At 39.7% G+C, this 60,593-nt stretch overlaps 1 protein-coding gene and 1 non-coding gene across 5 annotated transcripts; both read left to right on the top strand.

The window, feature by feature from the left end:
- Positions 1 to 9,293: 9,293 nt before the first annotated feature.
- Positions 9,294 to 48,765, top strand: LOC109878887 (angiopoietin-related protein 2-like). Of its 4 annotated transcripts, none has more exons than XM_020471106.2 (6): positions 9,294 to 9,569; positions 9,706 to 9,872; positions 16,982 to 17,907; positions 44,062 to 44,255; positions 45,433 to 45,703; positions 45,876 to 48,765. In XM_020471106.2, exons 3-6 carry the CDS (start codon positions 17,013 to 17,015, stop codon positions 46,073 to 46,075), a joined length of 1,560 nt encoding a protein of 519 aa, XP_020326695.1. In that variant the 5' UTR covers positions 9,294 to 9,569; positions 9,706 to 9,872; positions 16,982 to 17,012; the 3' UTR covers positions 46,076 to 48,765. The 4 variants fall into 4 exon arrangements, with proteins under 4 accessions (XP_020326695.1, XP_020326680.1, XP_020326688.1 ...); XM_020471091.2 differs by having other exon boundaries at positions 9,717 to 9,872; XM_020471099.2 differs by having other exon boundaries at positions 9,688 to 9,872; positions 45,876 to 46,999.
- Positions 19,387 to 19,440, top strand: LOC116371914 (U7 small nuclear RNA). The gene has a single exon (XR_004209072.1). It is a non-coding gene; the product is annotated as a U7 small nuclear RNA (small nuclear RNA).
- Positions 48,766 to 60,593: the final 11,828 nt, after the last annotated feature.

Genomic DNA, 60,593 nt, shown 5'->3' on the forward strand with positions numbered 1-60,593 from the left:
GATTTGTGTAAGATTATGTTTTCTCTCTTTCCTAAATATATCGTACCTATTGTCCTATGAATACACCAGGTGACTCTGACGGTATATCTATGCTACAGTACTGCATGTCATGACTCTGCAGTTGGAATAAGGTCACTGCTGCTCATTGACAGTACATACAGCCACATTGACAGTAACGGGGAGCTTATACTCATGAACATTAGAAAGCCAGTTAATCCGTCTGTATTAGCCACGATGAACTGATCACAGTGGTATGAATAAAAACAATGTTGTGTGTCACAGTGTCTCTGTAAAATGGAAGCTTGGATTTCTGCTGTTTTCTTATTTCTGTTCACTCTTGTTTATCTTCCCATGGCCTATTGCTTACTGCTTGATGCTACAGTACATCCCTCAACTAAGAGAGGGATAAAGACAGATAGGAACTTCAAGTTGTTGAACTTCAGCCCTGGGCATCAGACGGAATTCAGAACTTCATGTCACAGTTACCAGGATGCAGTGCTGATTAGCACAACATACAGTACATTTTCTCAAATTCACCCCCTGTATTGATCAAAGAAAAGGCTGCAACTTGATTCTTGCCATATTAAAAATCCATACCAAAATCCTTAGGGATTCTTTTGGGCAGTTCTGTTACTTATACAGACATGATTTAGGATGAAGCTTTACTTATGATAAAGGGCCTGAGGCATTTAGAGTAACAGCAAGACAACACAAAGTTGATATAGGCATAGGCTATGTCGCCTAAAACCAAGAGGCAACACATCAAATCATCTGCTTATCCATTACCATTGCCTGTATTCAGACTTAGATTCCTTCACTTTCCACCACAAACTCTCTTAAGTTTAATGTGGAACACAATAACTTTGCACAATGTGTTCTGTATGAGATGCTCTTCCATCCCTAAATAGATACTGCTACATTTTAGCAAGGGAGTCTTTGATGGGCTGTGACAAGTCACTGAGCCTGTCTCCCACCATGTGGTGATGATGTGAGCTGTATGTGATTGAACTGCAGTGCAGACCTCTTTTTCTTTGTATAGGCCTCTCATCACCATGATTTTCTGTGGATAGGGAAGGCGGCTCATTGCAATGTCCCCTCTTAACGACCGTCCTTTCACCTTTCAATGTTTAGCCTAAACCCTAAATCTCATAATATGTGCATTTGCTTTCATACTGTATGTGACAAAACACATTTGAGAAAAAAAGAACAATGCATGCTTAGCACATAAGTAGATGAGTTGGAGAAAAAAGGTTTACCTAGTAAACCTAGTTTACATCAACACAGCATGCATAACAACCATTATGGCAATGAATCAATCAGTCCAATGTTGTCACAAAGTGCTTTATAAAAAAAGTGCTGACACAGAAACCCAGGCTAAAACTCCAACGAGCAAGCAAGATGTAGAAGCACGGTGGCTAGGAAAATAGAAAGCCAGGAATCTAGGCAGAAGCCTAAAGAGGAACCAGGCTCTGAGGGGTGACCAGTCCTCTTCTGACTGTGCCGGGTGGAGATTATACGACTACATGGCCATTAAGACCAGATCGTTCTTAAAGATTAGAGAGGGAAAGAGATGGTTGAAACAGCAGGTCTGGGACAAGGTAGCATGTCTGGTGAACAGGTCAGGGTTCCACAGCTGCAGGCAGAACAGCAGAAACTGGATCAGCAGCACAACAAGGTGGACTGAGGACGAGGACAGATAGAAGTCATCAGGCCAGGTAGTCCTGATGCATGGTTCTAGGGCTCAGATCCTCTGGGAGGGGAGAGATAGAGATTGGAGAATTAGAGGGAGCATACCTAATATCACACAGAACCCCAAATAAGACTGGAGAATTATATCAGACTGACCCTAACACCCCAGCACATAGACAATTGCAGCATAGAGTGCGTTCAGAAAGTATTCTGAACCCTTAACTTTTTCCTCACTTTGTTATGTTACAGCCTTATTCTAAAATGGATGAAATTGTTTTTTTTCCCTCATCAATCTACACACAATAGCCCATGACAGAGCAAAAACAGTTCTTTAGAAATGTTTGCAAATGTATTAAAAAAACTAAAAACTGAAATATTACATTTACATAGGTATTCAGACCCTTAACTCAGTACTTTGTTGAAGCACCTGCCACAATCGTCATTGGAAGCATACTGGGACCAATGTGCAGTGTGATCTGGGTTCCACATCTTTTTTATTGAAGTAAGTGAACCGCACAACAAAACAATAAAGAAACAACGAAACATGACTACGTAGTGCACATGCACAAAACACGAAATAAGATCCCACAAACGCAGGCGGGAAAAATGCTGCCTAAATATGATCCCCAATTAGAGACAACTATTACCAGCTGCCTCTAATTGGGAATCATACAAATCACCAACATAGAAAAATTTAACTAGAACTCCACATAGAAATATTAAACTAGACTACCCCTAGTCACACCCTGACCTACTCCACCATAGAGAAACAAGGGCTCTCTATGGTCAGGACGTGACAGTATCCCCCCCCCCCGCCCCAAAGGTACCTGAAACCAAATGGGAGGGTTAGGGGAGGTGACTAGTGTCAGTGGTGGCTCCGGTGCGGATCGTAGCCCCCGCCCAGACCCCGGATCTGGCCATCGCGCCGAGCTGAACGCAGTGCCTGGACTGGGCATTGGTGCAAAGGAGGGCTCCGGTCATGGAGCTGGGTTGGATGCCATGCCAAGACTGGGCATCGGCGCAGAGAGAGACTCCGGCCTTGAAGCTGGGTTGAACGCCGCGCCCGGACTGGGCACCGGCGCAGAGGAGGGCTCCTGTCATGGAGCGGCACTGAACGCCGTGCTTGGACTGGGCATCGGCGCAGGGGAAGGCTCCGGCCATGGAGTTGGACTGGATGCCGTGCCTGAACTGGGCATCGATGCAGGGGAATGCTCTGGCCATGGAGCTGGACTAGACGCCGTGCCTGGCCTGGGCACCGGCGCAGAGGAAGGCTCCTGCCCTGGAGCTGGACTGGACGCCTTGCCTGGAAGCTCCTGACCGTTGACCCTCGCTGGAGGTTCCGGACCGTGGACTGTAGCAGGTTCCAGACTGTGGACTGTCGCAGGAGGTTCTGGACTGGGGACCATCGCCGGAAGCTCTGGACTGTGAATACGCACAGGAGGCCTAGTGCGTGGAGCCGGTACTGGTGACACACACTTCAGGGCTAGTGCGTGGAGTTGGCACAGGACGTACCGGACTGGAGAGGCGCACTAGAGACCTGATGCCTGGAGTCGGCACAGGTGGTACTGGACTGGTGACACGCACATCAGGGTGAGTGCGGGGAGCAGGCGCAGGACCTACCGGACTGGGGAGGCGCACATCAGGGTGAGTGCGGGGAGCAGGCACAGGACCTACCGGACTGGGGAGGCGCACTGGAGGCCTAGTGCTTGGAGCTGGCACAGGACGTACTGGGCTGTGGAGGCGCACTGGAGACCTGGTGCGTAAAGTCGGCACACATGGCACCGGACAAATGACACGCTCCTCAAGGCGAGTGTGGAGAGCTGGCACAGGACTTACTGGGCTGTGGATGCGTACTGGAGACCTGGTGCGTAGAGCCGGCACAGATTTCACCAGACTAATAGCACGCTCCTCAGGACGAGTACGGGGAGCTGATAACACGCTCCTTAGGGCAAATGTCGTGCATCTTCCACCAACTCAACAACTCTCTCCGTTCTTTCTCCTCCAATATCTCCATCCACTCACTGACAGTTTCTGACTCTCTCCGTTCACTCTCCTCCAGTTTCTCCCTCTTCTCCCAGACTGGCTCTGGTTCACTCCTCGGCTCCGCCGACCACCCCTTGTGCCCCCTCCCAAAACATTTGGGCTGTTTCTTGGGCTTTCCATGTGGCCGCGAACCCCGGCATCGTCACCTCCCTTCTCTACAGACCATTCGACCTGACGGCTTGATTTTTGCTCTGACATGCACTGTCAACTGTGGGACCTTATATATTTCCAAATCACGTCCAATCAATAGAATTTACCACAGGTGGTAAATCAAGTTGTAGAAACATCTCAAGGATGATGGAAACAGGATGCACCTGGGCTCAATTTCGAGTCTCATAGCAAAGGGTCTGAATACTTATGTAAATAAGGTATTTCTGTTTTTTATTTTTAAGACATTTGCAAAAAAAATGTTTTCGCTTTGTCATTATGGGTTATTATGTTTCGATTGCTGAGAAAATCAAATATATTTAATCTATTTTAGAATAAGGCTGTAATGTAACATAATGTGGAAAATGTCAAAAGGTCTGAATACTTTCCATAGGCACTGTAAGTACAGTACACACCATTCTCATTAAGGAAATATTTTGGGGATGACAAATTCTGGAACGATGATGAGCATGCATTGGCAATCATGAGTTAAGTTACTGTATGGGCACAAAATAACATTCACCAGGACTTGCATATTAATCACATTAATCCTTTGACCTCATGGCTTGGTTGGGGGGGGGGGACACACACACTGTAGCCCCATCCAAAATGACCTCCCGATAGGGCCAACCAGGCAGGATATAAACCCACCCACTTTTACCAAAGCACATCCCCCACTCCACCAAAGGGATATCATTGTAGCACCCTGAGAAAAGGCAGAGTATAGCCCATTCACATTTGGCGGACAGAGAAGGGTCATTTTTGGAAGTGACATTCATGGAAGTGATCAATAATGATGAACACACAGTCCGCCCAGTAAAAACACCTGCTCTGGCTCAGTGAAGGATGGCTCTTGGCGCTATAAAGACAATTCATTGGGTAGATGAATCTCATGCAGTCTTCAAGTGAGTGAGAAGAAACCCTCTCAAAGTAGTCGCTAGTTGCAAGCTCCACCAAATACCTAACTGCTACTTTATCTTAACGGCTTCGAGATATTGTCGTTCAGTGGGTTTATTTTCAAAACCTTTGAATCCACAATATGCATTTACTTTTGACTATTTGGTCGACAAGAGGTTAGGGCTTGCCTGATGGACGGGAGGCTAAATAGCCTATAGGTCTCATGTTTATACCTATAGCAGTGAGAGTCAACAATTTTCCAGGAATTGCTCAGCTCAGTAAAGCTGATGCCAAGAAGAACACCTGAGCACTCTCTTCACCTTTTCCAAACTACGGTATTTTATTTTCATATTTAACCTTTATTTAACTACAATATATTGTTTTGAATGTTTGTTTTAGGACTGGTGCCCAACTGAGCGTTCTACTCAAAACAGTATTTTAAATTTTTTAAACCTCTAGGCAAGTCAGTTAAGAACAAATTCTTATATAAAATGACGGCCTACTCCGGCCAACACTGGGCCAATTGTGCACCGACCTATGGGACTCTAAATCAGGACTGGTTGTGATACAGCCTAGATTCGAACCAGGGTGTCTGTAGTGACACCTCTAGCACTGAGATGCAGTGCCTTATACCGCTGCACCACTCGAGAGCCCTTTTCTGTAGAAATGAGAACTCAAGGTTTCATTTGCAAATAATACATACGTGTTTCTGGTTAGAAATGCATAAATGCAACCTGTCTTTCATTCATAAACGCTCATTGATGTCGGCCTACTGCATTTTAACAGTTAAGTAGCAAATCAGTAGAATCTCAATAAAGGCAGGCTGCTAAATTATGAACTTCAGTGTTATAAGAGTTGGTGTCATGATGTGAAAGCAAAATGCCTACTCTAAATAGAAAAATGTGGTCAGCTATGGCAATAAACATTATGTTTTAGCTATTTTAATCTATATTTCAGGTTGCAGTTAAGTTAAAGCCTGGCATTTCAGTGTTGTAAGTATCACATTCCCTCTGACTCATAACAATGTTTTATGTGTTTAAACAATGGAGGATTATAAACGTAAATCTTATATTTGACTATTTGGTCGACAAGAGGTTAGGGCTTGCCTGATGGACGGGAGGCTAAATAGCCTATAGGTCTCATGTTTATACCTATAGCAGTGAGAGGCAACATCTGAATCACATTAGAATGTATGTAGCTCAAGGGAAAAGCCAGACATCCTGTACATTGTAAAACCCCACAGTTTCACTTAATGGTTTTATTTTACACCAAGCTCCAATGAAAGCAGAGAAACAACATGCTTACATAACAGTGTAGCATTTACAATATGGTAACATGTTGTAGCCTGCTGTTTCAGCCCACCAATATTTCTCTTCAGTCAGCTTTGATCAAGTATCACAAACCAACAGTCTGAGCAAGAATGATGGCAACTGCTAATATTTTGTTATTATTACATACTCACTATTGGAAAACAAGTAACTATATTTATATTTAACCGTCTAGTACCCTTACAAAATGTTATTTGTTGCTGCAAATTTCCTGTACATTTGTGGCAAATTTGCTGCAAACTAAATAGAGTGCCACAAAATGTTGCCAGAAGTATGCAAATGTTTGCCACTAGTGATGAATTTGCAGGAAAACTGGCAACAATTATATTTATTGGCCGCTAATGGAGGCATAATCACTCATCAAGGCCAACAATTATCTCTAAATTCTATTTCAATCTGTGGCAAAACCTTTGGCAATGTATTGCCAGTGGCAATCAGTTTACTAGAAGTTGTTTCTGGTGAACACATGTTCATAACCATGTGGGAAGGTGGTATTTACCGAATAAAACTGGGAAAATCCACTTGAACGCCCCTGCAACTGGTAATTAGTAGTGGGAAGCTAGTCTATCATCCTTGTGCTCTGACTTCTCCCACATGCTGACTTCAATAACAGCATTTCCAGCAATTAAATAGGAAGACAAAACATTATTTATAAAAAGCAATCTATAAATATGCTTTTGGAACACCATAATTTGTTTGCGAGCATTATAGTTGTACTTTTAGTTTATTATTTGTCATTAGATAATCAGTGTTTCTCAAGGAGTTCTACGCACATTAATGCATCCAACTCGTTTTTACTACTTCACAAGTGGAAATTACCACCTTCCCACTTGGTTATAAACACAGCATGTGTCCCAGTTTATAATATAGCATTTATGTAAGGCAGATTGTTTCCTTGCTGAACAAATATATAGAATGCCAGTATCAGTGAGAAGCATAGCAACATCAAGGCAACTTTGTAACAGAAACCCCGCTTTTCTAATGCCAAACCTGCACATTAGCTGCTGAGTCAAAATGTTAAGATGCCAAAATATAAAATGTTTTCAGTAATTGTTTTTAGTAGGTCTATCTTAATGTTGTTTTTGATTGTTTTAATGTATGTATTCAACAAGCTTTGGCCGAAGGACTTCTAGAGGGCTGCCATCTCCAAAGTTCACTCAAAAAGTAAATAGTTCTGAACTGGGTATGATTTTGTATTTCTTGTGGATTTAATTATTTCATTTTGTTCATACTCTTTAAAAATTCCAATGGTTGAAAGCTCATTGCTCAGTTATCACTTAGCTAATGTACATTCTGACATTGTCTCTTTAAACATCCTAAACATCCTAAACATCCCCATAGCGTTCACATTTTCTCAAGTTTAAAGAGGAAATATTCAGTCTGCTTCTTTCTTTATTCACATGCTGATGATTTCAAGGTTAATATTGTAGCACTCTGCATAATGTTGTTTTCATTGTGAGATAGATAAGAAAGTTATATTGGAGACATTTTTTAAGACACTTAATACATGCTGTTTAGTGTTTTTAGTACATTTAGTATGTTTAGTTTAGTTTCCTCTGTGAGTAGCAAATTCATTTATATATGTGATTTGTTTTTTAAAATAAGACATTTCAACACTGTTTGCTAGGTCAGCTTATTAGCTAGCTCTCAGTCTAATTAACCACCAAACATTGCTAATGCTAGCTAGCTCCTTAATATAACTTGTTTTCTAAAAATGTATGCTAGCTAAGGTAGCAGTGTAATGAATACAACTCCCATCTGCTGTTGACATCAGAATATAATTTGAGAGCACTAATTTGCTTCAAATGTTGTTATTGGTTTGACTGTATGCTGACTGTGAATTCAGAGCCATTCAGAGCCATTCAGCTACACTTACAAATACAACTTGACAAGGGTGCCATGAAGCAATTGTAATCACAGTCCATCACAAAAAAAAACAAGAGTTTCCTGATTTGTTTAGTTTTATTGTGTATTCAAATTTGAGATCATTATGAAGGGATTTCGCAAGTGGTTGAATGGGGAATTGGGCTTCCCGGGAAAATGTTGCAACAGTAACCAAGTGGGGCGGGGTTTAGTGAAGGGTGAATTGTTTGCAAAATTTTCCCGGGAAGCCCAATTTTGCAGCAAATTTGCCAAAAGTTTGCCACAAATGTTTGCCAGAAGCCTGTTTTTTTGGTAAGGGTAAGGTTAATTTAAATGTCTACATATAATTATCATCCTAGGTTGCTAATCACCCAGGTTCAGACAGTATTCTAAATAAACACGTCATGTAAATAAAGAATTAAAGTGGAATCCGGAAACCTAGTAACAAGACTATTACCTTAAGAAATAAACAATTCAGTCCTCATACAAAATGAGAGAGCAACAAAACCTATTTGAGTATAGCCAATTGAAGACTGTCACAGCCAATTCTCTGCATGACTGCTTTTCTCAGCTTTGGCAAGCTTGTCTACACACTAACACATCATGAACACGCCTTGGCTCTGTCCATACTGAGCAACATGTTCCCAATCACTCTAACAAATTCCAGGCATCTTCTTCAAACAACAAGAACAAAACAAACACACAAAGTCAATAATGCAAAGAACCCCAACAATAACAAAAACAACACTGGGTAGAGAAGGATGAGGAGATAATAAATAAATTAACCGTTTAAATCATCCTCATCACCCCCTCCAGCCCAATCTGGTGCCCTCTGTAGAGCGGCTTTTCACAACCGAGAGAGCCTGCCCATTAGCTCTGGTCTAGGGACAACTTTCTCTCATCCAATCCAAAGATGAACTACTATTAGCTCAAACTAAAACTGCCATTGGACTAATGCTGGGTATATTTTCTCTATATCTCTATAAGCTGCTTCCTTCCTCCTACAGTGGCTCACATACATGCCCAATTAGGCTCTGATTACTGTGACATCACCACTCCTTGCTCTTACAGCCAACAGCCAATGCCAGAAATAGTGGTGGTGGACCAAGAGGGGGATGGGAAACTGTGAAGTGTGTATGTGTGTGGGAATGAGAGCGGGGAGGTGTGTGTAGCCAGAGCTTGTATCTCATGCTTGTGGGTGTCTTTGTGCCAAGGGGAGGAGAAAGGAGAAAAGGGGAGGGCCTGTGCTAAATTTGTCAGCTTACTGAAACATTGTGTCAGAGCATTTTTCATCATGTAAATACACTGAGAGAGGAAGAGAGAGAGAGAGAGTGCGCAAAAGAGAGAGAAGGAAAGTGAGAGACAGGGGAGGGAGAGAGAAAGGAGAGAAAGAAAAGGGGAGTTATTAAGGGGGGCAGCAGAAAAAGATTGTCTCAGAGTCGTCAGCAGAAGTGATGGACTCAGCACATAGAAAGTGATAGTCTTCTCCTACCGGGCTACTGACCAGACAATGCTGGCCTCTCACTGCCTGCTGCTCTCTCACTGCCTCTGAGGAAACTACCCATTACATCTAACACATTTGGATGTATTCTCTTTTAATTGGTAAGTGTCTAAAATCTTATGAGGTTAATTGTTTTATCCTTGCCCAGTGCCTACAGTACAAAGGACTTATTCCCAGCAAGTGCAGCTCCTGGTTGTAATAACATGATTCAAACCACAGTCAACTATTGAGTGACAGGGTTTACTCAGGTGCCAAAGAGCAAGTGATCCAGAGAGAGAGAGGGACAGCCCCAAGCAGCTTTTACACAGACTGGTGATGACTTTCTTCAAGGGGACACGTCAATCAGTGTTGCCGGGAGGGCAAGGGAACTGAAGGGGAAACAAGCTACAGTCTACAATTATCTGGTAAGGATTCAGTGGCATTTGACTTTCCCTGTATCTTTCACTGTCTTTATTGAATGTGTACATGCAAACATCTAGCTAGTCTTATCTGTTGATAATCTAGTACATTTGTAGAAACTGATCGCTAAGCTGCACAGTGACAGAAAGGCTTTGGCCACCCTGTGTTGAGTTAGCCAGAGATTCCTGCTGATCAGTTTGAAGCTTAGCCCTTCAGTGGTATCTCTATGGAGATACATGGAGAGGTTTGTTGCCCGGGGCAATTCCCCTGTCTGATTCCGCTGGCTCTGATATAGACACAGCAGAGAGGGATTGACACAAAAGCAGAGATAATGAAGTAGTGAGCTTTCCAGAACAAGGGCTTGATAACCACGGATAAACACTCAGCTTGTCATCCTTCCAAAGACATACTCGAACAACAAAGATAGGCTGCCAGTGAAAAGTGTCAATAGTAGGAGCCTGGTCTTTTTACCAGGAGCATCTCTGGGGCATTCATGATTGTAAGCAGTGCCATAAAAAGCTATGCCCTCATTTTGTGATGTGGTTCACACTAGTAGAAGTTTCTTATTTGAGGTTGTTTTATTATTCAGAAAAATAACAGAAATTCACATCATAAAATGCCAAATTTCAGATACATTTTAGTCTAAATGAGTTTGCTGTCATTTGTACATGAATGGATAAAGCTTATGAATATTTACAGTTTTTAAAAAATAAAATCCTGCACAAAGTACTGGGTACAACTTTCTGCTGCCTCATGATATACCTCCATGCTGAAGTGGACACGGACGAAAAGGGCTGTTCTGTTGAATCTCTGCTTTGTCTCTGCTGCCAGGGCTGTGGATAAGAGTGCTTTGATGGTGCAATTAGGAACGTATCAAAACGATTTCTGAAACCCCCTGCCTGACTGCATGTCCAAAACACACCACAACACACAATCCTGAAAGAGTAAAAGAAAGAATCCTTATTAAATGTGCTAAACTATCATCAGAACTATTCTCTGCCGTGGAAAGCCATAACAATGGCTGCTTTCCATCAGTGTCAGACTCAGAGCAGACTGAGCAGGTAGCGGAGGTTGGGGCTGAGGCATGGCTGAGGTTAATTATGTCTACAGTGTCATGTTATGGGCAAACCAGGATTACATGCGTAAGGAAAGAATGGTGTCACCTTAGATAATGAATTACTCAGATTACCATTTCAAACTGAACTTAATTCTGATCCAAGACATACTGAATGTTTACAACCAGCACTGTAAATTGGTCCTAATTTGAGCGTATACCTCATTTTGCACAGTCCTCCAGTGCTGTAAATTGGGAGGTGTTGAATTGATATGCTATGACTAGTAATAAACTGTGAAGAATTATGTGCATTTGTATTAGTTTGTGGTAGTTGAGATAACAGAGCTGCTGGTGTATGTATGACTAGCTGTGGTGTGGTAGAACAGAAGGCAGAACTGACTTGTAGGTACAGCAGAGCTGGAGCAGAGAGGAGGCGTCTCTCTCTGTCGTTCTCTCTCTTCACAACTACCAGCGTGTCTGTCTGTCTGTCTGTCTGTCTGTCTGTGGCAGCTCACTCTAAAGAGTGGCTAAGAATGTGAGGAATGCCACACTCACTCTGAAATGAGAGGGGCTAGGGCGAGAGACATCAGCCAGGCCCGCCAGGCCGCTCTGCTCACCTACTAATTATTATGGGCTGCGCATGAACAAAAACACTGGAGCACACTGCTGCTCACAGCCACACTGACCCACACAAAGCACTGCCTGTCACACACTATTAGATACGGAGAAAAACAGGGAGATGATTTGATAAAGTTATTACCAAGCTGTGAATTTGACAGACAGTCCTCTTTTTATGTCACGACAATAACAAGGCCAGTTAGTCAGCTGTCTTTGTATAACTACGGAGAAGAAGAGGGCATGGGGCATGCTGTTGTTGCCTCAGGTGCTAGGTAACAGAGGGGTTAATAATAGATTGACTGTCTTGGGGCAAATAGACCTAACTCTGGTCCCTGGGAGCCCTGGGAGCCCTGGGAGCCCTGGGAGCCTGAGTCTGGCATGTTGTGTTATCTGAACACACACACTCCCCCACTGCCAGCTCAGGCATTTTCCTCCAGCTTTGAGGTGGTGGGAAGCCTGGCTGGGAGACTAATTGGAGACTCCTGGCTGACCGCGTAGTACTATGGGGCTTTTCTGTGGCATGGAGTGACATGGAGTGGCCGGTGCATAGCTTCTCCCAGACACAGAGCTAATGTTCCAAAGAGGGAAACCACATCAATCCCAGGCCATTAACATAAGGGAGACAGTGACTGTTCCATTAGACCAGATCATTATCATGTGTTGTTGTCCTCTTTGTCCCACTGAGGAATTCATTTTTCCCCCTGTTGTACATCCCACAACGTGGTCTTATATTACTGAAGGCCATCACTGTCTCTTTCGTTCAGAACCTTAATAAGGACTTCTATGTATTTTTAGATAATGTAGCTTGATCCAACCTTTACTATCGTCTCTTAGTCAATCAGCATCTACTTTGATGACGTCACACCGCATCATACAACAGGGCTTTGTGGGAATTGATTAATTCCATGAAAGGGACCCATATACTGCATTCAGAGGAGAGTTTCACACTAAAAGACTAAAACTGAAACCAAAACTTAACCACGGCTTCTTCTGAGCTTTTACTGGGCAGACGCTTTGTGAGAATAACATATGGGCATTCAGTAACAATATATATTTAAATGTGTTAAAGACATGTTTTCACAATTAATGGGAGACAAAAATGTAGGCTAGGCTTATACTAATATATATATATATATAAATATAATAGTATAATAATATAGTAAAGATATCAAAACTATGAAATAACACATGCAATCATGTAGTAACCCAAAAAGTGTTAAATCAGAATAGATTTTAGATTCTTCAAAATTGCCTTGTTGACAGCTTTGCACACTCTAGGCATTCTCTCAGCCAGCTTCATGAGGAATGCTTTTTCAACAGTCTTGAAGGAGTTCCCACATATTCTGTGCACTTGTTGGCTGCTTTTCCTTCACTCTGTGGTCCAACTCATCCCAAACCATCTCAATTGGGTTGAGGTCGGGTTATTGTGGAGGCCAGGTCATCTGATGCAGTACTCCATCACTCTCCTTCTTAGTCAAATAGCCCTTACACAGCCTGGAGGTGTGTTGGGTCATTGTTCTGTTGAAAAACAAATGATAGACCCATTAAGCACAAACCAGATGGGATGGTGAATCGCTACAGAATGCTGTGGTAGCCATGCTGGTTAAGTATGCCTTGAATTCCAAATAAATCACACACAGTGTCACCAGCAAAGCATCCCCACACCATCACACCTTCTCCTCCATGCTTCACAGTGGGAACCACACATGTGGAGATTATCCGTTCACCTACTCTGCGGCTCACAAAGACACAGTGGTTGGAACCCAAAAAATCACAAATTTGGACTGTGCCGGGTGGAGATTATAACAGAAATGAGAGCCAGATTCATCATATCGTTTGATGGTTTTTGTAACTGCACTTGAAGAAACGTTCAAAGTTCTTGAAATGTTCCTCATTGACTGACCTTAATGTCTTAAAGTAATGATGGACTGTCTTTTCTCTTTGCTTACTTGAGTTGTTCTTGCCATACTATGGACTTGGTCTTTTACCAAATAGGGCTATCTTCTGTGTACCACCCCTACCTTGTCACAACACAACTGATTGGCTCAAATGCATTAAGAAGGAAAGAAATTCCACTAACAAACTATTAACAAGGCAGACCTGTGGAAGGGTGGCTACTTTGAAGAATCAAAAATATATTTTGATTTGTTTAACACTTTTTTGGTTACTACATGATTCCATATGTGTTATTTCATAGTTTTGATATCTTTACAATATTAAAAACCCTGGAATGTGTAGGTGTGTCCAAACCTTTGACTGATATTGTATATATTTTTTGGACCTTTATTTAACTAGTTAAGAACACATTTTTATTTACAATGATGGCCTACCAAAAGGCAAAAGGTCTCCTGCGGGGATGGGTTCCGGGATAAAAAATAAATACAATGGGGCAAAAAAGTATTTAGTCAGCCACCAATTGTGCAAGTTCTCCCACTTAAAAAGATGAGAGAGGCCTGTAATTTTCATCATAGGGACACTTCAACTATGACAGACAAAATGAGAATAAAAATCCAGAAAATCACATTGTAGGATTTTTAATGAATTTATTTGCAAATTATGGTGGAAAATGAGTATTAAGTAAGTAAACACACATCAATACAAGAGAGACACCACAACACAACATAAAGAGAGACCTAAGACAACAGCATAGCATGGTAGCAACACCACATGACAACAATATGGTAGCAACAAAACATGGCAGCAGCACAAAATGTTAAGTGAGTTAATATCTGGCTGTCTCTCCCATTCCATGTCCTTATATCTTTCATATCTTCAACTATAATTTCCCTCATACCAGCCAGAGATCTCCAAAGGCCGTGTTCTTGGACAGTTTTGCTCTCCATCTCTTTAACCTAATGTGCTGGCCCCATGCCCAGAATAGCAAGGCAAAAACAAGTGTTCTCCCCTCTCATTCTGAAGGCAGTCTGAACATCATGCACGTGGTTCTCCTTTGGGTCAGACATCTAGCAGTAACTGCTGAACAGTTCATATAGTTACCCTCATACTGAACAGACTCAACAGAACTAGGCAGCCATGAGCCTGCCCTGCACCAAGCCTCCCACTTTGAGATAAGAAAGGATTGTCCTGACTCTGGGGAGGTGTTGCACAGGCTCCTCTATAATCCAATATGCAGCAGCTTTCAATTAAGGAGCCCCAGGGGTACAGGCCCTTGTTATCACATTCTCCTCTGCACTCTGGGGCATCCCCTCCGCTTCCAATAACACCACAGCCCCTCCAACTGCTGCCCGGCTATTTTTCTAATATAAATGCCTTCACTTTGAAATATGGAACAAACAGTCAAAGTGCCTCTTTTTCATGCACTCCTGCAAAATCTAAGGGTTGTATCTTAAAATGTAGTTGTTGTGCATTAATCACACTACTTAAACGTAGCCTCTCTGCAGAGACACACTGATAGATTGATATTACACAACATTCTCTCAACACTGATAAACAGAGTAATGTAATGATCCAGAGCACATTGAGAAGGTTCAAGAGTTCTACATTCTTTTCAGGTTAAATTTAGATTGAAATTCCAATATTCCAAATACATATAGGAAATGATATATACACAATGATGTGTTCTTTAACTTGTGAATGCACCCCAGTGTCCTTCTCTTGGTAAACAGTTCAGGTCTGATACAATCTGATCAATATATTAAAACAGGCGCAAGAACAGCATCAGCTGCTATCCATGTCAAACTTTCCATAAGAAGTGATGCCCAGGCCTGCAGAGCACTGAGGAGCAGATAGGGGATAGACAGGTGAAAACACTCCTCCTAACAGTGGCCGTCACCCAAGAGAGCCAGAGTCAGGACAGCTAGCTAAACACAACTCCCTGACATCATTAAAAAAAACTTACCAACTATAGAGATCAGTACCGTATTAGCTAAAATAAACAACACTTGCCTTAGCAGAGGTGGAAAGGGTTAGACTATTGACACTCCAACAGCTTCCATTTAACACATCTAATTCCGGTCCACTGAATAACAGTTCACAAACCCAAGCTACTGTATCGCAGATGACTTTACTGTTAAGTAAAAATACAATCCAGATCAAATTGTATGTGCCTGTCTATGTGTCTGGCTATGTTTTTCATACTCAAACATACATTTTAAGGTTATTCCTCTACTTTTATTATGCAACACAGTTACAGTTGATGTTATATAATACAAAGTCACAGCATCCTAAGCAGGAAATGCTTCCTTTTATGATAGCCAATATTTATTTAGCCCCAAGGACCCCCAGAGTTGCCCTAGATGCTGGGCTGGGCTCTGGAATGAATAGGGGCTCCCAGGGCAGGACAGGACTGCTCCCTGAGGTGTGTGCCTGCCTGGCCCTCACAGGTAATAGAGACTGGGAGAAGGCCATTCTAAGGGACATGCGGCCTCTGGTCTCAATCAGTGGAGCTGTGAAGGCTCCCATTAATGTCCTGTGTAAAAGTAGATCCCAGCCTTGTGGGTCAACAGCAGGGGCCTTAATGGACTAAACAGGCAGGCCACGAAAAAGATTTCTTAATGCCCAGAGCCAGCCATGCTCTCATAACCATAGCCAACACCACCAGCCTGGTGCCTGTTTAGAAACATGATGGCACGGCAGCTTGGCATCTTGGTGAAATCAAATCTGTCTCTGAGTTGAGATTTCCACTGTTTGATAACATTCATTGATATCACAAGCATAGAATATGTGGTGCCAGATCTTGTGTTGGAATCAGTGTCTTGTTTCTTTCAGCCTGTACAGACAGGACCCATGGAAAACACACCATTACCAAAGTGACAATACCTGACAAAATAATACCCTTTCACTTGAGACATGCTAACCCCAAGAAGTGAATATGAGTATGAGTTTAAAGGAAAAACCACAAATTCCTTTAATTTTCAGTGTTAAATAACAGTAATAACAATATTTTTTTGTGAACAAATGTTTCATTTTGGCGTTATAATAAGCTAAACACACAGCAAATGTAGCTAAACACACAATAATACCAAAGACAATATCAGCATGTAACGTAGCTAGTTAGCTGTAAAATCGCTTATACAAACTGCACAAATACTTTTCTACAAGGGCAGATATACTTTTGAGGAGATGGGAAACGTTGCTCATGCTACGTCAATGGGCCGCGAGGTGTATTCTGGGAAAAAGAGTGCTCTCCTTCAAGGAGTCAATGGGAGTCTATTGGGCGCTAGCTCAAAAACATGAAAACATGACATCACTCAGAGATGCACAAAAACAATATAACATAAAAAATGGGTGAACCTTTCCTTTGAATTATACAAATGAGTTTGTTTAGGTTTTATAACACATTCATCCATTTATCAAAATGGTAGGCCACAGCATGGAATGTCACAGTATTTTTAAAACAATTAATTATTTGTGCCAAACCAATGACCTTCCTTTCTCTTTCCCCATCCATTCCTGTTGTTCTAAATCCCTATGCCTCCTAAGGTGTGTGTGAGTGAGAGCCCTTCCCAGACTGATGGAGCTCCCCGTGGTGCTGCTGTTCCTAGTGTATGGTCTTGTCTCTGGAGCCAAGCAGCCCCAGGGTCCGAGGAGCCCTCAGGAGAGCAACCCCCAGGCCAGGAGCAAGGAAAGGGAGAGCAGTGAGGATGGCCTGGAGAGAGCGTTCCTGTATGCTGGGCAGAGGAGCAGGCGAGCCGCCGCCGAACCCCAGCAGCCCGACAAGTGTTCCTACACCTTCATCGTTCCCCAGCAGAAGGTGACAGGGGCCATCTGTGTGAACCGCAAGGAGCCGGATGCAGCGCTGGAGAACCGCGTCAACAAGCAGGAACTGGAGCTGCTGAACGTGGAGCTGCAGAAGCAGAAGAATCAGATCGAGACGCTGCAGCAGCTGGTTGAGGTGGACGGAGGTATCGTCAACGAGGTGAAGCTGCTGAGGAAGGAGAGCAGGAACATGAACTCCAGGGTGACCCAGCTCTACATGCAGCTGCTACACGAGATCATCAGGAAGAGGGACAACGCCCTGGAGCTGTCCCAGATGGAGAACCGTATCCTCAACCAGACCTCAGAGATGCAGCAGCTCACTAACCGCTACAAGGACCTGGAGCACAAGTACCAGCACCTGGCCACTCTGGCCAACAACCAGTCGGTCCTCATCGCCCTGCTGGAGGAGCAGTGCCAGCGTCGGTCCGTCAGCCCCCCTCGCCCTGTTCCCGTCCCCCAGCCAAGGCCACAGCCCCCACCCCCACCTGCACCATCACCACCCATCAACAAGCCCTACCAACCTCCCACCTACCCACGCCTCACCAACCAGATCACCAACGAGATTCAGAGTGACCAGAAGTCTGTACTGCCTGTCATTCCTACCATGCCCAGCGGCACAGGCAGCCCCTCTATCACTACCAAACCCTCTGGTGAGTCTCTCTGTTTCATTGAGCAGCCTGGCTGTTTTATGTTACCAATTGAAATTAATATTCCTTGATACAGATCTGGTCTGAAGTTACATTTATATGAGGGGTCAAGCGGAAATAGAGAAGCTGGCATGTTCTATGAACACTCATCAGACTAATGTCTACGCCAGTCTGAAACAGAGGGTTGTGTGTGAGAGCAGTTTGGTATTTCTTAATCATCAGCCAACAGCAGCTCTCCATTCTTTATCCATTCTTCTCACTATTGTCTATGGGAATAATAAGTTCCACACATTCCCTGAGAAAAGGCCTCTAAGGGAGAACAGAGCTGTTGTTGTCTCAAACCCTTTGAGATGCATATCATCTAATGGGCTTGATACTACAGTCAGCTGATTACAATCCACACAAGAATCTTAAAACACATATTTATGTGTGCTCATGGATGGTTGGACTAGAGCCCTCTGGTTTTGAGGCCAGTGAAAGTGGAGCTGTCTGAGCCTATCCTCCTTGATTTGGTACACTTAATGAAGCTTAAGTAAGTGGATGATTAATTGATAGATTTAGTTAACTGTATAGTTGACGAAATACAACAGGGATCACAACTGGATAAGGCCGTCTGTCATGTACTCTAGCTGTGTGTGTGTTTGGCGAGTTAACTTGGTCTTTATCTGATAAGAGAAGTAAAACAATCTGACTGGTCTTCAACAAAACATGACTAATTCCTACAGTATATCATTGTCTTTAAAGTTTTATTCCTTTATTCCTCATATTTAACTGTTAACAGTGAAATGTTAGCTCGTATGTCTGAGCGAGTGACTATTGCTGTTGGATATGAATATTCCGACATGAAAAAAACACTACAGTTAACTACAGCATACTACAGTACTTACTACAGAATTCTGTAGTAAACTGTAGTATACTATAGAACAGTGGTTCCCAAACTATAGTTGAGGTCAGCAAGGGGGGCGAGGAGTTCCCTTCCCCCTCAATTGTATTTTTTTTAAGGAAGTCAGTCAGGCTTTCAACTTACTGATGTTCACCAATGGTGGAAGGGGGGCCCCCGAGTGAAAAAGTCTGGGAACCACTGCTGTAGAATACTATACTACACACTGTATTATCCCTCGATCATCTGTGGTACTTACTATAGATTATTGTAGTGTACTGTAGAATACTATAGTATTATCCGCAAAAAAACACTGTAGTAAATACAACAGTAATGTCCGCAAAAACACTACAGTTCGAAAAGAAAACACCTCTTTTTTAAACTACAGTAATACTATAGCAGTTCATTTGCATATACCCTGCCTATTCCCCTCCTCCATATCCCAATTTGTGCCACCGATTAGTGAGAAACCTACATGCCAAGTATAGACCATATATTGTGTTCCCTATAGGTTACAGAAAAGAGCAGACGTTCTGAACTATCCGTTCATACCCCAGTCCTACCTACCTACCTACCTACCTACCTACAGTACAGGTTATGGAAAATGTGCTCTTTTAGTATTTGTCCAGTAGGTTTCCTCAAGGAGAAAGACCCCACTTCTATGTCAAAGATAATTCAACAAAAACACTACAGTAAACACTACAGTAATGTCCGCTATAAAACACTACAGTAAACACTACAGTAATGTCTGCTATAAAACACTACAGTAAACACTACAGTAATGTCTGCTATAAAACACTACAGTAAACACTACAGTAATGTCCACTATAAAACACTACAGTAAACACTACAGTAATGTCTGCTATAAAACACTACAGTAAACACTACAGTAATGTCTGCTATAAAACACTACAGTAAACACTACAGTAATGTCCACTATAAAACACTACAGTAAACACTACAGTAATGTCTGCTATAAAACACTACAGTAAACACTACAGTAATGTCTGCTATAAAACACTACAGTAAACACTACAGTAATGTCTGCTATAAAACACTACAGTAAACACTACAGTAATGTCCGCTATAAAACACTACAGTAAACACTACAGTAATGTCTGCTATAAAACACTACAGTAAACACTACAGTAATGTCTGCTATAAAACACTACAGTAAACACTACAGTAATGTCTGCTATAAAACACTACAGTAAACACTACAGTAATGTCCGCTATAAAACACTACAGTAAACACTACAGTAATGTCTGCTATAAAACACTACAGTAAACACTACAGTAATGTCTGCTATAAAACACTACAGTAAACACTACAGTAATGTCCACTATAAAACACTACAGTAAACACTACAGTAATGTCCACTATAAAACACTACAGTAAACACTACAGTAATGTCTGCTATAAAACACTACAGTAAACACTACAGTAATGTCCACTATAAAACACTACAGTAAACACTACAGTAATGTCTGCTATAAAACACTACAGTAAACACTACAGTAATGTCCACTATAAAACACTACAGTAAACACTACAGTAATGTCTGCTATAAAACACTACAGTAAACACTACAGTAATGTCTGCTATAAAACACTACAGTAAACACTACAGTAATGTCTGCTATAAAACACTACAGTAAACACTACAGTAATGTCTGCTATAAAACACTACAGTAAACACTACAGTAATGTCTGCTATAAAACACTACAGTAAACACTACAGTAATGTCCGCTATAAAACACTACAGTAAACACTACAGTAATGTCTGCTATAAAACACTACAGTAAACACTACAGTAATGTCTGCTATAAAACACTACAGTAAACACTACAGTAATGTCTGCTATAAAACACTACAGTAAACACTACAGTAATGTCCGCTATAAAACACTACAGTAAACACTACAGTAATGTCTGCTATAAAACACTACAGTAAACACTACAGTAATGTCTGCTATAAAACACTACAGTAAACACTACAGTAATGTCCACTATAAAACACTACAGTAAACACTACAGTAATGTCTGCTATAAAACACTACAGTAAACACTACAGTAATGTCCACTATAAAACACTACAGTAAACACTACAGTAATGTCCACTATAAAAGACTACAGTAAACACTACAGTAATGTCCACTATAAAACACTACAGTAAACACTACAGTAATGTCTGCTATAAAACACTACAGTAAACACTACAGTAATGTCCACTATAAAACACTACAGTAAACACTACAGTAATGTCCACTATAAAACACTACAGTAAACACTACAGTAATGTCCACTATAAAACACTACAGTAAACACTACAGTAATGTCTGCTATAAAACACTACAGTAAACACTACAGTAATGTCTGCTATAAAACACTACAGTAAACACTACAGTAATGTCCACTATAAAACACTACAGTAAACACTACAGTAATGTCTGCTATAAAACACTACAGTAAACACTACAGTAATGTCTGCTATAAAACACTACAGTAAACACTACAGTAATGTCTGCTATAAAACACTACAGTAAACACTACAGTAATGTCCACTATAAAACACTACAGTAAACACTACAGTAATGTCTGCTATAAAACACTACAGTAAACACTACAGTAATGTCTGCTATAAAACACTACAGTAAACACTACAGTAATGTCCACTATAAAACACTACAGTAATGTCTGCTATAAAACACTACAGTAAACAATACAGTAATGTCTGCTATAAAACACTACAGTAAACACTACAGTAATGTCTGCTATAAAACACTACAGTAAACACTACAGTAATGTCTGCTATAAAACACTACAGTAAACACTACAGTAATGTCTGCTATAAAACACTACAGTAAACACTACAGTAATGTCCACTATAAAACACTACAGTAAACACTACAGTAATGTCTGCTATAAAACACTACAGTAAACACTACAGTAATGTCTGCTATAAAACACTACAGTAAACACTACAGTAATGTCCACTATAAAACACTACAGTAATGTCTGCTATAAAACACTACAGTAAACAATACAGTAATGTCTGCTATAAAACACTACAGTAAACACTACAGTAATGTCTGCTATAAAACACTACAGTAAACACTACAGTAATGTCTGCTATAAAACACTACAGTAAACACTACAGTAATGTCTGCTATAAAACACTACAGTAAACACTACAGTAATGTCTGCTATAAAACACTACAGTAAACACTACAGTAATGTCTGCTATAAAACACTACAGTAATGTCTGCTATAAAACACTACAGTAAACACTACAGTAATGTCCACTATAAAACACTACAGTAATGTCTGCTATAAAACACTACAGTAAACACTACAGTAATGTCTGCTATAAAACACTACAGTAAACACTACAGTAATGTCCACTATAAAACACTACAGTAAACACTACAGTAATGTCTGCTATAAAACACTACAGTAAACACTACAGTAATGTCTGCTATAAAACACTACAGTAAACACTACACGAATGTCTGCTATAAAACACTACAGTAAACACTACAGTAATGTCTGCTATAAAACACTACAGTAAACACTACAGTAATGTCTGCTATAAAACACTACAGTAAACACTACAGTAATGTCTGCTATAAAACACTACAGTAAACACTACAGTAATGTCTGCTATAAAACACTACAGTAAACACTACAGTAATGTCTGCTATAAAACACTACAGTAAACACTACAGTAATGTCCGCTATAAAACACTACAGTAAACACTACAGTAATGTCTGCTATAAAACACTACAGTAAACACTACAGTAATGTCTGCTATAAAACACTACAGTAAACACTACAGTAATGTCCACTATAAAACACTACAGTAAACACTACAGTAATGTCTGCTATAAAACACTACAGTAAACACTACAGTAATGTCCACTATAAAACACTACAGTAAACACTACAGTAATGTCTGCTATAAAACACTACAGTAAACACTACAGTAATGTCCACTATAAAACACTACAGTAAACACTACAGTAATGTCTGCTATAAAACACTACAGTAAACACTACAGTAATGTCTGCTATAAAACACTACAGTAAACACTACAGTAATGTCTGCTATAAAACACTACAGTAAACACTACAGTAATGTCTGCTATAAAACACTACAGTAAACACTACAGTAATGTCTGCTATAAAACACTACAGTAAAAACTACAGTAATGTCCGCTATAAAACACTACAGTAAACACTACAGTAATGTCTGCTATAAAACACTACAGTAAACACTACAGTAATGTCTGCTATAAAACACTACAGTAAACACTACAGTAATGTCTGCTATAAAACACTACAGTAAACACTACAGTAATGTCCACTATAAAACACTACAGTAAACACTACAGTAATGTCTGCTATAAAACACTACAGTAAACACTACAGTAATGTCTGCTATAAAACACTACAGTAAACACTACAGTAATGTCCACTATAAAACACTACAGTAATGTCTGCTATAAAACACTACAGTAAACAATACAGTAATGTCTGCTATAAAACACTACAGTAAACACTACAGTAATGTCTGCTATAAAACACTACAGTAAACACTACAGTAATGTCTGCTATAAAACACTACAGTAAACAATACAGTAATGTCTGCTATAAAACACTACAGTAAACACTACAGTAATGTCCACTATAAAACACTACAGTAAACACTACAGTAATGTCTGCTATAAAACACTACAGTAAACACTACAGTAATGTCTGCTATAAAACACTACAGTAAACACTACAGTAATGTCCACTATAAAACACTACAGTAATGTCTGCTATAAAACACTACAGTAAACAATACAGTAATGTCTGCTATAAAACACTACAGTAAACACTACAGTAATGTCTGCTATAAAACACTACAGTAAACACTACAGGAATGTCTGCTATAAAACACTACAGTAAACACTACAGTAATGTCTGCTATAAAACACTACAGTAAACACTACAGTAATGTCTGCTATAAAACACTACAGTAAACACTACAGTAATGTCTGCTATAAAACACTACAGTAATGTCTGCTATAAAACACTACAGTAAACACTACAGTAATGTCCACTATAAAACACTACAGTAATGTCTGCTATAAAACACTACAGTAAACACTACAGTAATGTCTGCTATAAAACACTACAGTAAACACTACAGTAATGTCCACTATAAAACACTACAGTAAACACTACAGTAATGTCTGCTATAAAACACTACAGTAAACACTACAGTAATGTCTGCTATAAAACACTACAGTAAACACTACAGTAATGTCTGCTATAAAACACTACAGTAAACACTACAGTAATGTCTGCTATAAAACACTACAGTAAACACTACAGTAATGTCTGCTATAAAACACTACAGTAAACACTACAGTAATGTCTGCTATAAAACACTACAGTAAACACTACAGTAATGTCTGCTATAAAACACTACAGTAAACACTACAGTAATGTCTGCTATAAAACACTACAGTAAACACTACAGTAATGTCCGCTATAAAACACTACAGTAAACACTACAGTAATGTCTGCTATAAAACACTACAGTAAACACTACAGTAATGTCTGCTATAAAACACTACAGTAAACACTACAGTAATGTCCACTATAAAACACTACAGTAAACACTACAGTAATGTCTGCTATAAAACACTACAGTAAACACTACAGTAATGTCCACTATAAAACACTACAGTAAACACTACAGTAATGTCTGCTATAAAACACTACAGTAAACACTACAGTAATGTCCACTATAAAACACTACAGTAAACACTACAGTAATGTCTGCTATAAAACACTACAGTAAACACTACAGTAATGTCTGCTATAAAACACTACAGTAAACACTACAGTAATGTCTGCTATAAAACACTACAGTAAACACTACAGTAATGTCTGCTATAAAACACTACAGTAAACACTACAGTAATGTCTGCTATAAAACACTACAGTAAACACTACAGTAATGTCCGCTATAAAACACTACAGTAAACACTACAGTAATGTCTGCTATAAAACACTACAGTAAACACTACAGTAATGTCTGCTATAAAACACTACAGTAAACACTACAGTAATGTCTGCTATAAAACACTACAGTAAACACTACAGTAATGTCCGCTATAAAACACTACAGTAAACACTACAGTAATGTCTGCTATAAAACACTACAGTAAACACTACAGTAATGTCTGCTATAAAACACTACAGTAAACACTACAGTAATGTCCACTATAAAACACTACAGTAAACACTACAGTAATGTCTGCTATAAAACACTACAGTAAACACTACAGTAATGTCCACTATAAAACACTACAGTAAACACTACAGTAATGTCTGCTATAAAACACTACAGTAAACACTACAGTAATGTCTGCTATAAAACACTACAGTAAACACTACAGTAATGTCTGCTATAAAACACTACAGTAAACACTACAGTAATGTCCGCTATAAAACACTACAGTAAACACTACAGTAATGTCTGCTATAAAACACTACAGTAAACACTACAGTAATGTCCACTATAAAACACTACAGTAATGTCTGCTATAAAACACTACAGTAAACACTACAGTAATGTCTGCTATAAAACACTACAGTAAACACTACAGTAATGTCCACTATAAAACACTACAGTAAACACTACAGTAATGTCTGCTATAAAACACTACAGTAAACACTACAGTAATGTCTGCTATAAAACACTACAGTAAACACTACACGAATGTCTGCTATAAAACACTACAGTAAACACTACAGTAATGTCTGCTATAAAACACTACAGTAAACACTACAGTAATGTCTGCTATAAAACACTACAGTAAACACTACAGTAATGTCTGCTATAAAACACTACAGTAAACACTACAGTAATGTCTGCTATAAAACACTACAGTAAACACTACAGTAATGTCTGCTATAAAACACTACAGTAAACACTACAGTAATGTCCGCTATAAAACACTACAGTAAACACTACAGTAATGTCTGCTATAAAACACTACAGTAAACACTACAGTAATGTCTGCTATAAAACACTACAGTAAACACTACAGTAATGTCCACTATAAAACACTACAGTAAACACTACAGTAATGTCTGCTATAAAACACTACAGTAAACACTACAGTAATGTCCACTATAAAACACTACAGTAAACACTACAGTAATGTCTGCTATAAAACACTACAGTAAACACTACAGTAATGTCCACTATAAAACACTACAGTAAACACTACAGTAATGTCTGCTATAAAACACTACAGTAAACACTACAGTAATGTCTGCTATAAAACACTACAGTAAACACTACAGTAATGTCTGCTATAAAACACTACAGTAAACACTACAGTAATGTCTGCTATAAAACACTACAGTAAACACTACAGTAATGTCTGCTATAAAACACTACAGTAAAAACTACAGTAATGTCCGCTATAAAACACTACAGTAAACACTACAGTAATGTCTGCTATAAAACACTACAGTAAACACTACACGAATGTCTGCTATAAAACACTACAGTAAACACTACAGTAATGTCTGCTATAAAACACTACAGTAAACACTACAGTAATGTCCACTATAAAACACTACAGTAAACACTACAGTAATGTCTGCTATAAAACACTACAGTAAACACTACAGTAATGTCTGCTATAAAACACTACAGTAAACACTACAGTAATGTCCACTATAAAACACTACAGTAATGTCTGCTATAAAACACTACAGTAAACAATACAGTAATGTCTGCTATAAAACACTACAGTAAACACTACAGTAATGTCTGCTATAAAACACTACAGTAAACACTACAGTAATGTCTGCTATAAAACACTACAGTAAACAATACAGTAATGTCTGCTATAAAACACTACAGTAAACACTACAGTAATGTCCACTATAAAACACTACAGTAAACACTACAGTAATGTCTGCTATAAAACACTACAGTAAACACTACAGTAATGTCTGCTATAAAACACTACAGTAAACACTACAGTAATGTCCACTATAAAACACTACAGTAATGTCTGCTATAAAACACTACAGTAAACAATACAGTAATGTCTGCTATAAAACACTACAGTAAACACTACAGTAATGTCTGCTATAAAACACTACAGTAAACACTACAGGAATGTCTGCTATAAAACACTACAGTAAACACTACAGTAATGTCTGCTATAAAACACTACAGTAAACACTACAGTAATGTCTGCTATAAAACACTACAGTAAACACTACAGTAATGTCTGCTATAAAACACTACAGTAATGTCTGCTATAAAACACTACAGTAAACACTACAGTAATGTCCACTATAAAACACTACAGTAATGTCTGCTATAAAACACTACAGTAAACACTACAGTAATGTCTGCTATAAAACACTACAGTAAACACTACAGTAATGTCCACTATAAAACACTACAGTAAACACTACAGTAATGTCTGCTATAAAACACTACAGTAAACACTACAGTAATGTCTGCTATAAAACACTACAGTAAACACTACAGTAATGTCTGCTATAAAACACTACAGTAAACACTACAGTAATGTCTGCTATAAAACACTACAGTAAACACTACAGTAATGTCTGCTATAAAACACTACAGTAAACACTACAGTAATGTCTGCTATAAAACACTACAGTAAACACTACAGTAATGTCTGCTATAAAACACTACAGTAAACACTACAGTAATGTCTGCTATAAAACACTACAGTAAACACTACAGTAATGTCCGCTATAAAAACACTACAGTAAACACTACAGTAATGTCTGCTATAAAACACTACAGTAAACACTACAGTAATGTCTGCTATAAAACACTACAGTAAACACTACAGTAATGTCCACTATAAAACACTACAGTAAACACTACAGTAATGTCTGCTATAAAACACTACATAAACACTACAGTAATGTCCACTATAAAACACTACAGTAAACACTACAGTAATGTCTGCTATAAACACTACAGTAAACACTACAGTAATGTCCACTATAAAACACTACAGTAAACACTACAGTAATGTCTGCTATAAAACACTACAGTAAACACTACAGTAATGTCTGCTATAAAACACTACAGTAAACACTACAGTAATGTCTGCTATAAAACACTACAGTAAACACTACAGTAATGTCTGCTATAAAACACTACAGTAAACACTACAGTAATGTCTGCTATAAAACACTACAGTAAACACTACAGTAATGTCCGCTATAAAACACTACAGTAAACACTACAGTAATGTCTGCTATAAAACACTACAGTAAACACTACAGTAATGTCTGCTATAAAACACTACAGTAAACACTACAGTAATGTCTGCTATAAAACACTACAGTAAACACTACAGTAATGTCCGCTATAAAACACTACAGTAAACACTACAGTAATGTCTGCTATAAAACACTACAGTAAACACTACAGTAATGTCTGCTATAAAACACTACAGTAAACACTACAGTAATGTCCACTATAAAACACTACAGTAAACACTACAGTAATGTCTGCTATAAAACACTACAGTAAACACTACAGTAATGTCCACTATAAAACACTACAGTAAACACTACAGTAATGTCTGCTATAAAACACTACAGTAAACACTACAGTAATGTCTGCTATAAAACACTACAGTAAACACTACAGTAATGTCTGCTATAAAACACTACAGTAAACACTACAGTAATGTCCGCTATAAAACACTACAGTAAACACTACAGTAATGTCTGCTATAAAACACTACAGTAAACACTACAGTAATGTCTGCTATAAAACACTACAGTAAACACTACAGTAATGTCCGCTATAAAACACTACAGTAAACACTACAGTAATGTCCGCTATAAAACACTACAGTAAACACTACAGTAATGTCTGCTATAAAACACTACAGTAAACACTACAGTAATGTCTGCTATAAAACACTACAGTAAACACTACAGTAATGTCCACTATAAAACACTACAGTAAACACTACAGTAATGTCTGCTATAAAACACTACAGTAAACACTACAGTAATGTCCACTATAAACACTACAGTAAACACTACAGTAATGTCCACTATAAAACACTACAGTAAACACTACAGTAATGTCCACTATAAAACACTACAGTAAACACTACAGTAATGTCTGCTATAAAACACTACAGTAAACACTACAGTAATGTCCACTATAAAACACTACAGTAAACACTACAGTAATGTCCACTATAAAACACTACAGTAAACACTACAGTAATGTCCACTATAAAGCACTACAGTAAACACTACAGTAATGTCTGCTATAAAACACTACAGTAAACACTACAGTAATGTCTGCTATAAAACACTACAGTAAACACTACAGTAATGTCCACTATAAAACACTACAGTAAACACTACAGTAATGTCCACTATAAAACACTACAGTAAACACTACAGTAATGTCTGCTATAAAACACTACAGTAAACACTACAGTAATGTCTGCTATAAAACACTACAGTAAACACTACAGTAATGTCTGCTATAAAACACTACAGTAAACACTACAGTAATGTCTGCTATAAAACACTACAGTAAACACTACAGTAATGTCCACTATAAAACACTACAGTAAACACTACAGTAATGTCTGCTATAAAACACTACAGTAAACACTACAGTAATGTCTGCTATAAAACACTACAGTAAACACTACAGTAATGTCCACTATAAAACACTACAGTAATGTCTGCTATAAAACACTACAGTAAACAATACAGTAATGTCTGCTATAAAACACTACAGTAAACACTACAGTAATGTCTGCTATAAAACACTACAGTAAACACTACAGTAATGTCTGCTATAAAACACTACAGTAAACACCACACGAATGTCTGCTATAAAACACTACAGTAAACACTACAGTAATGTCCACTATAAAACACTACAGTAAACACTACAGTAATGTCTGCTATAAAACACTACAGTAAACACTACAGTAATGTCTGCTATAAAACACTACAGTAAACACTACAGTAATGTCCACTATAAAACACTACAGTAAACACTACAGTAATGTCCACTATAAAACACTACAGTAAACACTACAGTAATGTCCACTATAAAACACTACAGTAAACACTACAGTAATGTCTGCTATAAAACACTACAGTAACACTACAGTAATGTCTGCTATAAAACACTACAGTAAACACTACAGTAATGTCTGCTATAAAACACTACAGTAAACACTACAGTAATGTCTGCTATAAAACACTACAGTAAACACTACAGTAATGTCTGCTATAAAACACTACAGTAAACACTACAGTAATGTCTGCTATAAAACACTACAGTAAACACTACAGTAATGTCCGCTATAAAACACTACAGTAAACACTACAGTAATGTCTGCTATAAAACACTACAGTAAACACTACAGTAATGTCTGCTATAAAACACTACAGTAAACACTACAGTAATGTCTGCTATAAAACACTACAGTAAACACTACAGTAATGTCCGCTATAAAACACTACAGTAAACACTACAGTAATGTCTGCTATAAAACACTACAGTAAACACTACAGTAATGTCTGCTATAAAACACTACAGTAAACACTACAGTAATGTCCACTATAAAACACTACAGTAAACACTACAGTAATGTCTGCTATAAAACACTACAGTAAACACTACAGTAATGTCTGCTATAAAACACTACAGTAAACACTACAGTAATGTCCACTATAAAACACTACAGTAAACACTACAGTAATGTCTGCTATAAAACACTACAGTAAACACTACAGTAATGTCCACTATAAAACACTACAGTAAACACTACAGTAATGTCTGCTATAAAACACTACAGTAAACACTACAGTAATGTCTGCTATAAAACACTACAGTAAACACTACAGTAATGTCTGCTATAAAACACTACAGTAAACACTACAGTAATGTCCGCTATAAAACACTACAGTAAACACTACAGTAATGTCTGCTATAAAACACTACAGTAAACACTACAGTAATGTCTGCTATAAAACACTACAGTAAACACTACAGTAATGTCTGCTATAAAACACTACAGTAAACACTACAGTAATGTCCGCTATAAAACACTACAGTAAACACTACAGTAATGTCTGCTATAAAACACTACAGTAAACACTACAGTAATGTCTGCTATAAAACACTACAGTAAACACTACAGTAATGTCCACTATAAAACACTACAGTAAACACTACAGTAATGTCTGCTATAAAACACTACAGTAAACACTACAGTAATGTCCACTATAAAACACTACAGTAAACACTACAGTAATGTCCACTATAAAACACTACAGTAAACACTACAGTAATGTCTGCTATAAAACACTACAGTAAACACTACAGTAATGTCCACTATAAAACACTACAGTAAACACTACAGTAATGTCCACTATAAAACACTACAGTAAACACTACAGTAATGTCCACTATAAAGCACTACAGTAAACACTACAGTAATGTCTGCTATAAAACACTACAGTAAACACTACAGTAATGTCTGCTATAAAACACTACAGTAAACACTACAGTAATGTCCACTATAAAACACTACAGTAAACACTACAGTAATGTCTGCTATAAAACACTACAGTAAACACTACAGTAATGTCCACTATAAAACACTACAGTAAACACTACAGTAATGTCTGCTATAAAACACTACAGTAAACACTACAGTAATGTCCGCTATAAAACACTACAGTAAACACTACAGTAATGTCTGCTATAAAACACTACAGTAAACACTACAGTAATGTCTGCTATAAAACACTACAGTAAACACTACAGTAATGTCTGCTATAAAACACTACAGTAAACACTACAGTAATGTCCGCTATAAAACACTACAGTAAACACTACAGTAATGTCTGCTATAAAACACTACAGTAAACACTACAGTAATGTCTGCTATAAAACACTACAGTAAACACTACAGTAATGTCCACTATAAAACACTACAGTAAACACTACAGTAATGTCTGCTATAAAACACTACAGTAAACACTACAGTAATGTCCACTATAAAACACTACAGTAAACACTACAGTAATGTCCACTATAAAACACTACAGTAAACACTACAGTAATGTCTGCTATAAAACACTACAGTAAACACTACAGTAATGTCCACTATAAAACACTACAGTAAACACTACAGTAATGTCCACTATAAAACACTACAGTAAACACTACAGTAATGTCCACTATAAAGCACTACAGTAAACACTACAGTAATGTCTGCTATAAAACACTACAGTAAACACTACAGTAATGTCTGCTATAAAACACTACAGTAAACACTACAGTAATGTCCACTATAAAACACTACAGTAAACACTACAGTAATGTCCACTATAAAACACTACAGTAAACACTACAGTAATGTCTGCTATAAAACACTACAGTAAACACTACAGTAATGTCTGCTATAAAACACTACAGTAAACACTACAGTAATGTCTGCTATAAAACACTACAGTAAACACTACAGTAATGTCTGCTATAAAACACTACAGTAAACACTACAGTAATGTCCACTATAAAACACTACAGTAAACACTACAGTAATGTCTGCTATAAAACACTACAGTAAACACTACAGTAATGTCTGCTATAAAACACTACAGTAAACACTACAGTAATGTCCACTATAAAACACTACAGTAATGTCTGCTATAAAACACTACAGTAAACAATACAGTAATGTCTGCTATAAAACACTACAGTAAACACTACAGTAATGTCTGCTATAAAACACTACAGTAAACACTACAGTAATGTCTGCTATAAAACACTACAGTAAACACCACACGAATGTCTGCTATAAAACACTACAGTAAACACTACAGTAATGTCCACTATAAAACACTACAGTAAACACTACAGTAATGTCTGCTATAAAACACTACAGTAAACACTACAGTAATGTCTGCTATAAAACACTACAGTAAACACTACAGTAATGTCTGCTATAAAACACTACAGTAAACACTACAGTAATGTCCACTATAAAACACTACAGTAATGTCTGCTATAAAACACTACAGTAAACACTACAGTAATGTCTGCTATAAAACACTACAGTAAACACTACAGTAATGTCTGCTATAAAACACTACAGTAAACACTACAGTAATGTCTGCTATAAAACACTACAGTAAACACTACAGTAATGTCTGCTATAAAACACTACAGTAAACACTACAGTAATGTCTGCTATAAAACACTACAGTAAACACTACAGTAATGTCCACTATAAAACACTACAGTAAACACTACAGTAATGTCTGCTATAAAACACTACAGTAAACACTACAGTAATGTCTGCTATAAAACACTACAGTAAACACTACAGTAATGTCTGCTATAAAACACTACAGTAAACACTACAGTAATGTCTGCTATAAAACACTACAGTAAACACTACAGTAATGTCCGCTATAAAACACTACAGTAAACACTACAGTAATGTCTGCTATAAAACACTACAGTAAACACTACAGTAATGTCCACTATAAAACACTACAGTAAACACTACAGTAATGTCCACTATAAAACACTACAGTAAACACTACAGTAATGTCCACTATAAAACACTACAGTAAACACTACAGTAAACACTACAGTAATGTCCACTATAAAACACTACAGTAAACACTACAGTAATGTCTGCTATAAAACACTACAGTAAACACTACAGTAATGTCTGCTATAAAACACTACAGTAAACACTACAGTAATGTCCACTATAAAACACTACAGTGAACACTACAGTAATGTCTGCTATAAAACACTACAGTAAACACTACAGTAATGTCCACTACAAAACACTATAGTGAATACTAAAGTATACTACAGTACGCAAAAACACTACAGTAAATACGACAGTCCACAAAAACACTACGGTAAATACGACTGTCCACAAAAACACTACAGTAAATACTACAGTATACTACAGTCAGCAAAAAACTACAGTAATTACTATTGTATATACAGTTCTCAAAAATAGTACAGTAATTACTAGTTTATACTACAGTTTTTTTACAACAGTGTTAGTCAATTCTAAATACTACAGTATACTACAGTAATGGCCGCAAAAACACAACAGTTAATACTACAGTAAAGTCCGCAAAAACCCTACAGTGAATACTATAGTATTTATACCAGAGTATACGATAGTATTTTTGAGCGAAAAGCAGATGTGTCTCAGCAGACAGACACCAGATGAAGGGAAGTTTAGAGACAGGGTTTGTGTGGTCTCAACTCACCATGGGCTAACAAGCTGACTGCTGAGGGGGCGAAGCCAGCTTACACTGCATTTCATGGTCAATCTATCCCTGACAATGGTAGCATGGTAAATATAGCGTTTCAGTTATGAGGGAAACCCCGCCACAGGCTAGCAGCACTCTGCCACGGATTGTCCAGAGGATGTATAAGACTCGGTGAGGCTTCCATAAGGAATTCGCCAAATCAACTGAAAATGATTTGATAAGTATTTTCTTGTTAACAGATTCAGTACATCCACTAGATACCATGTCATTTGAATGTAGTAGGAAACACTGGCTTATGCTGTACAGCTCTTTCCATAGAAATGTTTGTGTTCCACAGTGTGCTTTCCTGACTGTGTTTGAAGGGGGGCAAGCAATTTCCTGTCAGGGCCAACTGCAACTCACCCCTCAAAGGTTATACAAACTCCTCACACAAAAACTGAGTCCTATTACAATGCAGAAAGGAATGGAGAGAGAGAGGTGTGGTGGTAGAGAGAGAAATAAAGAAAATAAAGAAAGAAAGAGTAAGGAATAGAGGGTATGAAAAGACAGAGGAAAGATAATGAGTACGTATCTGTGTGATGTCATTTATTCCATCCCCACTAGGCTTGTATCAGTCAAATGTTCTGCCACAGTGGCAGGCTCAGCCCTCTGGTTTATGTCTAAATAACACAGCTCTTCCACAAAGCCCACTGGAGAGAAGGAGGCTGGCTGATGGATTACTTCCCACATGCAATCCAAGCACAACCTAACCTGTTTTAGCCTGGTAATTTACAATGTGAACCTTTGTTCCTCTGTCTCGGTCTGTGACAGTCCTACTTGTCGTTTACAGTCCTACTTGGAATTAGCTCCTTGATTTCCCTCCTTTTTATTCTGATACAGCCAGGCTGTCAGTGTGACCTCTTTATGAAAGCCTGACATCCCCCTGTCTTGTCTTCCTCTCTTTCTATCACCCCTCTCTCTCACACACACACACACACACACACACACACACACACACACACACACACACACACACACACACACACACACACACACACACACACACACACACACACACACACACACACACACACACACACACTGCCTTTTCCTAGTAATTTAAACCAGGGCACGCTTCCATTCCCTGGTTGGACAAAGACTAGCTGCTTCAGTCTCTGTGTGTACACCTCTCTTCCTCCTGTCTCTGTACAAATGTCCATCTTTTTCTAAACAGGTCAGTTGGCTAATCACATCAGTGTAAGCCAGTGGTCACCAACTGGTCCAGTTCATGTTTTTATTCAGCATTGTCAACACTGTTTTTATTCAACACTATTACAAAACATAAATCGCGCTTCTCCCTATTTCCACTCGCGCTGCAGCTGCAATGAATGAGTAGCCAAGTGTACCGATACCACAGTTGGTGACACCTTCATTGGGGAGGACGGGTTTGTAGTAATGGCTGGAGCAGTATCAACAGAATGGTATCAAATATATCAAACACATGGGTATCTTTCTAGAGCTCCAACTTTCCGACCTGAAGATCACTGACATCATGATTTGACCTAGTTTTTTTCTGAGTTCCCGGTTGTTTTAAAAGCACCATGACCATCAGATGCAGGTAACATCAGTCCAGTAAAATAAAAAAGCGAATTATTTCAATTTATGCTCAGCTGTGCCTTGCACATCAACTTATCTATTATGTTATGAAAGCTTGAGTTTTCAAATATAATTTGGTCTGAGAAGAATAATATTGGCAGGCCAGGCATATAGCCAATATGCTGTGATAATATATTAGGCCTAGTACCCAAACCTCATTCCTTCAGAACAGTTTTTATTAGGTTCATGTAAATAAAAAATACATGTTTTTTTAAATTCTGAGCGGTAGATCTCGGCTTGCTTTTTGACCGCGATAGTGATTTTGACGCAGAAAAGGTTGGTGACCACTAGTGTAAACTCTTGAATAGGAAAATACTTTCACATCCAATTAGAGAAGTGGAGCCAGTGTAATTGATGTGCAATGGCTAGCTAGTTAGTGGGGTGCACGCTAATAGCGTTTCAATCGGTGATGTCACTCGCTCTGAGACCTTGAAGTAGTAGTTCCCCTTGCTCTGCAAGGGCCGCGGCTTTTTTGGAGCGATGGGTAACGATGCTTCGTGGGAGGCAGTTGTAGATGTGTGTAGAGGGTCCCTGGTTCGAGGCGAGGAGAGGGACGGAAGCTATACTGTTACACCAGCGGCCCAATAGAAGCCGGTTTCCAAGTATGATGACTAGAGCTCTTCTAGGTGGAGAGTAACGGCTAACAGGCAATAAGCCAATTCATGTTATTACAGATATGAACCTGTTTTTACAGATATTAACCAGTTTCAAAGAGAACAAACACCAAGAGAGACTAATAAACCAAACACGTGCAGCATTTATAAACTTCATTCCTCGTTAAATGATATACTATGGTGGTGGAGGATGTTTCAGAGATAAGGAAACATACTTTAACCTACAGAAAGACACAACAATGCTTTAATGGTCAGTTTTCAAATTTGTCTTCAAAACATAGCCATATTAAATACCTCATCCAAGTACTTCTGTTAAAAGACCAACTGCCAAGTTGGGAATTATGTCAGATAAATGAAACGTGAAGTGAAAGTTTGAACATTTTGGAATTTGGGATAAGTTCCAGCGGTCTCCCTGGCAGAGTTACTGAGGTAAAATAAGGATTTTAATGTAGTAGGATTATCTTAAATTAGTCCAATTCAGTATAATGAATTTGAATAAACAACCAGATTAATAGTGTACACTTGAAGAGGTTCAGGAAAATCTGAGTTGAAGTAATGTTTTGCAAAAAGTGTCATTGTAGTACTGCAAAAACCAACGCAGTCTGATGCTGGAACACCCCAACAATTTTTTCCGCCCACATACTTACACTAGCAACGCACATGCCTCGTCCACCTGAGGATCTGTCATTTTCAGCCATATATTGGTGATTTTTTTTTTTATCCGAGGGTATCCTGCTATTGACACTCTTATGCAACAGAACGTGACAACAACAGTAATTAATGAGGCTGTCTAGACAGCGCAGGTAAGTGCAGGTAGGGTAGACAGAACAGGTAAGTGCAGGTAGGGCAGACAGAACAGGTAAGTGCAGGTAGGGCAGACAGAACAGGTAAAAGCAGGTAGGACAGACAGAACATGTAAGAGCAGGTAGGACAGACAGAACATGTAAGAGCAGGTAGGACAGACAGAACATGTAAGAGCAGGTAGGACAGACAGAACATGTAAGAGCAGGTAGGACAGACAGAACAGGTAAGAGCAGGTAGGGCAGACAGAACAGGTAAGACCAGGTAGGACAGACAGAACATGTAAGAGCAGGTAGGGCAGACAGAACAGGTAAGAGCAGGTAGGACAGACAGAACAGGTAAGACCAGGTAGGGTAGACAGAACAGGTAAGAGCAGGTAGGACAGACAGAACAGGTAAGAGCAGGTAGGGCAGACAGAACATGTAAGAGCAGGTAGGGTAGACAGAACAGGTAAGAGCAGGTATAGTAGACCAAAGTGTTTGGTGGTTGCAGCCATGTTCAACCCTGTTCCATCCCTTTGTGTAAAGTTATTAATGCAAATACGCCCAATAGTTATCTATTTTAACACGAAATATCTGATACAATAAGAAAATGTATATACTGTATGATTGCATTCTAAGAAAAAGTGAAATTCAACAATAAATTCAATGCCTGAATTCCCATCAAAATCACTGAACTCCATACATTATTTGTCCATGTCAGTAAAATGTTTTATGTGCTATAAATCAGTCAAAATCTGATGGATTATTTAAAAAATAAAACATTTGCAGTATTTTCATCTATTGCCCAACTCTTGCATTTATTAGAATTGTTATGATGATTTCTACTCGATGGAGGTGCAGCCATAAGACAGAGCATAGCCTGTATGTGTACTTCTCCAAGTTGCGTATTCATGGGTTGCACCTCCGTCACTAGGTTGCATCGTTGCCATTGCTATCAACGTACTACAGATGCTGCAGCATAATGATGTCTGGCTGATGGTTGATGCCAGGTCTTTCTAATTGGGGGCTAATGACTGTTTCATCAAATGTACACTATAATGGCTTGGAAACATTGCTGCTTGGACATTGCTGAAGTAGATTAAGAAAAATCCATTGTAGAAAACAACATTGTCATCATTATGATGTGGTCAAGTTAACTTTAAAGAGATGGCAAGGTTGCCATGAGCTAGCAAAGTTAATCAGAAATACAGTTGAAGTCAGAAGTTTACATACACTTAGGTTGGAGTCATTAAAACTCATTTTTCAACCACTCCACAAATTTCTTGTTAAATAACTATAGTTTCGGTAAGTCGGTTAGGACATCTACGGTGTGCATGACACAAGTCATTTTTCCAACAATTGTTTACAGACAGATTATTTCACTTATAATTCACTGTTTCACAATTCCAGTGGGTCAGACGTTTACATACACTAAGTTGACTTTGCCTTTAAACAGCTTGGAAAATTCCAGAAAATTATGTCATGGCTTTAGAAGTTTCTGGTAGGCTTATTGACATCATTTGAGTCAATTGGATGTGCACCTGTGGATGTATTTCAAGGCCTACCTTCAAACTTTGCTTGACATCATGGGAATATCAAAAGAAATCAGCCAAGAACTCAGAAAAAAAATTGTGGCCCTCCACAAGTCTGGTTCATCCTTGGGAGCAATTTCCAAACACCTGAAAGTACCACGTTCATCCGTACAAATAATAGTACACAAGTATAAACACCATGGGACCACGCAGCCGTCATACTGCTCAGGGAGGATCACTGTCTCCTAGTGATTAACGTACTTTGGTGTGAAAAGTGCTCCAAAATCGCCATAAAAAAGCCAGACTATGGTTTGCAACTGCACATGGGGACAAAGATCGTACATTTTGGAGAAATGCCCTCTGGTCTGATGAAACAAAATATAACTGTTTGGCCATAATGAACATTGCTATGTTTAGAGGAAAAAGGGGGAGGCTTGCAAGCCGAGGAACACCATCCCAACTGTGAAGCATGGGGGTGGCAGCATCATGTTGTGGGGTGCTTTGCTGCAGGAGGGACTGGTGCACTTCACAAAATAGATGGCATCATGAGGACAAAACATTATGTTGGTATATTGAAGCAACATCTCAAGACATCAGTTAAAGCTTGGTCTTCCAAATGGACCAAGCTGAGAATTTGTGGGCAGAACTGAAAAAGCATGTGCAATCAAGGAGGCCTACAATCCTGACTCAGTTACCCAGGCTCTGTCAGGAGGAATGGGCCAAAATTCACCCAACTTATTGTGGGAAGCTTGTGGAAGGCTACCCGAAACGTTTGACCCAAGTTAAACAATTTAAAGGCAATGCTACCAAATACTAATTGAGTGTATGTAAACTTCTGACCCACTGGGAATGTGATGAAAGAAATTAAAGCTGAAATAAATCACTCTCTATTATTCTGAAATTTCCCATTCTTAAAATAAAGTGGTGATCCTAACTGACCTTAGACAGGGGATTTTTACTAAGATTAAATGTCAGGAATTGTGAAAAACTGAGTTTAAATGTATTTGGCTAAGGTGTATGTAAACTTCCGACTTCAACTGTAGATAGCAATGCTAACGTTAGCTAGCTAAAATGTCAGTGCTCTCCCCTCAATCTTAGCTAGCTAGTCAATTTGGAGACATCACAATGATAACAAAAGCTTGTCCTACTAATTATTTCCCTCCTTTTGAAATATCATCGTGTTTCCAAGCCACAGTAATGCACTTTAGGCAAAATTTTCATCAGCACCCATTAAGACACCCATTAAGACTCACTAGGGCTCCTGAGTGGTGCAGCGGTCTAAGGCACTACATCTCAATGCAAGAGATATCATTACAGTCCCTGGTTCGAATCCAGGCTGTATCACATCTGGCTGTGATTGGGAGTCCCATAGGGCGGAGCACAATTGGCCAAGCGTCGTACGGGTTTGGCAGGGGTAGGCCGTCATTGTAAATAAGAATTTGTTCTTAACTGACTTGCCTAGCTAAATAAAGGTTTTTAAAAAACTGCATTGAGTAGATGCTCAGTTAGGCATCAGTCCTAATACAAATGTTCAAAACAATATTGTGATGAAATGTGGACAGACAGCTGTATGGCACATTGTGTTTCCACAAATACACAGGCCTTTCCAGATGAAGAAGGCCATTGTCTCAGTAGAGTTTTAATGGCTGATATCTGAGATTAGATTACCAGAGAATGGCCAAGCTAAAGCCCACTGCTGAGAGAATACGCTTTATGAAAACACTATCAATCACATGGAATGTCTCCGATCTGCATGACAGCACAACTGCTCTCTGGGTCAGTATTGTAGAGGAAGTGGTTTTACCTCCACTGGGGTAGGTCAAAAACACCCATTGACAATAACAACATAATAAACATGCAAGGGTTTAATAGGGGTTTAGAAAGACAGTGATTAAATATTAAGAGACTTTCCAGCTCTACTTCAACAAAAGAGTGTTTTCTACAGCCCAATGCCCATGATATCATTCATCAACAAGGGACCTTTAGAGTGCATGCTGATCTACAGTATCTGCTAATGTTGCATCATTCAGCAATCAGGCCTCCCTATAGCCATATGCCAATGTTGCTCTTGGCTGCACAGCCTACAGTAATTTCACTTGTGAGAGCAGCAACCAAAGTCAATCCTGGCCTTAAACTGAAAGCTACTGTAAAATGGGAGTAGCAGCAGTAACATGATGCTGTGGTCTTTTCAATTAGGCTGTATAGCATCTATCTCCAGTACTGTGATGGTCACACAATAAGAATGTTGTATTAACCCTTGTGTGGTATTCAGGTCTGTGGGACCCATTTTCAATGTTTACTAAAGAGAAATTATCAAATTAATTATTTTTTCAACCTGAGCCTCATTGGCCTTGGCTCATTTTCTGTGAAGAACATGTAAAATAACACGCTCATTGAGTGCACACTGTGCACCCCCCTACACAAGAATAAAACATACAGTATGTGGTGTTTGGGTCCACTGGACCCGAGGTTAATTAAAAAGTGTAGAAAAGTGTGTGTGTAGGTGAAAACAAGTCAAAATTAAACAAAAAGGTTTGCTGTGTGCCTTCACTCTGTCTTCCTCCTCCCTGGGCCTGCTGTTTCAACATAGCACCAAGAACCTGTCTGTCTCCCTGCATGTCTCCCGCTTTTCTCACACTCTTTACCCTTTGTAGTGTGTGAAACTACACAATGTCTTGCGGGAACCTACTCTATTACAATACATTATTTCGATACATTGTAAAAAGAAATCTGTATTTTCCCACACTCTACCCCAGCCAGGTACAAATTGGGGGAGAGTGACTGAACAAATAAATAGCTTTGCATGTGTGCTCCTTACCACAATCAATCAGTATGGCAAAAATAATCTCTGATCAGAGGACCTTAGAAATCATTTTTGTAGAGAGAGAAGCTAGTGTGGAAATAGCATCTTCCACTTTGGAAGATGAAGAATTTTCAGAATATGAGGATCATGTCTCTGTCAATTCGGAGTCTGACAGTGAGTTGGAAGAAGAGGATGAGATTGACCCATAGCCAGCCCCAGGACCAGCCAGTCAGCAGCCAGCCCCAGAACCAGCCCGTCAGCAGCCAGCCCCAGAACCAGCCCGTCAGCAGCCAGCCCCAGAACCAACCCGTCAGCAGCCAGCTCCAGAACCAGCCTGTCAGCAACCAGTTCATCAGCAGCCTGCAGGAGGAGAAATATTCCCAAGGAATGAGCCACCCCGCATAGCTGTCAATGTGATAAGGATGCAACCAGGGCCGACGCGGATGGCGGTTACTCATGTTCAGAACACAAAGTCTTCTTTTGAACTGTTCATCCCAGACACCATCCAGAAAATCATTCTGGACTGCACTCATTTGGAGGGAAGGCATGTTTTTGGAGAGCGATGAAAGGAGATGGACCAAACTCATTTACATGCATACTTTGGGGTTCTTATCCTTGCTGGTGTTTTCAGATCCAATGTGGAATCCACAGAATCCCCGTGGGATGCAGAAACTGGCAGAGAACTCTTCCGTGCAACAACGTCTCTGAAAAACGTCAACATTATTTCCATGATTATTCGCTTCGATAACCGAGACACCAGACCAGCTCGGCGGCAGAGAGACCAGCTAGCTGCAATCAGGTCCGTGTGGGACAAGTGGGTGGACCACCTTCTCCTGTTTCACAACCCTGGGCCCAACGTTACTGTTGATAAGCAGCTTATACCATTTACGGGACACTGCCCTTCAGGCAGTACATACCGTCTAAACATACAAAATATGGAATCAAGATCTGGGCTCCCTGTGATGCTGCTTCATCCTATGCGTGGAACTTGCAAGTGTATATGGGGAAGCCAGATGGAGGAGCCCCTGAGAATAACCAAGGGATGTGGGTTGTCCTGGACGTGACACAGGGACTCCGTGGCCACAACATCATATGAAAAACTGTTTTACTTTGCACAAGCTGGGACAGGAGCTCCCCAAGATGAAGCTGACAATGGTAGGAACAGTACGAAAAAACAAGCCAGAGCTCCCAACTCAGCTGTTGAATACACAGAACAGGCCTATCAATTCCTCTACATTTGTGTTCACGGCCTACACGTCCCTAGTGTCCTACGTGCCAAAGAAAGGCAAAAATGTCGTACTCATGAGTACGCTGCATAGGGTTGGCAGAATCTGTGGCCAGGAACATCAAAAAACAGAAATCATAATGCATTACTATGCCACAAAATGAGGGGTGGACAATTTAGACAAGCTGGTGACTGGCTACAGCTGAAAAGAAGAATCTTACGATATTCTTCAACATCTTGGACATCTCGGTGTACAACCCGTTTGTCATCTTGATGGCCTTGAACCCAGATTGGAACAGAGGGAAGCTCCAGAGGAGATGGCACTTTCTCGAGGAGCTGGGCAAGGCATTGGTAAGATCTCAAATCCAGAATAGGCAACATATCCCAAGGACCCCAGCTTCTGCAGCCATCATGAGGAGGATGCTGGAGCCCCATCCGTCTGACCCACAGAACCAACTCCAATACCGGAAGTAAGTGTTAGTAATGTTGTTGCATGTGTGTGTGTCTGATTCTCCTACCTTGGCATGCTGTAACTATATATGCGAGTGAGTGAGATGTTAGTAAAATTCCTCAACTAAATGTTTTCATCATTCTAGATTGCAACCGGTAGCAACAAGAAGAAGCGCTGTGATGTGTGTGGACCCAAGAAGGACAGGAAGACACAGTACACATGCATCAAATGCAATAAATACATTAGCAACACACACACAGTTAAACTCTGTCCCTCATGTGGTGTGTAGACCGGCCTAATTTGTGTTCAATGGGGCTCATTTAGAATTTCCATAAAATACTGTATGTCAAATTAGTCCTTCCAATTTGTTCAGTTCAAAGCAATAAACATCAATAGTGATGAAAACCTTGTTTCATTTATATTTGTTCAAGATAAACATTATTTTTTTGCACCCATGTCTTGATTATAACTGATTTTTGTTTACATAAATCACTTTTTATTTTAAAAAAACGAATAGCCCTTTTATTGGTCAATGTGATCTAGCAGAGGTAAATGGCAAATATTAATCATGTATGCTGTCTATATTCCTTGTAATTGATATCAGTCAACATATAAATATTAAGTGTTAAGTATTTTTTACAAAAATTGGTATGGCTGTATTGTTTTAAAAACCCAATAATGTTGTGGGTCCAGACCTGCAAACATTGGGTGAATAACAAAAACATGAACACCACACAAGGGTTAATGATGAATATGAAAGTGACTCATATTATAGAAAAAATATCCTTTAACAACCTCCACTGACTCCACCAGGCTTTCTGTCTAACCACTGTGTCTGTCTCATTTCCTGTCCCATGCAGGGCCATGGAAGGACTGCCTACAGGCCCTTGAGGATGGCCACACGGCCAGTGGCATGTACCTGGTGAAGCCAGAGAACGCCAACAAACTAATGCAGGTGTGGTGTGACCAGAGACACGACCCTGGTGGCTGGACCGTCATCCAGAGGAGGCTGGACGGATCAGTCAACTTCTTCAGGAACTGGGAGACTTACAAGGTATGTAGAACAGCCCCACACTAAGGCAAACTCTTTTAGTATAAAGGGGAGGCAGGTTCTATGTAGAACTGTGTCTGTATGCTGAACATTGGCAGTAGTTCGAAGTGAAACAGGTGACTTATGTCTGGTGTGTCTGACGTTAAAAAGATCTGAACTAATAAATAAACTAAGTCATTGTTGAGGTTTCAGGAGAATGGTCCCTTGCACTGCCTGTACCTACAGGGTTCTGCACCTGTCAGTCACACCACTGGCCGATGACTCATACCATCCGTCAACAGGAGTTGGGTCTTTGTGAAATTAGTCCACACAGGACGCATACAGGCTTAATGAGAAACGTGTGGATGAAAAGCTGCCATACTGGAAATAAATGCCACAATAAAAATATTGCCCACTGAAAAATGATTCATGGTCCATGAAAATTATTTATATTTACATCATAGCAATAGTTTGAGGAAAAATAAATGTCTGAATTCTGGTAGTTACACAACATTACACAGGCAGTCATGAGGACAGCATTGAAATACTAAGGGATGAATATTGCCAGTAGGGAATGAGGTGAAAAGGGTCTGGTTAGTGTAAGGATCTAAAGCACTGCAACAAGGCAAAACAATTTGAGTGCAAACATCATAGGGCAGACAGACAATTTGCAAGAATCTCGTTTAAATCCTTGCCAGAGAACTTTCCAAGACCTTTACGATACACATTAAAACACATGGGAATTAAATGTGTACAATTGCCAGATCTTCCCATGATTCAAAGCATGTGCAATGTAATGTAAAACACATCATATCCAGTGACCTGTCCTGGCACGGAACTGAGGCAGAACAGTCCAGACCAGCACACATCTTGTAGATCCTACAGGCCATTAAATCATTTTTTATAATTGCAAGACAGTGAAGATCTGACCACTGAATACTGGCTATGGTGTAGTAGGCTCATGGGCTATTTGCTGGTACCTTCCCTGACAATAAACAACACTCTAAGACAGATTCATATTGATCTTTACTGTCAGAGCATCTAGAGGGACTGTTTATCTCAGTACTTCCCAGGCACCGACTAGAGAAGAGGCTCTGAATTATCCCCCAGACCTCAAGACCAACTGCTTTCAGCTGAAAGGACTTGTGTAAAGCCCATCATGTTGACTGTGTTGTATGTATTCTCCCTTTGCCCCTCATAGCAAGGCTTTGGGAACATCGATGGAGAGTATTGGTTGGGCCTAGAGAACATCTACTGGCTGACCAACCAGAGGAACTACAAGCTGCTGGTGACTCTGGAAGACTGGTCTGGGAGGAAGGTGTTTGCAGAGTACGCCAGCTTCAGGCTGGAGCCTGAGGCAGACTTCTACAAGCTCAGGGTGGGCCGCTACCATGGCAACGCCGGAGACTCCCTCACCTGGCACAATGGCAAACAGTTCACTACGCTGGACAGAGACCATGATGCATATACAGGTAGCACACGCTCACTCAGTCACGTTGAAACAGAAACACGAGATAACATTTCTAGTGTTGAGTTCTGACTCAGTTAATTAGCCTAGTCCATACTGTAAGCCCACAAATGTAAGCCCACTCATTTTTGTTGAGATTTTACAATATTGTCTAACTAATATTTGCTTCAACCCAGGTAACTGTGCCCACTACCAGAAGGGAGGCTGGTGGTACAATGCATGTGCCCATTCTAACCTCAACGGAGTATGGTACAGAGGAGGACACTACCGCAGTCGCTACCAAGATGGAGTCTACTGGGCTGAATTCAGAGGAGGTGCCTACTCCCTGAAGAAAGTATCTATGATGATACGACCGAACCCAAACACCTTTCATTAAATATCCATAAACAAGACCAAGTAGCCCCTTTTCAAAACGACTTCCTCTCCACAAAAACCTCAATTCAAACAACTCTTGAACTCTGAAATAAAGGCATCTCACACAGCCAGATCAAGAAGCAGATGACATAGAAAGTGCAATATCTAAGCCTCAGGCAGGACTCTTGGTGGAGCAATAAAGGAGAAGCAGGGTGCATCCTGTTGCTCCAAAGACGAACACATGTAACGGTGTGGCTGTATGCCTGCTTCTCTCCCTTTAAATGTAGTTCAAATGTGTCTGTTTACCTAACTTTGAGCAAAGTGTACTACTGCCTTAGAACTGATGGTACGGTGTGATTCATATGGGAGAAAACAGGATGAAAAGAAGAGGAGAGCGTATGTCAGTTCACAGTGCTCACACTAAGTAGCTTGGGACAGCAATCTTATATCGTAGTCCGTATGTTTTATAGTGCAGAACATAATTTTATGAGAATGAAGTTGACGCAGGACATTATATCCAGTGACTAACCTTATGGTGTTTAAATCAAGCTCTTCAGGTGAGTAATTTATAGGAAACAATAATCACATTTCTTAAACCATGGTATAGACAGGTACTCTTAATATGTTAGCCATAATCTTTGTCAACATACACAATCTAATGTCTATCACTTATGTAAAAGGCGGAATAGATACAAGAGTCTGCTCTACAGCACTAGTACTGTCAATAGTTATGACCTGATATCTGGCTTACAAACTCAAAGTAACAATGATTTAGATCATTCCAATGAACATACTGCTGGTGTGGCAGAGTGCAAGGTACAGGGAATAATGACAACTGACTTAATCATACAGTGCATTGGGAAAACATTCAAACCCCTTGACTTTTTCCACATTTCTACAGACTTATTCTAAAATTAATTAAATAGTCCCCCCCCCCTCCTCAACAATCTACACACGATGCCCCATAATGACAAAACAAAAACAGGTTTTTAGAAAGTTTTGCACATTTATAAAAAAAAAATGAAATATCACATTTACAAAAGTATTCAGACCCTTTACTCAGTACTTTGTTGAAGCCCCATTGGCAGCGATTACAGCCATCTGTATTCTTTGGTATGATGCTACAAGCTTGGCACACCTGTATTTGGGGAGTTTCTCCCATTATTCTCTGCAGATCCTCTCAAGCTCTGTCATGGTTGGATGGGGAGCGTCGCTGCACAGCTATTTTTAGGTCTCTCCAGAGATGTTCGATCAGGTTCAAGTCCAGGCTCTGGCTGGGCCACTCAAGGACATACAGAGACTTGTCCCGAAGCCACTCCTGCCTTGTCTTAGCTGTGTGCTTAGGGTCATTGTCCTGTTGGAAGGTGAACCTTCGCCCCAGTCTGAGGTCCTGAGCGCTCTGGAGCAGGTTTTCATCAAAGATCTCTCTGTACTTTGCTCCGTTCATCTTTCCCTCGTCTCCCAGTCCCTTCCGCTGAAAAACATCCCCACAGCATGCCACCACCATGCTTTACTGTAGGGGTGGTGTCAGGTTTCCTCCAGACATAACGCTTGGCATTGAGGCCAAAGAGTTCAATCTTGGTTTCATCAGATCAGAGAATCTTGTTTCTTATGAGCAAAGTCCTTTAGGTGCCTTTTGGCAAACTCCAAGCTGGCTGTCGTGCCTTTTACTGAGGAGTGGCTTCCGTCTGGCCACTCTACCATAAAGTCCTGATTGCTGAAGTGCTGCAGAGATGGTTGTCCTTCTGGAAGGTTCTCCCATCTTCACAGAGGAACTCTGGAACTCTGTCAGAATGACCATCGGTTTGTTGGTCACCTCCCTGACCAAGGCCCTTGTCCCCTGATTGCTCAGTTTGGGCAGGCGGCCAACTCTAGTAAGAGTCTTGATGTTTCCAAACTTCTTCCATTTAAGAACGATGGAGGCCACTGTGTTCTCTGGGGACCTTCAATGCTGCAGACATTTTTTGGTACCCTTCCCCAGACCTGTGCCTCGACACAATCCTGTCTCAGAGCTTTACGGACAATTCCTTCGACCTCATTGCTTGGTTTTTGCTCTGACATGCATTGTCAACTGTGGGGCCTTATATAGACAGATGTGTGCCTTTCCAAATCATGTCCAATCAATTGAATTTACCACAGGTGGACTCCAATGAAGTTGTAGAAACATCTCTTTGTTTGATCAATGGGAACAGGATGTACCTGAGCTCAATTTCGAGTCTCATAGCAAAGGGTTTGAATACTTACGTAAATAAGGTATTTCTGTTTGTTTTTTAAATACATTTGCAAAAATTCTAATAAACTGTTTTTGCTTTGTCATTATGGGGTATTGTGTGTAGATTGATGAGGAACACAAAACATTTAAACTATTTAGAATAAGGCTGTAACTTAACAAAATGTGGAAAAAGTCAAGGGGTATGAAATCTTTCCGAATGCACTGTAAGTCTAGATGGTAGAGTGATATTCTATAAAATATAATGGTTACCTGCAGCAGTCATTTTTCAATATTACTTTATGACATGAAACCTCAAATGTAAGGCCAGGTATTCATTTGCTTGCAACAAAGCAACCAAGCAATGTATATGTACTGTATAAATTAATTGTTGGTGTAAATTGAGCCGACACATTTTGTCTGTACATAAAATATATTTGTAATATAACGTAACAAAGCTAACATGTATCACTATACAGTTGCAATAAACAATGTGCAGCTTCTTTGAGAGTTTTTCTGTATGTACAGACACAACTGTAAATGTTTATTCTGTTGTATTACCTTGTATATGTTCACGTGTCTTGGATCTAGTATTATAGGCCATACACATACATACACAGAGAGAGAGAGAGAGAGAGAGAGAGAGAGAGAGAGAGAGAGAGAGAGAGAGAGATTGTAAGTCTGAGAGCCCAAGCCATGCAGGGCCTGGGTCCACAGGAGCCATGGAGATTAGGATAATTACAGGCAGTCTGTGATGAAGATGTCACTAGCAGCTCTGCTCTCCTGTGTACAACGTGTGATTGAGGAGATAGAGACCATGTCTTTGATATAGCATTTATCAACCACAGGGCCAGTGGACCATGGGATGATGAATGAAACATGACAGCCTGTAAAACCTCTGGCATGCCATTGTCCCTTCCCCTCACAGGAAATTTCATTTGTATTGCAGTCTGAAAATATTGCCCATTAAAGGTGTAATGTGCAAAACATGCGCCGCCATTTCCTGGTTGCTAAAATTCTAATACTTCAGCTAATTTTATGTAATAAAACAAGCATAGAGAATCATTGTATTTTCAGCTGTTTGATGCTGGTGTACAAAACTGAATGTAAAAGATGTTAAAACTAAACTTAAGAATGGAAAGCATAGAAATAGTGCACATGCAACATATTTACTGCTTCTTAGATTTGCTTTCCATGGGAATGACAGATCTATATCTCTCATTTTTATGAACATTTGGTCAGGTTTCCCAAAAAGTGACTTATTGCAGCTTTAAGACGGTATGACAGAGGACATCTGAACATCTGAACATCCTTTTGCAACCACTGGAATAAATGTATCAAAAAAGAACCATCAGTTAACCAATGAGACGTGTCTGAAACAAAAGCTTGTTGAGAGTGTTTATTTGGAACAGCTCTTTAAAGATCTAGTCCGCATTTGTTTTTCTGATGAGACGGAGAGGAGCGTCCGGCATCACCGTAAAAAAAAAAAAAAACTATTTTCATTGTTTGTAATAGGGCGGCAGGTAGCCTAACATTTAAGCACGTTGGGCCAGTAAGCAAAAGGTCGCCCCGAGCCAACTAGATGAAACATCTGTTGACGTGCCCATGAGCAAAGCACCCCTAATTGCTCTGGATAAAGGTGTCTGCTAAAATGTAATATTGCAAACGGACATGACAGTTTCACTAAATAAGGATTCTAGTTTTAAAGTTAGAATCCTTATCGGTGAAACTGCCACACCAGTTTGCGATATAATAACAACAAATAAGTTACTGCAAAGCTAATGTTAGTCATGTTTGTAACAATGTTTTCCGCCCTCAGATATCATTGCATGCGCAATAGAACAGCACTTTTTTCCCACACGATGAGCAACGCTCCTCATCTCTGCTTCGTCAACAAAACAAAAACAATAACAACGGCCGTGGGGCAGACAGTGGCCCTGTTTCCCCTATTGTGGATTCCATTTTTAATCATAAAATCATCTAAAAGGCTTTAGCACTGCCAGATAGCATGCTAATGGATGCTACAGAAAGAGGGAGAAACTGTGCTTTTTTTTCCTGGTTAGAAGACCATGAAAAAAGAAAAGGATTCAGGAGTGAGTGTCACTGAAGTGGCTCTCAAATGTGCAGATTTGATGCCTTATTCCAATAGAAAATTGGTTTTGGGTCAGCTGCATGCTCACAGGAAATGAATGGGACAGTAAACCATGCATGCTGCACCAGATTCTCCTCATGTTGTTATGAGAGGAGCCAAACACATAAAGCAATGTAAGTCACATACATTTTTACGCCACTTTTGAGTCTCCATTTCTGTCGAATTCAAATACACATCTAGATTATAGGCATTTAGGAAAAGTGGAAAAGCCATTCCCCTGTGCTGTATTCACTGTCTAAATGGTCACTCCCTCTGCTGGAGGTGAATAAACCTGGGAAAAAGAAAGACAGTCCGCTCAAACTGAGCCATATCTATAGCCATACACTTAAAAAATAACTGAAGTAAAGTCTCAAGTAAGCTCTAGAGCCATACAGAATAAAGTAGACAAAGACATATCATTTGGTTTTATAGGCAAATAATACATCTGAAACTTATGAAAGATGACTCACTTGTGAAGCTTTATGAATTCCTGGCCTTCTCCCCTCAGTGTCCTCCAGACAATCATTAAGGAATTTTAGGGAGTTCTCTTTTGATCATTTCTCACAGACATGTCTAACATTAGCTTCAGGAATGCTAACACATTATATTAATTATGAAAGAAAAATAAGTTAAGCACATCTCACGACGACTCAAATTCAGACACACATTTCAGTAGTAATTTATCAACAGAGATGGGTCATTCCACGAAAAGAGTGCCTTATGGCATCCCTTTGATATTTTAACTAACCTGTGCACCAACATTGAATTTTAAAAGCCTGTTGTAATGAATGAAGTGCCCGTTAATTCAATAAAACAAACATCAATTCCCCCTGTCACAAGGGGATTTATGGCTGATTTAAGAAGAAATCGTCAACACTGTTAGGGTCAACCCTTTTACTTTACATGCACTTACTATAGTCATTTCTTTATTTAACCTCTTTAGATGGGAACACATGTTATTTTATTAAGTTGAACATGTGCTCTTTATGAATGTTACAATTAGATTAAATACATTTTTCTTTTTACCAGGTAAAACTTCTCAAAAGGCACCTAATTGGTAGAATGACCCAGATTCCATTCGAGTTTCCTTGATTGCAGCCACTGAGAATAAACTGTGTGATCCTCTTGTGTGGCTTTTCTTTTTGAGAAGTTCCTGTATGGTTTAGCAGTCATCAACTAAAATGTTTACCATTTGGAATTTTCATTCCTCTTCATCATTTCAAATCCATCAGAACAGAATTTCCACAAAAGGAAGTTGGATGTTCAGAATGAAAGGGGTTATGCCCAGGTCTGTGCTTTGTCCAAGGTGGAGTGGAAAGCTTCTCTGACAGTGGGCTGGCTCTCAATCAGCTGCTCATTCACACAGAGTTGAACAGCCACAGTCAGTCCTAGCCAGCCTGGTGAAGAACCAACCAACATACTCAGCCAAGAATCTACCAGAGTGGCTCTCAGAACTAAATACTGTACATTAATTTTCCTCAACCGTTAGCACAAACTCATATGCTCAGGTCACTGCAGGTCTGTTCATCCTCACATCCTTGTGACGCGTGGAGAGAAATCATATGTAACAAAGTTCCATTTATGGATCTGTAAATCTGAGGAGCAAGGTACATGTAGATGTATCAATCATGAACATGAATGTGAGTGTAGCCTGACTGCCAGTGTGCTGTCCCCGCCGTGTAAGTCTAATGAACCACCACAAAGGAAAAGCCCAGTCAATGTGGCTGACAGAGCCCCGAACCCCACCTCCTCCTCCTCCCCACCAGACAAAGCCGTGTTGAATCTGCACACATACACATTCTGAGCAGAGAAACGCTGAGAGAATCTTTTCAAATGCCTCATCTTTTGAATAATGACGGCTGGGCGGATCGACTCGTATTGCTGTGCAGACTCATTGAGGGCAGTCAAGGTTCCAACACATCTTAATACCTCATACATGTGGCAGCGAATTAATAAGATGGATCCCTGCAGTTAGTCTTTGTGGCTTCGGGCCTAACGGCTATGTAGCAGGTGTGTGTCAGTGCATGACTCTCTGTAGGGCAGTGTGCATGTAGTAAAGATAAGGAGTGGAACCACAGGACAATGTAATATAGTTCTAAAGGCATTTGACTCTATGCCCTGCTCAAATCTGCCAGCAGTAGTATATCATCTAACTTTGTTATAGCACCCTCCTCTCTCTCTATCACTCGCTCCATCTTTACAGTGGGGCAAAAAAGTATTTATTCAGCCACCAATTGTGCAAGTTCTCCCACTTAAAAAGATGAGAGAGGCCTGTAATTTTCATCATAGGTACAATTCAACTATGACAGAGAAAATGAGAAAATAATCCAGAAAATCACATTGTAGGATTTTTTATGAATTTATTTGCAAATTATGGTGGAAAATAAGTATTTGGTCACCTACAAACAAGCCAGATTTCTGGCTCTCACAGACCTGTAACTTCTTCTTTAACAGGCTCCTCTGTCCTCCACTCGTTACCTGTATTAATGGCACCTGTTTGAACTTGTTATCAGTATAAAAGACACCTGTCCACAACAACAAACAGTCACACTCCAAACTCCACTATGGCCAAGATCAAAGAGCTGTCAAAGGACACCAGAAACAAAATTATAGACCTGCACCAGGCTGGGAAGACTGCAATAGGTAAGCAGCTTGGTTTGAAGAAATCAACAGTGGGAGCAATTATTAGGAAATGGAAGACATACAAGACCAATGATAATCTCCCTTGATCTGGGGCTCCACGCAAGATCTCACCCCGTGGGGTCAAAATGATCACAAGAACGGTGAGCAAAAATCCCAGAACCACACGGGGGGACCTAGTGAATGACCTGCAGAAAGCTGGGACCAAAGTAACAAAGCCTACCATCAGTAACACACTACGCCGCCAAGGACTCAAATCCTGCAGTGCCAGACGTGTCCCCCTGCTTAAGCCAGTACATGTCCAGGCCTGTCTGAAGTTTGCTAGAGAGCATTTGGATGATCCAGAAGAAGATTGGGAGAATGTCATATGGTCAGATGAAACCAAAATATAACTTTCTGGTAAAAACTCAACGCGTCGTGTTTGGAGGACAAAGAATGCTGAGTTGCATCCAAAGAACACCATACCTACTGTGAAGCATGGGGGTGGAAACATCATGCTTTGGGGCTGTTTTTCTGCAAAGGGACCAGGACGACTGATCCGTGTAAAGGAAAGAATGAATGGGGCCATGTATCGTGAGATTTTGGGTGAAAACCTCCTTCCATCAGCAAGGGCATTGAAGATGAAACGTGGCTGGGTCTTTCAGCATGACAATGATCCCAAACACACTGCCCGGGCAACAAAGGAGTGGCTTCGTAAGAAGCATTTCAATGTCCTGGAGTGGCCTAGCCAATCTCCAGATCTCAACCCCATAGAAAATCTTTGGAGGGAGTTCAAAGTCCATGTTGCCCAGCAACAGCCCCAAAACATCACTGCTCTAGGGGAGATCTGCATGGAGGAATGGGCCAAAATACCAGCAACAGTTTGTGAAAACCTTGTGAAGACTTACAAAAAACATTTGACCTCTGTCATTGCCAAAAAAGGGTATATAACAAAGTATTGAGATAAACTTTTGTTATTGACCAAATACTTATTTTCCACCATAATTTGCAAATAACTTCATTAAAAATCCTACAATGTGATTTTCTGGATTTTTTTTCTTCTAATTTTGTCTGTCATAGTTGAAGTGTACCTATGATGAAAATTAAAGGCCTCTCTCATCTTTTTAAGTGTGGAGAACTTGCACAATTGGTGGTTGACAAAATACTTTTTTGCCCCACTGTATCTATATTGTTCTCTCCATCTCCCTCTTGCTCCCTCTCCCGTCCACCTGATGAGCATCACTCCACAACGAGCTTGCCATCCTTCTTCATTTACACAAAATCCACAGGTAGTCAGACAGACCTTGATTAAAGGGTCATGTTTTTCTATTGGCGTCTGGATTACCCCTCACCTCTACTTCTCCTATCTTTCCATCTATTTCATGCCTCTGTCCTGCAGCTTTCACAAAGGTACTGTATCATGAGAAAGACAGCGTCTCTGCCCTGCAGTCCAGTAGAGTCTTCGCTGAGCACGCTAGTGAAGGCAGAATCAAGCTGACGAGGGGCCTGTTTTTTTGAGACAACAATCATGGTATAATACAGCATTTGCAGACAGGTTCTGATCTGAGGCAATGTTTCAGCGAAACAGAGGAGCAATTGATTTACCAGCACAGGTATGTTCTGTTGGTGTTTCACTGGTGTAGAACATAGTTAGGCTTATGTTTAAATGTTTTCCCAAAAATGCAACAAAGAAATGCCCATATGAAATCTGAAAGCATTAATGCAGCACAATGTAAAATACATATGTCAAAGCTGGCATGGCAGACAGTAATGGGGTCATTTAGAGAGACCACAGATTGAGACATGCATGGACAATGTGATCTCATAAGCATATTGTTGAGAGGCATCAGGCATCAGTAGTTGTTGAAGGAGGCCTCTGTCAAGAAAGTCTATAGGCCTCACAACTTTACCAAGATCATTTACTGCAATGTACTCTGATGTTATGTGCCTATTTTCATATAGAAATTTGAAATGAAGCCAAAGGGTACCATATTCCACTCTTAATTGTACCATGTGAAGAACATTCCTCAGCCATAGTCTGGTAATATTAGAGACTGTCTATTTCTTTGACCTTTATTTTCATATATAGCCAAATAAACCTATAATGTACATCAGCCTGGGAAAAGGAGACTGGCTTTGACATGGAGCAGAGCTTTTCCCATAGAGGTGGGATACAGCACGTCGCTGAATAGTGAGCAGAATGGTACACTTCACTGACTTATTGCAAGTCAGCAAAAACACAATTTAAAACAACATGGATGGAATAATTATAATAATAGATTGTGATTGCAATAAAAACCTAACCAATATATTGTTCCATATGTATATCCCAACCAAACCAAATTATTGTCACATAAGTATTATCATCAATGTGGTAGTCATTGGAAACATTTAGAAACAGAGTCACACATACCACATAGGCTAATACAGTATAGCTGGTTGAAGATGAAATATTCTTAGTTGTTTATTGCATTCATTGGTATCAAATGTGGAATAATTCAGCTTTCCCTAAGACCAAAACCATGGAACTGAGCTTCAAATTGTGGTGATGTGTAGATCTACTAATAGCTTTTAAGCCTGGGGTAAAAACTGATGCCATGACCACTGTTTCAAGTTCTTCCAACCCACTTCTGTGCACTTTTCTGTGTGGAAACTCTGTCCCGGGTTTAATTCAATCGTATACTACTTCTAAAAGTTAGAGCAGGGTGTGATGCAGAAAGCAACCTCTTTCAGTCCTACCATGTCTTGTGATCCAAGTCTATCTGGAGATCTAAATGACAGAGATTAAAGAGAGCATAGGTCATTCAGTTCCAGGAAAAGTATCAACCTTTCAGAACGAGACAGCTATTAATGCATTATATGGCTTCATATAAGCATTCACAATCAAATATGACAAGTTTAAAGTGCATTTAATTATAATACTGAGACTCTGCTTTCATCCCACTTCCTTACATCCTCAATAAACTCAATGATTTATTGACCTCTGTGCAGCTCCTGTCTTCAGTTGTTTGTTCCCTTCCAGATTTTGGGGGTGTATGATGTCAGTATTTTTCCACGTTTTTAACTTCCACAGGGTGACCTGTCTGTAGCACTGTGCTGGCTTTCCCTGTATTAGAAAAGTCAGAAGGAACTCTTTGTTTTTGTCATCAGTGTGCCTGCTTTAACTATTACCTTTAGCCCAATCATGCTAACTGACTCCTGATGACCAAAAGGAGAAGGGAGGTTAGGACATAGATATATGTTGTTGTACCCTATACCGACATGTTACAGATAAAACAAATATATTTGTCACAAGAATTTGCAATCACCTCTTAGTCTGTTGCTAACATTGAGCACATTGTTGTACTAAATCCCGTTTTCACAAGTGTTCCCATGACAGTTGCAAGTCCAATAAAACGCATGAACCACATCTCCCTCGAAATGGAAATAACACTTGTAAAATGATCACATGAATTCCAGGAATGTGGAAAAAGAGAGGATACAAGATCTACAGTGTAAGACCATGTATGGAACCCTTTTCTTGACCTATTTCAATGTCCAAAGTATCCGTTTTAGAGCAGAAAGTGCTGCTGTTTTCTGTCACACTGTAACCCAGCAGGTTGCATGCAGCTAATAGGGACTGAAACAACATGAATGTGCTATGGGTCTTGACAGCAGTGCCACACAGCTGAAGGTCTGCGGGTTTACTGGAAGTGTTGGAAACTTACGCGCAGCCCATGGTTCTCTCCATCCCAGCCTGTACAGAGCCAGGAGGGCTGTAGCTTTTACTACACCCAGTCACTGAGGTAATGCAGACAGTGTTTGAGCAACTCATAAACTTCAGACTGAATCAGATTTATGGACTACATTTATAATTTGACACGGGCAAATGCTCTGACCTGGACAGGTCCAGTGAGGACTAATACTGTAGGGGCGTACTGTTAGGGGACTGTGGGTCGTACTGTCTGAAACATTTAAAAAACAACTTGTATGCCTTACTGGGAACATCTAAGCACACCATTACAAACCTAGCACAAATGTAGCAGGAGGTAACTCATCTTGGTGGTTTTAAGAGATTACTCCTTATTTATTTTGCATTTTGTTGTAAATATGTCTCTCATCAGCCATAAACTGACTTGCAGGAAATGGAATAGCCTATGCATGAAATTAAGACAACAAATCAACAACAAATCAACAGATCACACATTCATTGATTCACCAGCCATCATCACTATACGCATCTACAGGAAGAGATGCTGTAGAAGCCAAAAATCAGTCCTTTGGTCAAAGTGTTTCTATTACAGTATAATACAGTTGTAAATTAGGCCTACCTGATGGAATGTGAGGCAGAGATGGAGGCGTCTCCATCTTTCTCTCTTATTCTGTCATGTAAAAATTATAAGTAGTCTGAAATGCACTCTTACGAAAGCAAGTGAGGTCATCCACCCCTACACAAGGGTATTGTGCAAATGGTTGGCGTGATGTGGGCTACATGATTCTGGGGCACCAGCTGACATATGGTTATGATGACATGGGATTCAACATTCCCAAATCGTTTAATAGCCTACATCAGTATCTATTCCCAATGGGGTTGGAATTTGTGTCATTGTGGAAATGGTCTGAGAAAAGTTAAACATATGCCACAATAAATAACAATAACATGTTAACTAAAAAATGGACAATAACATTCCACTCCATCTTTGGGTTTGCGTGACATCCCAACATCAGTCAAACATATATTTGCGGTTGTGAGGGTTTGGGCAATTCAGGCAAAACGTGAAAGATGACACAGAGCGGTTAAACAATGGTTTTAATTCAACAGCTAATTAAAACTGTACAGCCTAACATCCAATCAAAGTGATGTTTTAATGTGCCAGTGGTGAATGAGCTCATATCTTTAGATGTGAATTCACATCAGTGAACCATTCATGATTTCTTTTGCACATAGCTGCAATAACTCTGTCTGTCAAAGGCAAAGAAATACTGTTAGTACTGTCCCTTGTTCCTTGTTCATACCTAACATTTACAGCTTTCATTCATGCAATATCAATGACTGATTGTCTCAAAATATTAACTCCATGAATTTATGACATGGTAGATCACTATTAGGGTGATGCTTTCTATCTACTTTACTATGGTACTAACACAAACCTTCACAGCCACTTCAATGTTATCATGCATGTACTGATGATACATATACATCTTAAGAGAGTACTAAAGACAGGAATGGGGTGAACCAATAGAGCCACATTGAATAGAGGTCTAATAAGGATGTAACAGGCAAAATTGGAGGGTGGCATCATGCCTATAATTTCAGCACAACCAGTCCTCCTGTTAAGAAGGCCATAAGTAATGCCTGTTCCACTGAACAACAACAAGTACACATCTGAAAATGACAAATAAAACGTGGTTTACAGAGAAATATGGAAAATGTGACTGGAAAAAGTGCTAACATCAGGTTTATGAAATCAAGACACCTTTGTAATGTCACCAACTATCAAAGTGGAATAACCAGAGAAATGAACCCCTTCATTAAGTGCCATCAGAAATATTGCACCAGCAGGACCCATAAACATACTGTACTGGAAAAGGCCAACCGCAATTTAACATCTAGGCCCAATGGCTATTTCTTATACTCCTTAGGCTTGGGCAGAGCTCGAACACTGATAAAGCAGAACATGGATTCATGCATGGATACTACTTAGCCTTTCATGTCTTCTATATTTGGCCACATTCTCCAATGAAAGACTGGAGGCACAAAAGCTATGCTGTGCTCTAACAGTGAGAGTTCGTCAGTATGGGCCACAGGAGATATGCAATAACATTGTTATAAAACTGCACAGTCAGAGTCCAGAGATAGTTAAAAAAAACAGACCAAGATGAGGTATTCAATACGAAGGGAGGTGTAGGCATATTCCCCTGTTATGGGGTTATCAAGGATTTTTATCATAAAGCTACATCTGAATCAAAAATATATATATAATGTACTTAATTAGCATATGATTGTTTTACTTTTAACAGTGGAAGTCCCACTTTCCATCCCGTCAAATCCAGATGACCAGATGATGAGTATTGAATTAAGATGTCACAAATTACCCAGAGAAAATACATACATTTTAGTCAATATGAGTCTACTAGTCTCCTGGTATAGTGTTTTACCATGTCATAAAGAACTGCTAGAACACTATTTACTGTTCCTCTGAGGTCCTGAAAGAAATATTTTAAAATGTCAGCCAAACATAAATCCAACTCCATAATACACTGGCTACATACCCTGCCAGTTGTTCCATGATTAAGCTACTATAACAATATAACAATACATACAGTAGGTCTATAATGCCTACTCATCCTAATACAATAAAAAAGACTTGTATACTGATCTCATAAATAAAATTGGACAAAAGAATTCTAATGAAAAACACGATGGAATCGTAAGTGACTAATAGGGAGACCCAACCACAACTGCCATTCACTGTAACCCAGGCCTGGATAGCTAGCTTGAGCAGGTCTGTTAGATCCAAACATAATGTTTACAGTACGTAATGTTTAGGTCAACCATGGCCAGTGCATTACACTCAGAATGTGTGCTTAGGTTATTTAAATCACAGCTGTTAGCTAAATAACACACCACTACAGGGTTTCCTGGAATTTCATTGTGTGATGCGTTTTAATCTTAAATTTCACTGCATAGAGCGATTTAAAGTGTTATTTCAGGATAAACTTTTACTGCTACGACACTATCCATTTTATTATCTATTAACTGACTTAGTATGCAACCTCAACTATGACTAAAAACACATTTACATCTATACTGAACAAAAATATAAACGCAACATGCAACAATGTCATTGATTTTAGTTTCAGTTCATATAAGGAAATCAGACAATTGAAATAAATGTATTAGGCACTAATCTATGGATTTCACATGACTGAGCAGGGGCGCAGCCAGGGGTGGGCCTGGGAGGACATCGGCCCATCACCTTGGGAGCCAGGCCGACCTACTGGGGAGCCAGGCCCAGCCAATCAGAATGAGTTTTTCCCCACAAAAGGGCTTTATTACAGACATAAATACTCCTCAGTTCCATCAGCTGTCTGGGGGGCTGGTCTCAGACGATCCTGCAGGTGAATAAGCCGGATGTGGAGGTAATGGGCTTGCGTGGTATCATGTGGTCTGTGGTTGTGAGACCGGTTGGACATACAGCCAAATTTTCTAAAACAACGTTGGAGGCGACTTATGGTAGAGAAATTAACATAAACTTATCTGGCAACAGCTCTGGTGGACATTCCTGCAGTCAGCATGCCAATTGCATGCTCCCTCAAAACTTGAAAACATCTGTGGCATTGTGTTGTGTGACAAAACTGTACATTTAGTGGCCTTCCATTGCCCCCCAGCACAAGGTGCACCTGTATAATAATCATGCTGTTTACTCAGCTTCTTGATATGCAACACCTGTCAGGTGGAGGGATTATCTTGGCAAATGCTCACTTACAGGGATGTAAACAAATTTCTGCACATAATTTGAGAGAAATACGCTTTTTTTTGCATATGGAATATTTCTGGGATCTTTTATTTCAGCTCATGAAACATGGGATCAACACTTT

The sequence above is a fragment of the Oncorhynchus kisutch genome, linkage group LG3, assembly GCF_002021735.2.
Source record: "Oncorhynchus kisutch isolate 150728-3 linkage group LG3, Okis_V2, whole genome shotgun sequence".
NCBI lineage: Eukaryota > Metazoa > Chordata > Actinopteri > Salmoniformes > Salmonidae > Oncorhynchus > Oncorhynchus kisutch.

What these genes read in the sequence shown, in the direction of transcription:
- LOC109878887 (XM_020471106.2), top strand. Translation starts at nt 17,013, where the DNA reads ATGGAGCTCCCCGTGGTGCTGCTGTTCCTAGTGTATGGTCTTGTCTCT. An exon ending in TATCACTACCAAACCCTCTG is followed by an intron (nt 17,908 to 44,061) that starts GTGAGTCTCTCT and finishes TGTCCCATGCAG; the next exon opens with GGCCATGGAAGGACTGCCTA. An exon ending in AGACCATGATGCATATACAG is followed by an intron (nt 45,704 to 45,875) that starts GTAGCACACGCT and finishes GCTTCAACCCAG; the next exon opens with GTAACTGTGCCCACTACCAG.